We start from the raw sequence: 72,089 nt of genomic DNA, 5'->3' as shown, positions 1-72,089 counted from the left end.
CAAGAATTGTATTCCTCTGAATTATTTCATGATTAGCTTGCAGCCCCTGTGATTCTGTAGCTCCAGGCAACTGTATGTATACTGCTTGCTGGGTTGGGCTAGCCCTGACTTTCACAAATGAGTATAATGCCATTAATCTGGGCAGAGAAATTTGCAAGAGGAGAATTTTCCTGTGAAGGCTAACTCCCTTCCCATGGGCTCCCAGTGTCCATCCTGTCTTTAGAGGCAACTCATTCTGCATACACATCCAATACATGGAATGGCTAAGTCTGCTTTGATATTTTAAGGACCAAGCAATGTGTGCTCTGATGGTTCTGTTTCCTACAATCAGAGAAGCAGTCATAGTTGGCTAAACAGGTACATTTTGTTTTTGTTTTAATGAGGGCAGAGCCCATTAAAATGAGCTTTATCTGCTTAATTACTTTAGGATTCAAGGAAGCCTTAATTGGTTTTTTGTTTTTTTTAATGGCTTCAGGCAGGCAATTATTATTGTTTCGGTGAACATTCTACTTTTTCTTGCATAAAGCTCATATGTATGCAAAAAGGAAGGAAGGAAAAAAATAAGAGATTAGTGGGGATCATCTTCTAAAAATAGGTGCTGGGGTTCAGGTCTGGCCAGGTGCCGTATATTCTAACCCAAACATCCTTGTCCCCTACTCCCAGATGTGTGGAATATGACTGCGGTTATTCAGTAGTAAGGTAAATACACTCTGAAAATGCTCAGACACTTCTTAAAGTTATTTCTTAAAGTAAGACTTAAACTAGCGCCTATCAAGGCCACCTCTGTACATTTTTTCCCCTTAGAAAGCCCCCAAGCTATTTGCTTTTAAAGTAGAATAATACTGTACAATTTACAAACAGTGAAGGGACACTTTGCATCCTGCATAAATCTGGCGAGAATAAAAGAACCAAACTTTTATCTAAGCTTCACAGCAGACAATGGTCTTGAGAAGCACATTTCATCATTCCTGTCTAGACAGTTTTCCCCAAGCACTATGCACTGAATGTGTTAGATTTAAATCTACCCCATTGTAAGGGACAGGCCATAAATGCTGTATAGAGCATGTGTTTGGCAAGCAGGAAGTCCCAGATTCAACCCTCAGCATTTCCAGGTCGGGCTAGGAGAGACCTCTGCTTGGGACCTTGGAGAGTTGCTTGTGGTCAGTGTAGATAACACAGAGCTCAATGGTCTGACATAAAAGGCAACTCCCACTACTGGGCACTTGTAGTTTTGGACCAGACCTGTTGCTCCCATGCTTGGAATACACTGACTTGAAAGGCTGCATTAAAGCAGGGGTCGGCAAAGTTTTTGTGGCTTGGGCCGGTTCAGAATCCTGTAACCGCTGCGGTGGGCCGGAGTGTGCGTGTGAACATGCACATACGCATGCGCAAATGCTATTTCTGGTGCTCCTTCCAGCATGGAGGAGGGGTGTGCAGCTTCCCATTGGCTGCAGGAGCTTCCAGTATATTTCTGGCCAGCTTCCTGCAGCCAATGGGAAGCTGGTCAGTGTCACGGAAGGTGGTCCCTGCTCTGCTCCATGCCGGTTTAGCTGACCGTGATGGTGGCGGGGGTCCCTGAGTGGGCAGCAGGGTTCCATGGGCCAGTTAAATGACCCCCATGGGCTGCTTGTGGCCCATGGGCCTTAGGTTGCTGACCCCTGCATTAAAGGGCTGTGCTGTCCACCCCTCACCCAAGCCAATGCACTCAAGTGTTCTGCTTACCAGTAAGCTTTAGCAAGCTGAGTTCACTGCTGCTGTTTTAAAGAGAGAAAAGCAAATAGGAGCAGGAGCTGGTGTGGGGAGGAGGAGGAGATACTCTAAAATATATTTCTGGCCAGCTCCCCATCTGAGAGTCAAAGATGCACATCCAAATAAACAAGCAAAACACACCAAAACATGCTCATTATTTTTGCTGTTCAGATCAATCCAATGAGAGACAGGATGCAACTCTTTTGGCGCTTCATTTCCTGCCAGATTTTGCACAGGGTTATCGCTTTTACAATGGGATATGACCTGGATTTAAGGACAGGGTTGACAATGATTCCCCACAAGAATCCTTATTCTTAAAGGGGTAGTGCTGTCTACTGCAAACGACATGGAGAAGAAAAGGATGCACAGTGGTAAACAGTTCACTCACTTTTGAATGCATGTGTATTTTACTCCTCACGGAGTTGCAATTCCCAGCAATGCTTCGCAAACTACATTGCCCAGAATTCTCTGAGAGGAAGAGTGTGCTTCAAATGTGCTTTAAAGGTATAGGGTGTACACAACTATAGTGAGCCACATTTGCCATTTTATTACCTATTCACTGATTTTGGAGAGATCTTTCCGAAGCTCTCTGCAGTCCCTTTTTGTTTTTACCGCCCAGAATAATCTGGCACTGGCAGCAGATTTGGTTCCCTCACTGCAAGTAAAATTTATGAGCAAGTAAAATTAAATCCTGATAATTTAGCTCATTAGTTTAATGTTTTTCCATTGTTTTCTTAGTGTCCAGGTCACTGAATCTTTGTGGTTGATACTCATCGAGTTATCACCAGGGTGGTCACCAACATTGCTGGGTGCTTACACTAACACTATTGCTGAACAGATGTCACTGTTTCCCTGTGATAATTCCTAATAGCACCAGCTAAATGCAGCAAAACAGTGTTTAATATGAATAATTTAGTAGTATACAGATTCAGGTGTGCCATTTGTGAATGGTTCAAACCTTCATTTGTAGTGTAAAATGTGCTTCCAATTCTGTGCAGCAATGGGGTCATCTAGTGGATGTTTTGGGTAAGCGATTGTCATTACATTTCCATTTTTCTGCCTCTCTTTTACAGTTGCATTTTTCTGACTGTCTTCCAAGGTGGAAATCCTGCTGTCTTGAATTTCCTTTCAAGAAGAGCTGCTGCTAATATTCAGCCCTGGTGGGTGGCAAGAAAGTTTGCATCATAGGCTCCAACAACTGCCGCTTGGGCAGGGCTGGGGGCTGCTGCTAACTGGCTACAGTTCAGTTTGGACATAACTATAAATTAAAAGCAATGCATAGTTATTTTCAGTTTACTTATGCAGACCATAACCCACTTGCACTAGTTTCACGATCCACCTGTGGTTCAGGATGTGCAGGCTGGGAAACACCAAGAGAGAAGATTAAATGTATTTGGTGGCTTTTATTATGTTTGTTTGTATATTCGTAATGTGTATGTATAAATGTATTAATGTTGAATTATTTTAATAAAAAATATTATATTTAAAATATTTTTAAAAGTAAAAGAAATGAAAATGGTTTCTTCTAAAACTGTTTACACTTGCATTTTTTTACCATTTTACAGGGTTTTTTAGGAGGTGGCTCACAACTTGTATATAAATTAAAAGTTGTTAACTTTTTCATAAGTGCAGACTGTAACCGACTAGGAGTCAGGCTCCACACATGAATCATGGGTGTGTTATATTTGGATAAGCACAGGTGAGATAATTGATTGACTTTTGCAGTGGGACCAGATACACTAATAAAGGAAACTAATCCTGAGATTTTGGCTGTATGTCCTGCCTGTGGCAATACAAAAGGAGGTTGTCACTCTAGTTCATTGGAAATGTAGAATGCAAACAAACTTTCATATACCTACTGCCTACCGCTATGGCTTTTACATACCTATTGCCTACTGCAAGTAGCATAGCCTGTCAAAATGGATTGAAGAAGTTTGGATTTGATATCCCGCTTTATCACTACCCTAAGGAGTCTCAAAGCGGCTAACATTCTCCTTTCCCTTCCTCCCCCACAACAAACACTCTGTGAGGTGAGTGGGGCTGAGAGACTTCAAAGAAGTGTGACTGGCCCAAGGTCACCCAGCAGCTGCATGTGGAGGAGCAGGGAAGCGAACCTGGTTCACCAGATTACGAGTCCACCGCTCTTAACCACTACACCACACTGGTTCTAAAATGGATTGTTAGTCAATGGTTCCTGTAAAACCCCTGCAGATCTGTGGCAAAATCTTGAAGTCTCTATCCTATTTGCACAAGTGGAAGCTGTGGAGAGAAACTGGGATGGTATCCAACAATATTATATATCATTGATTAACAATATCTATAACAATATATATCAATCATTGATTAACAGAGGCAAAAAAAGCAAAGGGTAAAGAACTTGTGTTCTTGAAAGAGAATGGCAAGCAATAGGGAAAGGATGGGCATCTCTAACATGAATTCCAACAGCCCTTGGATATTACTTCTTCCAGTGTGTCCCAACTGCATTTTCCTGCCCAAACCTACAGAGAGATTGGACTGCTATGCCTTGGCCCAGTTCACCTGAAAGAGTCTCCACCCACATCCTTCAGCCTGGACACTGAGGTCCAGCGCCAGGGGCCTGAGGTTACAGGAACCAGGCAGAGGACTTTCTTGGTAGTGGCACCTGCCCTGGGGAATGCCCTCCCATCAGATGTCAAGGAAATAAAAAAACTATCTGACTTCTAGAAGACATCTGAAGGCAGCCCTATTTAGGGAACTTTTAAATGTCTGATGTTTTATCGCTTTTTAATTATTATTATTATCATTAATTCTGTTGGGAGCCTTCCAGAGTGACTGGGGAAACTTGGCCAGATGGGTGGGATATAAATAATAAATTATTAATGAGGGTGAAAGAGGAGAGCACAAAATATGGTTTGAAGCTCAACATCAAAAAACCTAAGATCATGGCCACTGGTCCAATCACCTCCTGGCAAATACAAGGGGAAGAAATGGAGGCAGTGAGAGATTTTATTTTCTTTGGCTCCATGATAACTGCAGATGGTGACAGCAGCCACAAAATTAAAAGACGCCTGCTTCTTGGGAGAAAAGCAATGACAAACCTAGACAGCATCTTAAAAAGCAGAGACATCACCTTGCCAACGAAGGTCCGTATAGTAAAAGCTATGGTTTTTCCAGTAGTGATGTATGGAAGTGAGAGCTGGAACATAAAGAAGGCTAATCACCGAAGAATTGGTGCTTTTGAATTATGGTGCTGGAGGAGACTCTTGCGAGTCCCATGGACTGCAAGAAGATCAAACCTATCCATTCTTAAGGAAATCAGCCCTGAGTGCTCACTGGAAGGACAGATTGTGAAGCTGAGGCTCCAATACTTTGGCCACCTCATGAGAAGAGAAGACTCCCTGGAAAAGACCCTGATGTTGGGAAAGATGGAGGGCACAAGGAGAAGGGGACAACAGAGGACGAGATGGTTGGATAGTGTTCTCGAAGGTACCAGCATGAGTTTGACCAAACTGTGGGAGGCAGTGGAAGACAGGAGTGCCTGGCATTCTCTGGTCCATGGGGTCATGAAGAGTCGGACACGACTAAATGACTAAACAACAACAACAACAACATTAGTAGTAGTAGTACTATATTTTCCTCTAGTCAGATTTCCTGAGACAGGAGAAAAAACACAAAAAACAGAAAACAAAGGTGACAGGAAGTTGTGTTTCCTTCAGTGTGTTTCACAGCTCTTTCTGCACAACTGTTCGCATCAGTGTGGCTTCAATTTGTTTCTGTTCACATACACACCAGGCAGCCTTGACAGGGTGTGAGTGTCTTTGTGCTATTCAAAAGTGTTCACATCTTGGCTAGAGACGAATCAGGATTGCTTCAGGACTGTAGTATTTCACAACCAACTACAGAATATGCCTGCATTTTGGCTGTTTGAACAAGGATTAAAAACTGAGCAATGGAAATGCAGTGAGTGCATGGTAAATGAGAGTGTGAACACAGGCTAAGGTGGGAGAAGGGTTATAGCTGGATTAAAAAAAGTACACCCACATGAAAGTAAACCATCATGCTAGCAGAATCTTGTGCAAGGGTTGTGGCTGGCGTAACAGGACTTTCCCAACTCTCCTCCTCCTCCATTAGCCCTTGCTTCCTTCAAATCCACTTTGAGGAGTCAGGAGAAGGCTCCATAACAGTGTCTGGGGTGCATCACTGGCAAGCAGAAATGTGAAGATTGTCTTTTATCTGATTAGGATTTTTAGTGAAACGAATAGTGGGACGGAGGGTTAAACTGCCCCGACCTGCTGCTGCTGCTGTTAACACACACTCAGGATTACAGACTCTCCTAAACTATTTCTCATTTGTTTGTTTTTTAAATGCTAAGGATCTTCTACATATTTAACAATCTTAAGCTCCCCTTCAGTGTTGTTTTGGGAAAGAAACATGAGGAAGCAGGGCCCTCAAACACAACTGTTCTTTATTGCTACATGAGAAAGTGGAAAAAGAAACTTACTTTGGAGCTTTGCAGCAAGCTAAACAAAAGGAATGGGACGCGGGTGGCGCTGTGGGTAAAAGCCTCAGCGCCTAGGGCTTGCCGATCGAAAGGTCGGCGGTTCGAATCCCCGCGGCGGGGTGCGCTCCCGTTGCTCGGTCCCAGCGCCTGCCAACCTAGCAGTTCGAAAGCACCCCTGGGTGCAAGTAGATAAATAGGGACCGCTTTCTAGCGGGAAGGTAAACGGTGTTTCCGTGTGCAACTCTGGCTCGCCAGAGCAGCGATGTCACACTGGCCACGTGACCCGGAAGTGTCTTCGGACAGCGCTGGCCCCTGGCCTCTTGAGTGAGATGGGCGCACAACCCCAGAGTCTGGCAAGACTGGCCCGTACGGGCAGGGGTACCTTTACCTTTACTGTGGCATCTGAATATAGACTGCATTTTTAATCAAGACTTATATTGGCTTATATCTTGATCAGGTTCCTAAATTAAATGGGCTTAGATTTTCAAAATGTTTCATGCCAGGCAGAAAAAACCTTGGCAAGAGGTTTTCTCCTAAGACAAGAGGGCCCCATTGATTTATGGTAGAAAAAACAATTCTCAAAGTCATAAAAAGGGAGAATTACATATGCTGCCCCAAGGCTGAAAAAACACTATTAAGAATGGGTAAATAAGTAAAATGATACCAATGGGCCTCACGTTAAACCTTGAGCTGAATTCTCTAAGGCCAGAAGCAAATGGGAAAAACATTTAGCTGACAGAAAAAAGAGAACATTTTTAGGAAATCTTCTAAAGCTGTTTCTTTCTCAAACTGAGAGAGTTAAAAAGGGCAATAAAATGTTGGGGAAAGGCAACTGGCTTGGCTGGAGAAGAAGCTTCTTTCTACTTTATTTTTAGGCTGGAAAGGGGGGTGAAAGGAGGAGTGTAAACTAAAGAGGCTTCTTTTAAAAGCTGTTTTTTACTGAGTTCCTTCCTTTTTACTTTGAGAAGCTTTATTCTTTTAAGAGGCTACCTATGATAATGTATGAAATATATTAGCTTAAATATATTGGCTTAAATGTAATTATGCAAAGGATTTAAGGAATGCTAGATTCTTATTTCATATGGTTGTAAGAGTTGTATTTATCCTGAAATTAAGTCAGCCACCAGCCTAGCCCCCCTGCCATTTGTTTTAGAAGGCAATAGGGCAAGAGGTGAGCTGGTAATTAAGATTCCATGTAAGATATATTATTACTTATATGTCATATATATAGCTCTTTGTCTCCCTTATAAGGGCAAGGAAATGGGTGTATCTTTTGTGGGTGTATCTTTTGTGATTGGTTCTACCAAACAGCCAATAGGAATTCCAACCAGGCTGATTGGACAGAGGCAGCCACAGGAGGAGCAAAGGGGGCTGGATTAAGGGAATATAAGTGCTGGCCAGAATGGCAGGAGGCCAGGCCAGAGCTTGGTAACCATATACCACTGTGCCTCTCATTTATTTGTCTGACAAATAAATTAATATTTTAATTTCTCTATTGCTGCGTTGAATATTTCATTCCAGCTAAGCGTTAACCACAAGCAGAGGTGCTACATTTTATGGTGCCGTGACTCGGATAAGTGGTCTGCTGGAACGCAGCCCCTTCGCCCTACTGGGCAGGGTACAAGAGAGAGGACAACTGCTTACCCAAAGCGCGCACTGGTAAATTTTTCCAGGGGGAACGCAGAAGACTCGTCTGTCTGATACCCTGCTCACTGGCGGCGACGGAACCGGGGGAAACAGGGAACCAACCAAGGGTAAGTGCACAAAGGGATTTTTGGCCCTCCAATTAATTAGGAGGAAGAGAAGTCTTGATCAAACTTCTGCGTCTCAGTAAGGGGAAACTGAGTACGCTAGGTGGTTGGGTACATCAGATGGTGGTCTGGTGGAGGAAAAGGGAAAATTGGGAGGTAGAGTGTGGTGAAGTATCCAGCGCATTGTATGTGTGAGAAAGTACAGAGCAATCTGTAGCTGACCTGAGTGTGGAGTGGGCAGTACTTCGGTTCCTAGTAAGGCGACTTCACTAGGCAAGGAAACCCACAAAGCGTGTCTGTGAGTGACTGAGTGGATACTTCACAGGGCCATACAATGGGAGTTGGGGGTTCAAAGGGGGAAAATACACCTCTTGAGTGTATGTTAAATAATTTTAAGAAAGCCTTCTCAGGGGCATATGGAGTCAAAATGACGCCAGAGCGCTTGAGAACGTTATGTGAACTAGAATGGCCAAAACAAAATACTGAATGGCCATCCCAGGGAACCTTTGATATAAATTTAGTAAGCAAACTTTGGTCTGATATCGCCAAAGAAACTGGAGGGTGCCCAGAACAATTTCCATATATAGATTCCTGGCTGAGCACATTAAATAAAAATCCTCCATGGATAAGGGAATGCAAAGTCCAACGATGCAAATTATTGGCTGTAAAAGCTGAAGCTAGGAAAGGAATCTTGCCAAATAAACTTAAACCCATTTTTGAGGGACCAGAGGAAGAGGTGCTTCCACCTCCCCCCTATGCTCCACATCGAAGGGAGCCTAATCCAAACACTCCACCAGTTGTAACCCCGAGGCAAGAAAGTGGAATGAATAATGGGGGTGGAGTCACAGAGCTTGATTCCTTGATAGATTATGATAAATATCTTCAGGAGGCATTGGAGTCCTATAATAAAGCCCAAGCAGAAGTGGTTATTCCACCTGTGACTCCTAATAGACCTCCATCTAAAGTCTCCTTTAGTGGAACAACTGATTGCCCACCCCAAACCCCTGTACATCCAAGTCCTAGAGAAATATTACAGAAGTTACAGGGAGACCTTGATCGGTCAGCAAGCAATACAGCCAGGCGTATAAAGCTGCTAAAAGAACGCCTTGGAACAGATACCATCCCTTATGATTTGAGGCCCCTAGAGCAAAGTGAAGAGAAAGGTCACGTAGTAGCCCCTCTTAGAAGAGTATTTGATGCACTTGAGGAGCCTGCGCTGGTTAACGGGCAACCCGGACCACGGCCACCTCGAACTTCGACCCTGCAGTACATTCCATTCACAACTACGGATCTGATGAATTGGAAAACACACACCCCATCTTTTGCAGAAAAACCTCAGGCTATGATGGACTTGGTGACTTCAATAGTAAATACTCATAGCCCTACTTGGACAGATTGTCGCCAGCTCCTAAATACTCTTTTCACCACTGAGGAAAGGAGAGACATAATTGAAAAGGCACAGATATATTTGCGTGAGCAGGCCAGAGTGGGAAATATTTTTAATATTGACCGTCATCTCCAAGACAACTTTCCCTTGGAAGATCCTAATTGGGATCCAAACAATGCAATTCACCTGACCAGACTTACCACCTACCGCCAGACGCTTGTGCAAGGTATCCGCAGGGCATGTCAGAAGCCCACTAATATGTCTAAAGTTTCAGAAGTAGAACAGAAACCAAATGAGAGTCCGGGAGACTTTTTAGAGAGGCTGCAGGAAGCCTATCGTATATGGACTCCTTTTGACCCTGAAGCCCCTGAAAACAGCAGAATGATTACGGCTACATTTGTGGCCCAGTGTGCTTCTGACATTCGTAAGAAAATTCAGAAATCAGAAGGATGGGAAGGGATGCTGATGAGCCAAATTATGGCCATTGCACGCCGAGTTTATCGGAATAGGGATGAGGCTGAGAAACAAGAGAAGAAGAAGTGGCAGAAGGAAAAGATGGTGATGCTAGCCACAGCAGTGAAGCAAGACCACCGCCCCTTAAATGGAGGGAGAGGGCGAGGAAGGAATCCACCATTGGGAAGGAATCAATGTGCAAATTGCAAGAAGGAGGGTCACTGGAAGCGGGAGTGTCCTGAACCCTTGAGGTTGGAAGAAGTACGCCCAGGCCCAGGCCCAGGCCCAGGCCCAGGCTCCGGCCCAAGAAACCAGGGACGGGGACGGGGAATGATCCGAGATGGAAGATATCAGAGACCAGGACAGGGACGGAGTAGAGACAATTTTATTGGACTGGCAGAAGAGGATTTTACCCAAGACTAGGAACGACCGGACTCCATAAAGTTAGGCTTCCAGGAGCCCACGGTCACGATTCAATTAGGGAGCCATTTAATAGACTTTATGATTGATACTGGGGCTGAATACTCAGTACTCCCAGAACTATTGCAGAAAAAGGCATCCAAAAGTGTAGTCATTAAAAGTGCCACTGGACAGTCAGCTAAGAGGTCTTTCCTCCAACCTTTGGAATGCCAGATTGGGGGACATCGTTTAACCCATCAGTTTTTGTATATACCTGAGTGTCCAATACCTCTCTTAGGCAGAGATATGCTGTCCAAATTGCAGGCCCAAATCACCTTCACTCCTCGAGGTCCAGAAATGAAACTGCCATCAAAAGCAGCAGGAATAATTACCCTCTCAGTACCTAAGGAACAATCATGGCGCCTAATGTCAGCCTTGCAAGTCCAACCCACATTGGATACAGAATTAAACAAGCTCCTCCGAACTCTACAGGTGCCACCAGGAGTATGGGCCGAAAATAGCCCACCAGGAATGGCTAAGAATATAGCTCCAATTGTAGTAACCCTAAAACCTATGGCTACCCCTGTATCTGTAAAGCAATATCCCTTACCCCGGCGAGCAGCAGAGGGCATCCAGAAACATTTGGACCGCCTATTAAAATATGGTCTGCTTAAGCCTTGCCAATCAGAATGGAACACACCCCTTTTGCCTGTTCGAAAACCTGGGACAGATGAATACAGGCCAGTGCAGGACTTGAGGCTCGTAAACCAGGCTATCGAGACCTTGCACCCAAATGTACCAAACCCATATACCTTGCTGAGTTTGATCCCACCAGAAGCAACATTTTTTACTGTATTGGACTTGAAAGATGCATTCTTCTGTTGCCGGCTGGCACCACAGAGCCAACCTATATTTGCCTTCCAGTGGGAAGACCCTTTAACAGGAACAAAAGGCCAGCTAACCTGGACAAGATTGCCCCAAGGATTCAAAAATTCCCCAACTTTATTTGGCACTGCCTTGGCGAGGGATCTAACAAGTTACCCCTCAATACCGGGAGAAAAGGTGGTTCTGCAATATGTAGATGACCTTATATTAGCGGCAAAGGATTTTGATACCTGTAAAGAAGGGACAGAGGAACTGCTCCACTTGCTCTGGGAAGCTGGCTACCGAGTTTCCCAGAAAAAGGCACAGTTATGTTTAGAAAAGGTCAAATATTTGGGCTTTGACATCTCACACCAACAACGAGCATTGAGACCAGAGAGGAAAGAAGCTATTTGCCTTATCAAGGAACCTACCACAAGAAAACAACTTAGAGGATTCCTGGGAACAGCAGGGTTTTGTAGACTATGGATACCTGATTTCAGCAGTCTGGCCAAGCCCTTACATGAAAGCACTCGAGGTGCAGAAAAGGACCCATTCGTATGGGGACCTGAGCAGAAACAAGCCTTTTTAGTTATCAAACAACGACTTATGGAGGCACCAGCCCTTGGATTGCCTAATTCGGAAAAACCCTTTCAGCTGTATGTACATGAACAGAATGGGATTGCAGCGGCAGTCCTGACCCAGAGACTAGGAAGTTGGAACCGTCCAGTAGCTTATTTGTCTAAACAATTGGACTCAGTAGCAAAAGGATGGCCTCCATGCCTAAGGGCAGTAGCGGCCACTGCAAGCCTTGTCAAAGAAGCTGATAAATTTACCTTTGGCCAGACGATGTATGTGAATGTACCTCATGCTGTTCTGACACTCATGGAATATAAGGGTAGTTATTGGCTAACGAACCCAAGGATGGCTAGATACCAAGGCCTATTGTGTGAAAATCCCAGGATTCATCTACGAGTAGTGAATATGCTCAATCCAGCGACTTTGCTGCCCCTACCAGAGGTAGATGATGAAGAATCACATGATTGTCTCCAAATAATGGATGAAGTTTATTCCAGTAGACCTGATCTGAAAGATGAGCCATTGAAAAATCCAGATGTTGTATATTATACGGATGGTAGCAGTTACCTGCATGAAGGTGCCAGACGAGCAGGATATGCTGTGGTCACCAATGAGGAAGTTGTGGAAGCTGAAGCTTTGCCTGCTGGCACCTCAGCACAAAAAGCTGAACTTATAGGCTTAACTAGAGCTCTGCAGTTGGCAGCTGGATGTAAGGCAAACATCTATACTGATTCTAAATATGCCTTCTTAACCCTGCATGCACATGGAGCTCTATGGAAAGAAAGAGGTCTAATCGGAGCCCACGGGAAGGCCTTGAAATATGGACCTGAAGTAGAAATCCTGTTAGAAGCAGTATGGGCTCCAGAACAGATTGCTGTAATGCACTGCAAAGGTCATGGACGAGGAAGGGATCCAATAACCAGAGGAAATCATGCTGCTGACAAAGCAGCCCGAGAGGCAGCCCAAAAGCCTGTGGGAGGATTTATAGCAGCCCTCATACCAGAGGTAGTTCCAGAAGAAGTTAAACCTCACTATACCCCAGAAGAGAGGAAGTGGGCTGAACAGGAAGGAGCGGTTGTGAAGGACGGTTGGATGATCCTGCCGGACAATAGGATTTATGTACCTCATCATCTAGCAGGCACAATTGTAAGAAATTATCATGAATCTACTCACCTTGGCGGTACTGCAACCAGAGAGAGTCTCAGTCGGAAGTTGTATATTATTAACCTATCACAATTAGCAACTTGCATTTCACAGAAATGTGTTCTTTGTGCTAAAAACAATCCCAGGCAGGGACCGGTACAACCTCCTGGAATTCAGCATGTGGGATACGTCCCCATGGAAAGCCTAATTGTGGACTTCACAGAGCTGGTCCCTTCTAAGGGATTCAAGTATCTCCTTGTGTTTGTAGATACTCTTACCGGATGGGTTGAAGCTTTTCCCACCCGAACTGAAAAAGCACGAGAGGTAACTAAGAGACTCCTCACTGAATTGATCCCAAGGTTTGGATTACCTAGATGCATTGGAAGTGATAATGGGCCAGCGTTCATTGATCAAGTAGTACAAGATGTATGTCGAGTCCTACAAGTAAAATGGAGACTGCATGCAGCATATAGGCCTCAGAGTTCAGGGAAAACTGAAAGAATGAATCGGACTCTGAAAACCCAATTGGCAAAATTAACCCAGGAAACGGGATTGGGATGGGTAGATGTGTTACCCATAACACTGTTTCGTGTTCGGTGTGCACCCACAAAAAGACTTAAGTTGTCACCTTTTGAGCTCCTGTATGGGAGACCGCCCTCCTTTGTTCAGGATATTCCAGCTGACCTTAAACAAATAGGAGACCATGTGACACAGGGACAAGTGCAATCTCTCTCCCGTGTTTTTGTTTCTCTTAACAGGTGGGCCCTCGAACGCACGCCGTGCAGCATTGCTGAGCCGATTCATCAGTTCCAGGCTGGCGATAGCGTATGGGTGAAAGAGTGGAAACGCGATCCACTTGCACCTAAATGGCGTGGACCTTACACCGTCTTGCTCTCTACTCCAACAGCGGTGAAGGTAGCTGAGGTGACCCCCTGGATTCATCACTCTCGTTTGAAGAAGTCCGAAGGCAGTTGGACATGCAAAGGTGACCCCTCTAATCCTTTAAAACTAACTCTCTCCAAAAACCCCTGTATCTAGCCCTACCGGGAACGGGCTAGGTCACGGGCAACATTTGACGACCGGCCTGCTGCAGCCACAACCTGGAAGCTGGCTGACCTGCGCACGCCTGAAGCTTGAGGAGCGTCTAAACCAGCGATTGTGAACGGGAAGATTCTCTTATACAATCGATTGACTGCCCCCTTGTGGAACAATTATAAGTGATATTACTCATTGGGGATCCTCGGGATATATGTTTTGGTCTTGGTGGTTCCCCATTTCTGTCATTGGGGGAATTATATTGGGGCTAATAATTATTTGCTATCACAATAAGGTAATCTTTTGTGGAAGGAATGCATATGCTAGACATCAACATGATTTCATTATTAATCCTGATCCCTTGGGAAGGGGAAGGGTCCATGAATCTGACCAAATTTGCTAAATATGGATTCCGCCATGACCACAATATGTGGGTAGGCTTAGCTGAGATGGTAGCCAATGTTGCAAATAGGACTAATTGCCTTGTTTGCTCTCTTGGGCCAGATGATTCAGAGGGAGGTATGCCCTTATTACCAATACCATTAAGTGCCATTGGTATGGTAAGCGAAATGCCACACCAAACAGAAGTACAGAATTTCCCCGGATGGAACTCAACTAAACCAATACGAGTTATACCTGTGCAAGGGGAAATCTGTGTGCATAAATCATCAGATGCAGCTGATCCTACCATGATAGGCTCTTCTCATTGTCACTATACTTGGGATTATATTAAGAATAGTCAAACCTGGGCAAACGGTACTACGTATCGAACTCGGAATACCTCGCCCTGTGCACCTCCTTTTATTCATGCATGGAAAGTGGTGTGGAACATAACTGTGACAGAAAAAGGCAATCTAACATACTGCACTGTGAACTCTCTACCCCTTTTGATATTTCGCCTTATGCACTCCACGTACCAAAAACCTCAGACCCGATGGTTGTGGTGGATATGTGGAGAATGGGCATACAAGAAACTCCCTTCCAAATGGAGTGGGACTTGTTTCTTGGGTTGGGTATTACCACCAATGTGGATTATGCCCACTAGTTCGGCCAAGCGTACACGAAGAAACGCTGATATTTCTCATATAGCAGGAGGAAGTACCCAAAGTTGGAGCGGTACTGATGATTGGCCGCCAGAGCGCATTATAGCCTATTATGATCCTGCCTCCTGGAATCCTGGTGAGCTCATACAAGGGGCACGGGATCCTATTTATAATCTAAATAGAATAATTCGATTGCAAGCAGTAGTGGAACTTGTAACCAATGCAACGGCCCAGAGTTTGAGACTTATTGCACAACAGTTGGATGAAAGTAGAGCCGCCATTTTGCAGCTGAAAATGGGAATGGATTATGTACTTGCCAGGCAGGGAGGCTTATGTGGAGTCTTGAACTTGACAGGGAATGCCTGTTGCTTTAACATTTCAGATAATGGTGAGGCAATCCGTGTGTTGGCTACAAAGATGGAGAATATAGCACATGTCCCAGTACAAACATGGGAAGGATGGGATATGGGATGGCTCACCAATTGGTTACCTAATGTCACAGGACTTAAAGGGATACTATTGTCTTGCTTGTTTTTCTTGACAGTAGTGGTAATGGTTTTATGTATGATGCCATGTATCATTTCATGTTTTAGAAGTACAATTAGCAAGATGGTTTCAAATGAAACTCTACCTCATATCATGGCCCTATACAGAGCTTTACCTCAGGAATATGATGAAGGTCAAGCTATCAAGGACACTTGGGATGAAGGTCCTTGAGCTTGAAAGGGGGGAATGTGGCATCTGAATATAGACTGCATTTTTAATCAAGACTTATATTGGCTTATATCTTGATCAGGTTCCTAAATTAAATGGGCTTAGATTTTCAAAATGTTTCATGCCAGGCAGAAAAAACCTTGGCAAGAGGTTTTCTCCTAAGACAAGAGGGCCCCATTGATTTATGGTAGAAAAAACAATTCTCAAAGTCATAAAAAGGGAGAATTACATATGCTGCCCCAAGGCTGAAAAAACACTATTAAGAATGGGTAAATAAGTAAAATGATACCAATGGGCCTCACGTTAAACCTTGAGCTGAATTCTCTAAGGCCAGAAGCAAATGGGAAAAACATTTAGCTGACAGAAAAAAGAGAACATTTTTAGGAAATCTTCTAAAGCTGTTTCTTTCTCAAACTGAGAGAGTTAAAAAGGGCAATAAAATGTTGGGGAAAGGCAACTGGCTTGGCTGGAGAAGAAGCTTCTTTCTACTTTATTTTTAGGCTGGAAAGGGGGGTGAAAGGAGGAGTGTAAACTAAAGAGGCTTCTTTTAAAAGCTGTTTTTTACTGAGTTCCTTCCTTTTTACTTTGAGAAGCTTTATTCTTTTAAGAGGCTACCTATGATAATGTATGAAATATATTAGCTTAAATATATTGGCTTAAATGTAATTATGCAAAGGATTTAAGGAATGCTAGATTCTTATTTCATATGGTTGTAAGAGTTGTATTTATCCTGAAATTAAGTCAGCCACCAGCCTAGCCCCCCTGCCATTTGTTTTAGAAGGCAATAGGGCAAGAGGTGAGCTGGTAATTAAGATTCCATGTAAGATATATTATTACTTATATGTCATATATATAGCTCTTTGTCTCCCTTATAAGGGCAAGGAAATGGGTGTATCTTTTGTGGGTGTATCTTTTGTGATTGGTTCTACCAAACAGCCAATAGGAATTCCAACCAGGCTGATTGGACAGAGGCAGCCACAGGAGGAGCAAAGGGGGCTGGATTAAGGGAATATAAGTGCTGGCCAGAATGGCAGGAGGCCAGGCCAGAGCTTGGTAACCATATACCACTGTGCCTCTCATTTATTTGTCTGACAAATAAATTAATATTTTAATTTCTCTATTGCTGCGTTGAATATTTCATTCCAGCTAAGCGTTAACCACAAGCAGAGGTGCTACATTACCTTTAAACAAAAGGAACTCAGGAGGTTCAAAAAGTATTACACTGAAACAAAGAACCCCCTGTCATACATAACACTCAGGACTTATCCAAGTACTTCCTTTATTGTGTGTGAGGGGGAGTGGGCTTGCCATTTACACCAGAAAAACCTCTTTAACACTGAATTAGAACAAATGGCAATTCAGGTTTTCCGCATATTACTGTTTGCTCCAAGTCAGTGGATTTTTGTGGGGAAAGCATCCACCAGGGCAAAAAAGTAAAAAATAAATAAAAAGCCATTGGATATGAAGCTTTAAAGAGCAGCCCTGTGTCTTGAAATGCAGCACAAAAGGAGGCCCCCAGTGTGTGTGGATTAATATAACTTTATGTTCGCTTTGCAATGGAGTTTCATGGTGTGCAGTCCCTCAATTTATTAAACAGAATAAAGTGTAGGAGCTGGGCAATGAGGAACAACCTCTGTGCCCAGGGCCAGATTTAGGTTTGATGAGGCCCTAAGCTACTGAAGGGAGGGACGAGGGTGGTGCTGTGGGTGAAACCTCAGCACCTAGGACTTGCCGATCGCATGGTCGGGGGTTCGAATCCCCGTGGTGGGGTGAGCCCCCTTCTTTCGGTCCCAGCTCCTGTCCACCTAGCAGTTTGAAAGCACCCTTAAGTGCAAGTAGATAAATAGGTACCGCTTTATAGCGGGAAGGTAAACGGCGTTCTGTGTGCTGCTCTGGTGCCGGTTCGCCGGAGCAGCTTCGTCACGCTGGCCACGTGACCCGGAAGTGTCTGCGGACAGCACTGGCTCCCGGCCTCTAGAGTGAGATGAGCGCACAACCCTAGAGTCTGGCAAGACTGGCCCGTACGGGCAGGGGTACCTTTACCTTTACCTTTAAGCTACTGAAGGTAATGGGGCCCCTTAGATGTCCCGCTATCCTTTGTCGACAACAAATTGTTGCTGTTTTTGTGTGTTGAATATGATAATTTATGGACCTAATAGGTATCTAAGCCATTTGCACAAAACAAAATAAGTATTTTTTCCAAGTACAGTAATTGTTGAGAGCTGAAATCCAGAATGGGTTAAGTTTGAGAACCAAGGTACCACTGTATATAGAAATGAGCAAACCAGTAATATTTTAGGGAGCAGGCTAGCAGGCCGGGCTCATTACTTACATCATAGGAGCCTACACAACACAAAACACTGTTGCTGTATGTAGGTTTTATCTTATTTGTTTTTTATCTTATATTTTGGAAATGTACATCCAGGTTTTTTCCTTTTATTTTTTTCTAGAGAGAGTGGGGCCCTAAGCTATTGGTTGTTTATCTTATACGTAAATCCAGCACTGCCACAGGATGAGAGTGGTAAAGTTCAAGTATTGTTCATAATAAACAGAACTTGAGCTCTAGTTTCCTTATTGCCTTGTTTATAATGCAAAAGGGCAATCTGTTAGTTTAAGGGTTTTAAATTCAGAAAGTAAAGGTGAAAATACACATTAGCAGCTTAATGTGCAGTGAGGTCATTTTCAAGTCACATTAGCATATCTGCTTACCGGTAACTGCTGTTTTCAAATGGGATGGCAGCTGGTTTGAGAAGAAAGCACATCAGACGAGTATTTCTACAGGTTACACATGGATTGGGGCTCGCATCATGTGCAAATGGCTTCAAACACCATTGATGGGAGCCCACTGGAGCCAGAGTAAATGGTTATGTGTGCACAGCCATAGTTAATCTTGAAGTAGGGTTTCACATTGAGGATATTGCTACAACCATTTTTTGTAGCACCTGCTGAACATTCCTCCACTCCAGTTTCACTCAACCTTGCATTTTTATGTTCTTCTCTCTCACAGACACATCCCATGCTCTCATTCGCCAATCGTATTTGATGCAATTCATGTTTATTTTGTATGTAGTCAAGTATAAAAAAGCAGCATATAAAGGAGCCCTTAGAGCCATTTCTGAAAACACTTCTGTCTACTTTTCTGTAGGGCAAGTGGAAATTGTGTTTTTCAGTAAGGATTTTTTACATTTTACATTTTTTAGCAGAAAGTCGACAATTCAAAACAGTGGTGAAACCACCCTGAACATGACGTATTTCCATCTAAACACATTTCCAGCATTAGCAAATACACGTGTTAGCAGGTGTTTCCCTAAAATGTTCCCCAATACTTGATTACATCTGCATCCCTGGTCATGCTCCAGCGAAGCATTATGTCTAGTAAACAAATCTGCGAGAGGACAAACGGTCAGGGGGAAAACCCTGTTTTCTAGCCAAGAAGGCAAAAGGTCAGCGGGCGCAACACTCCTTGACATACTGTTGCATGTCTGGTGCGAGGTTTGCCTTCGCAAAGCGGAGCGTTAACTCCACAGACTTGCATGAAATAAGAGAGAATGCAATTATTTTGTCCTTTGGACTTTAATATGTACTACAAATTATTGGCCAGCTGCTTCCAGATCCATGCAGGAACATTTCTTATCAGCTGAAAAACACAGCTGATTGAAAAACAACACTTATCTAGTCGCTGGCTGGGTTTGCAGGAACAAAGTCCAAATGCCACACCTGCTTTCCAAACTCTCCCTCCTCTCATGGACCACTTGCTGGACAGGTCTTAACAGACTACTTACTTACTTACTTACTTACTTACTTACTTATTTATTTATACGGTATATATATATTTACTTTGGGGTTTTTCCTGCCTGTTTCAGCAATTGTAATGAACTGAGCTGCATATTTGTGGTGGGATTCACTGTCACGCTATTACAGGCATTCTTCCTGCACAAGCATTGCAGCTTGCTGGATGGAACAACCTCTTTTCCCCTCCTCCCACGTGCTGTTCTTGGGGGTTCTCCTGACTCCCTCTCCCCGAACCAATTGCAGGTGGTGTGGGGGTATGTGCGGCAAATGGAGGAGGCAAAGCCGCATTGCACAGCCCTTGTTTAGGGCTTCTGCTGATGCTGTGTGTTGGGTGAATCCCACCCAACATGATTGTTAATCTGTGTGTGTGTGCGCGTGCCTGCACACTTCATTCATCTTTGATTGCAATTTGAATTCTGTTGAAATAAAAGAAGCAATAAAAAGACAACTTGAAATATAAATATTTAAAGTGGTGGGTGTGTCATTGCCTGTCTTTAACCGCAAACCCACAAACCACATGAATGAAGTCTGGGATCACCTGATTCATAGGAGCCAACTCCTAGGGGCCCCCATGATAAAATATTTGAGGGGTCTGCCCCCCAAGTTGATGGGCATTGCCATTCAAATGGTGTGTGTGCACTGCATCATGTGATTGATTATGCAAACTGGGGCTTACCTGGGTGGGCCCCCACAATATTTTATTCAAGCTGCACCCCTGTCCTGATCTAGCCACTTGGCATATGTAGACAGACTATGTTTTTAATAATAATAATAATAATGCACAACCAGGCCAAGATAAAGCCTTTTAAAGAACAGAAATACATTTCAAGAGAGGGGCTGTGACAACGAAACGTCTTGTGGCACCTGAAAGCGTAACAATTTTTTTTATTTTTTTATTTTTTTAATAATTTTTTATTGGTTTTCCAACACAAATAAAAGACAAAACAGCACACGCACATAAACAAACAAAAACATATAAACATGTATAATTTCAAAAAGCTTTTTTCCGTAACCTTACTTCTCGGACTTCCCCTTACCTCCCCTTTTCTGCATCCCTGTTTTAAAATTTATTCAGCAACTCTTTACACCAATTATTTAATTACTTATTTTCTTTTTAAGCTTCCTCTAACACTTAATCAGTTACAGCTGTAATTCTATATTTTCCTTTCCCTTGACATTTTAGCATTCATCGATTTTACAACAATTTTTAAGATATATGTACTTTAAATTTCTTCCAATCTTCTTCCACCGTCTCTTTTTCTTGGTCACGGATTCTGCCAGTCATCTCTGCTAGTCCCATGTAGTCAATCACCTTTGTCTGCCATTCTTCCAGTGTGGGTAGTTCTTGTGTCTTCCAATACTTTGCTAGCAGGATCCTTGCTGCTGTGGTAGCATACATAAAAAACGTTCTATCCTTCTTTGACACCAATTGGCCGACCATGCCCAGGAGAAATGCCTCTGGTTTCTTATGAAAAGTACATTTAAGTACCTTCTTAATTTCATTATAAATCATTTCCCAGAAGGCCTTGATCTTCGGGCAGGTCCACCAAAGGTGACAAAAGGTTCCTTCAGTCTCATTACATTTCCAGCATTTGTTATTGGGCAAATGATAAATTTTTGCGAGCTTGGTTGGAGTCATGTACCACCTATAAATCATTTTCATAATATTTTCTCTTAAGGCATTACATGCCGTAAATTTTATACCGGTGGTCCATAACTGTTCCCAGTCCGCAAACATAATGTCATGACCAATGTCTTGTGCCCACTTAATCATAGCTGATTTGACTGTCTCATCTAGTGTATTCCATTTCAACAGCAAGTTATACATTCTTGATAAGTTCTTAGTATTGGGTTCTAACAGTTCTGTTTCTAATTTAGATCTCTCCATCTGGAAGCCAATTTTCCTGTCTTGTTTAAACAATTTTTTATGGCATAATCTTTTGTGAAGCGGAGTCCACTTAATCAAATGCATAGAATATTATTTATCTATCTATTTATTGAAAGCATAAATAAAGTGCAATTTTTTTTCTTTAAGGAAACCCCTCTAATCTGTGTGCAACATTAGAACAATAAACCAGGGGTCGACAACCTAAGTGGCCCATGGGGCTCATCTATCCGGCCCATGGCAACCCCTGCCACGCCCCACTCTCCACTCTTACCAGCACAGTGTGGAGACCGACGTCCGGGTTAATGGCGCCTGTGCGCATGCTCACGAGTTCTCCTCCGACCCGGAAGAGCATGCGTGTGCACACGCTCCGGCCCATCTTCTGATGGACGGATCGTGGACCGGCTCATTGTTCGCTAAGCTTGCCAACTCCTGCAACGAACCATCACCATCATAATTTTTAAATAATAATTTTATAATTTGTACCTCGCCCATCCTTTTAATGCTGCTGAAAGGAGAAATCTGGGAAGAACAGCTTCTCCCATTATGCTGCTGGCAGCCTCTCCTACACCGAGTGCAGCCATGACTCGCTGCTCCAGGAGGGACAGGCTGGTCTCAGACTTCATTGAATGGGAATGGACCTCCTGATTATTGAGAGCAATATGGGCAATGGCACCTGGGCAGGCTACAGGTGTCAGCATCCACCATATCACTGGTGGTAGTCCCAAGAACTTCACTATCTCCACCAGCCAGTGCAGCATCTCACTGAGCTGCATTAACAACAGACATTATGTGTATTTTATGTGTACAGTGGTACCTCGGGTTAAGAACTAAATTCATTCTGGAGGTGTGTTCTTAACCTGAAACTGTTCTTAACCTGAGGTACCACTTTAGCTAATGGGGCCTCCTGCTGCCGCCTTGCCACTGGAGCATAATTTCTGTTCTCATCCTTTAACCCGAGGTACTATTTCTGGGTTAGCGGAGTCTGTAACCTGAAGCATCTGTAACCTGAAGCATCTGTAACCCGAGGTACCAGTGTATTTTAATGACCAGAATAGAGTGAAAGATTATGAGTGGCCAGGGCCGGATTTAGGATTGATGAAACCTTAAGCTACTGAAGGTAATGGGGCCCTTTATATGTCTAGCTGTCCTTTGTCATCAACAAATTCTCTCTGTTTTTGTGTGTGTTGAATATATGTTATATGGTAATTTATGGACCTATCCATGCAAGCAATCCATGCAGAATGTAGGCATCCTATATATAGAAATGAGCAAACCAGTGATATTTTAGGGAGCAGTTTAGCAGGCGGGGTTCATTACATACATCAAAGGAGCCTACACAACACAAAACACTGCTGCTGTATGTAGGTTTTATTTTATTTGTTTTTTATCTTATATTTTGGAAATGTACATGCAGCTTTTTAAAATATTTTTTTTGGGGGGGTGTCAAGAGAGTGGGACCCTAAGCTATAGCTTGTAAATCCGGCACTGGTCATGGCAGCAAAGAGAATGTGTGTATGAATTTAGCAGTGCTTAGTTTATTTTTTTAGTTGCTGTCCTCTTAATGTTGTTAATACTGTTTTATCGATTACAAATATCATATTGATTTGTCGGTCATACAATATGACTTTTGCTCTCATTGTGGTTTATCTTATTTTTTTAAGTTGCTGCTTTGTTGACAGTGTTTTATAGACCACAATTGTTTTATTGATGACTTGTTAATTATTTTATATGATGTTCTGCTATGTTCTTGTTGTTTATTGTTTGTAATCTGCTTTGGAATTCATTTGAACGAAAAGCGGGATAGAAAGACAATCAAGGTAATTGGTTGGCTGCAAATTTTGGTGGGGGAAAAAATGTCTGCTTCTCTGAAAGGGAAGCATTATCTGTCTTCCTAACATGCTGCTGTCAGAGGGAAATGTCACTGTTAAAGGGAGCCTTTTGCAGCAGGAGTTTGCAATGTATGAAAGAACCTGAAACGTCTAAGATAAGCAGTCAGGTCATACCTGGACTAGGACCAACTCAAACCTAACGAAAGCGACTCAGCTACGCTTGGCAAAGAAAAAGCGCTTTATATGCGTTGAATACGCATTCTAACACTTGTGATGCCAGATGGCGCTGTGGAGTTCTGTTTTTGCCAACCCGATTTCTCATTCAACGTTAATGACGGGTTTAACCAAAACGCTTCTTTGATGTGTCTAGATCCAGCCCAGAACACGTCGTCGAGATGTGAAACAAGTGGGGTGGGGTGAAAGTGGGTAGCCTAAATGCTCAATTCCCTTATTTCCGGGAGGGTGGACTCACTGAACTTAATCCCTCATACGAGAAGTGAAAGCACTTCTCCGTGTTTTCCTTTGGTTTCGTTTTGCGTGCTTGCTGCTGGCTCACAAGCGGGGATTGCACGCTTCTTGATGCTCGCGCTTTCAACTTCTCAGGTAAGGCTTTTCCCAGTGGTGTTTTTTTTTGGCTTAGGTCGCCCGTTTGAGAAAGTTGCAAAGGTCTTGCGAGGCTGGAGCGAAATCGAGTTCCTCTTGCAACCACAGCGCTTAGAATCCGGAGTGGGAGAATCCGATCCAGGCTGCGTGTCGTCAAGAATCGGGTCATAGCTGTCAACGTTTCCCTTTTTTTAAGGGAAATTCCCTTATTCCGAATAGGATTCCTCGCAAGAAAAGGGAAAAATTGACAGCTATGCTGAGGGTGCCTACTAGAGGGTGTGCTTCGGGATGAACGCTGTCCCCTTTCTTTTAAATCCGAAGCAGATTCTGGATTGGGAGCTGAGGAGCTGCGGGTAAAGCAGAGTCCCTTTCCTTTGCCAGCCATTTCCCTACTCAAAATCGCCTCCAGGTGCAGTTTAAGAATGCCTGGAGGGTACCCGCTGGATGCCAGTAGATTTCGGCTCAGTTGCTGTTGTTGTTTCGTCGTTTAGTCGTGTCCGACTCTTCGTGACCCCATGGACCAGGCACTCCTGTCTTCCACTGCCTCCCGCAGTTTGGTCAAACTCATGCTGGCTGAGTCGCATCTTGTGGCAAATCCGTTCGGCTCTGCTGTACACAACGGAGTTCCCCTTTCCCAAGAACTAATGCACAGCTTAGCTATTGATTGAGTTTCTTCCAGAGAACCATAGTTGGCAGGGAAGGGGGGGCGGGATTCAGGAAGAAAGTGATTGGACGCCTTAACAACTCTCTCTCTCCCCCCCCCCTTCCTAAAGTAAAGCAAAACAGATTATCCGGAAGGGATGCTTCTTGTTTTTTTGTTTTTGCAACGTGACAGTTTTGCCCCTTAGGGTGCAAATACTGTACATGGAGTGGTTGGTATTCACATCAGTTTGACTTAGAGTTGACCCATTGAAATGAATGGGCCTGACTTAATTATGCTCATTAATGTTAATAGCTGTGCCTTGAGGAAGACTGAGACAACATCCTTTGAATTACAGTAGTGCTCATCTCCTAAATGAAAGGGTTTCTTTTCCTGAAACCTTTTATTTGCCCTGTAGGGCAAAGGCTAGCCAGTTATTATAAGGCGGCTGCTGAAGAGCATACTCTGCATTGCATAAGGAGACCACTGAGTTTTGTTTACGTGGGAATGGCTTATCTGACTTTGTACCTGGATCAAACTGGACTTCATAATGATACAAAGGTTGTGAGCCATCCGCAATCTCTGCCCAAGATCCCATGTAGTTCCAGGTGCTCATCCAGGGTTGTGTTTCCCAGTGGAAGCTGCAGTGTCTTTAAGAAATATGGCTTAATTGCACATTTTTACACCTGAGTTTTTAGGGACGCAGGTGGCGCTGTAGTCTAAACCACAGAGCCTAGGGCTTGCCGATCAGAAGGTTGGCGGTTTGAATCCCTGCAACAGGGTGATCTCCCATTGCTCAGTTCCTGCTCCTGCCAACCTAGCAGTTTGAAAGCACGTCAGAGTGCAAGTAGATAAATAGGTACCTCCCTGGCAGAAAGGTAAACTGCATTTCCGTGCGCTGCTCTGGTTCACCAGAAGCGGCTTAGTCATCCTGGCCACATGACCTGGAAGCTGTATGCCGGCTCTCTCGGCCAATAAAGCGAGATAAGCGCTGCAACCCCAGAGTCATCTGTGACTGGACTTCATAGTCAGGGGTCCCTTTATCTCTACACCTGAGTTTAGATGAAGATGGTGCAGATCTTACAGCACTGTCATCTCAAGAGCCCCTTTCTTTATCTAACTGTTGTTGTTGGGTTGGGAGAGTCTGGTTGTTTGTGTGCTTATTGCTGTTGAGCACTCAACAGAAGGTCTCTCTCTTCATCAGGGTAAAAATCTCATTGGCCTTGGATGGCCAACAGATCCATATGCTGATCTTGCAGACAAGGCGGCACTGTCCAGAAGAGCTAAAACTGAGGGACTGTAATGGAGGGAGGATGGACTTGTTACATGTAGTTAGCAAATGTTTGCTTTTAGCTGATTAACATTTAAATTAATTCCCCCAGATTACAACTCTGCATTTTCCTTGTACACATCCCCGTTTCCTTTTAAAAAAATAAATCAGCTCAAGTTGTTCAGCTTTTAAAAAATAATGGAGAGGAGGAGTAAGACAACTTCCCTCTAATGTTCTACCATAAAAAAATAAGGCTTCTGCCTCTCTCAATATTCCCATGCAATCTTACAGAGTTGCCTCACTCCATTAGACTGCATAGGAGGTATAGATACAGATGGAATCCCCCAAACCCATGGAGACAAAAGTGCTCACCTCTTGCAGACAAGCCATGGGACACCCCCATACCTCATGCAGAGTTTCAGGGGTGCATCCTCTTTACTACCATGGACCTGGACTTTTTCGAAGCTTGTGAATGGGGCTGCAAACCTAGAGGGTGGAATTTGGGGCCAGCATCAGTTTTCACTATATTTTATGCACTTTGTGGAATTTGTCTTTCAGTTTTATGTTCCCAGAAACAGCATCATTTTTTTTAACATCTTCAATTTTTCAAGTGGCTTTGTTTCTTAACTTCCTTCCTTAACAAGTAACATGCCTCTCTCCTGAGGTTTGACTTGTGGTTAACTGAACAGCATTAATCCTCCGGGTCCATGCCTGCCGAAATTAATTTGATTCGGTTTCATTTTCTTCATCCCCTAAGGCTTGGCTAAGGACCAGACCTGAAAGGAAGGGCCGTAGGTAAATTGTAGATCATCTGCTTTGCAGGCAGAAGGTCCCTGGTTCAATTCCTGACGTCTCCAGGTAGGGAATGTGCCTGATCTGAACCCATGGAAAGCCACTGCCAGTCAGTGCAAACAACATTGAGTTAGATGGAATAATTGTTTTATTCAGTATGAGGCAGCTCCCTATGTTTCCTATGCTGGTGGGTGTTTGTTTGTTATTTATTTAATTTATATACCACCATATACCCAGAGGTCTCAGGGCATTTCACAGAACAAAATCAAAATATAAAACCACAAAATAAAAAATAAAAATAAAAACAACAGCCCAATAACTGCCCCCCCAAAAAAAACATTTTAAAAGGGCATCAGATGTTAATTAAATCAGTCAAATGCCTGGTGTTCCAGAGGTCAATCAGGGCTTCAACAGGGGTACTAGTCATATCAGCCAGAAATCCCCTCAGAGCCATTTCGAATCCCACTTGACCCATCAGCCTCCGAGGGCTAATAGATCCCCTGCCTCTGTGGAGGGGAGAAGGTGCTGATAACCTACCGTATTTTTTGCTCTATAGGACGCACTTTTCCCCTCCAAAAACTAAGGGGAAATGTGTGTGCATCCTATAGAGTGAATGCAGGCTGCATGGCTAAGCCGAAAGCTTGGGGTTAGCTGCGCAAAGCCTCCACAGGGCAGCGGGGTGAAGGCACCCCGCTGCCCTGTGGAGGCTTCAGAGGCTGTCCCCGAAGCCAGAATAGCGATACAGAGCGCTGTGCAGCTTGGGGATGGCTGCGCAACTCCTGCTGCGCTCTGGGGGCTTCAGGCAGCTATCCGCAAGCCTTCGGAGTGCAGCAGGAGTTCCCGCTGCGCTCTAGGGGCTTGCAGATAGCCTCCTGAAGCCTGGAGAGCGAGAGGGGTCGGTGCACAGCAATCGCTTTAGCTCTCCAGGCTTCGCTTTGCTGGAGAGGTGCTGCACAGTTTTCCCTTTCTGCGCAGCACCCCTTCAGCGAGGGGGTCCGTTTCTCCTGCCGCTTCGCTGAAGGGGCGCTGAGCAGAGAGGGGGAGATTTTTTTTCCCTCTTCTCCCCCACCTATGGTCTGGTGCGTCCTATAGAGCGAAAAACACGATAAATCTCAACAGAAAGTGATCTGACCATGACTGATGTCTATGCCCCACCCCTTCAAATCATTGTCTTCCTGCCCAGTCGAGAAAACAAGGTCCAGAGCCTGGCCTGCCGTGTGCATTGGGCCAGTGACATGTTGGGAGAGCCCCATGGTTGTCATGGGGGACATGAGGTCCTGAGCCGCCCCAGAACCAGCTGCCTGGGCATGGAAGTTGAAGTCTCCCAGTACCAGCAGTCTGGGAGTCCTCAACACCACCTCTGAGACCAGCCCAGTCAGTTCACACAGGGAGACTGCTGGGCAGCAAGGCAGGCGGTAAACCAGCAGAAACCCTTATCTGTCCCGATTGCCCAACACCAGGAACACCCACACACTCCAGAGAGTCTGGAGATGGCGAGACTCTATAGACCACAACAGCTCCCCCTCCTCGACCCTTGAGTCTGGCCTGATGCTGTACTGAGTACCCAGGTGGGCACAGCTGGGTAAGACCCACTCCACCCTGTTGTTTTGTTTTGTTTTGTACTGTACTGTACTGTACTTTAAAAAAAAATTATTCAAAGTTATAACAAGACATATTATCCAAAAACATATCCTTATTCCCCCCCCCATTTTTCCTTCCCCCACCCCACAGAACCCCCCCACCCCCCGACTTCCCTCAGTTCCAGTCTTTGGATTCTCCATTCATCCTTTAAGTCACAGTTATCCTTGTCCCATAGCTTATATGTCGATTTTGCCAGTTCTGCATAGTCCATCAATTTAGTAATAGTGGTGTTGGGGGCGGTCCGTTTCCTCTGCACTCCTGTTCCTCCGCCAGTGCCTCTATCCGCAACCACTTTTATTGGGTCTCTCCCCCCCCCCCCGCCTGCTCTCCCCTGCTCCTCTCCTCCCGGGCACATCCCACAAAATGCCCTTACAACTCAGTTAAAAACAGTTAAAATACTTTTAAAAAAACCTTTAAAGGATGTAAAAAACAATTTAAAAGCAATTTAAAAGAAGAAGCCCTTTCTGCTGAGCAGCGGCAGCAGCAGTCCTTATAGAACCTGTCAGGACCCGCCCTGGGCCAGGTGGATAGAGGCAGGAGCAGGACCCTAGGGCTCTCAGCAGGGTTTTAAGCAATAGCTGGGCTGGGGAGGAGCCAGATTAGGTTTGTGGCATGGGAAGCCTTTAACTGGGTTGTGGGGTTTTTTTTGCCCTGAATACAGTCCCCAATCAGAATTTGACTCTGCCCCTACTGCTCTGGCATTTTCCTTTTATAAGGAATAGCAAGTGCTCAATTTGCTCCAGCTACACAAAACCAAACTGAGTGGCAAACCTCACAATCAGGATAATGTACAGTGGTACCTCGGGTTGGAAGTCTGTTCTTAACCTGAAACTGTTTTTAACCACTTTAGCTAATGGGGCCTCCCACTGCCACCATGCCGCCACCACTCTATTTCTGTTCTCATCCTGAAGCAAAGTTCTTAACCCGAGGTACTATTTCTGGGTTAGCGGAGTCTGTAACCTGAAGCGTCGGTAACCTGAAGCATCTGTAACCCGAGTTACCACTGTATATAGGATTGTTCCTAACCAGGTTCGGTCACAGAGGTCAAGCGGGCATAAAAACCCAAAGCTGGCCTGTTCAGTTTTTGTTTCTGTTTTGATTTTTGGTCATTTGCCCAAAAATGTCAAGGACAAAGGACAGGATTTCCTGCACAAACTGTCTTTAAAAAAATGCTGTGCACTTTCGGAGCTGGGCTCCACCTCTGGACCTCTGCCATGGCTCCTTCACCTCTCTGAGGACCTCAGTTCAAGGATGGGAATTTCCTGATTTGGTGTTTTCATGCATCTTACCGTTTGTATTTGTATTACTGGGTGGAATCTCCCTTTCAGTTCTTAGATAGTTTGAGAGCAGAGTTTGCTGTGATGTGACCTAGAGATAAAGCTGCAGGCTGGAGAGCCAGAGAAGTAGAGCACAATGTTTGGTCTCTGCTTGAATCTGAGGCTGCCGCTATGGGAGAAACAAGACCCTCTTGGGGTGTTAATGCTGTGAGCCCCTCCATCCTAGGCTCAGGTTGCATATACTGTATGTGTAAATAAACTATATTTCAGAAAAGCACCACAGTCTCCGCTGGGCATCATTTCCAAAAGGAAACATGGACACTGGCTAAGCTCCTGGAACACCTGGGATCTCATAACCCTTGGAGATTGGGGTGGCATGCAGCAATATACCGGAAATCTGCATCCAATACAGATATGGTCTTATTTTTTCATGTTTCTTCCTGTTGCAAACTTGGTAACTGGTGATAAGGAACTGTGAACAGGATACTCTTGTTTTGTCTGTAAGACATGAGCAGCACCCCCTCTGTTGGTAGAAAGGATAATGGCATGGTAGATCCTTATTCAATAGCAGAATGGACCTACAGTACTGTATGCTATTTTTTCTGGCAAGGAAGTTGCTTCAGAGCCAGTGTTCTGGGATTCAAACCTTAGGAATTGTTGTTATTCATGTTTATAGCATGATTACCTAAAGTCTAAATTGTAGGGAGTTGGAATGCAGCCTCTTGGGTCTCGTTGGGTCACCATCCTCTTGCCCACTGGAGCAAATAAAGAACCTCATGTTCAGCAGGGAATGTAAGCAAATAATGTAGAGGGAATTTCAAAATGGGTCCCTACCTGTAGTAGTCTGAAGCCATACAGCCATCTTCTGCCATCTTAGGTTTCTGCCACCTCATTTGCATAGAGGAGGCCTGTGCTTGGCAATGTTTCTACGTGCTGGATATGAGCAGCCTTTATATGAATGTTGGTCTTGCACTGCGGTTGGTAGACAGCGGCCACAGAGCACTGTTGTACCAGTCATGGTTCTCCCCAAAGAATTTTGGAAACAGTAGCTTGTTCCCCTGTTTCTTTCACAGAGGTCTTTAACAATTAATCCCTCTTGCCAGGAAACCCTGGGAATTGTAGTTCTGTGAAGGGCATACAGTCATATCTTGGATCTCAAACGCCTTGGCTCCTGGACAAATTGACTCCCGAACAATCAAAACCCGGATGTGAGTGTTCTGGTTTTTGAACGTCCAGTGTGGCTTCCAATTGGCTGCAGGAGCATCTCCTGGCTGCTCCTGCAGCCAATCGGAAGTGCACCTTAGTTTTCAAATGGTTTCAGGAGTCAAACAGAGTCCCAGAACAAGGTATGACTGTAGAGTTCTCTTAAGAACTCTCAGCACCTGTAACAAACTATACTCCCAAGGATTCTTCAGGGGAAGCTGTGACTGTTTAAAAGGGTATAACCAGTGCTTTTTTTCTTAAAAAATGTTTAGGGGTAGTCTCATTTTCCTACTCATATTGAAATACTGCCCTCAGAAAAAAACCACTGGGTTTAACAGTGCTTTAATGAAAGAGGATGACGTGGCCAAAATATCCCAATATGATCTCAGTTCCTCACAAGACTTTACTGGATGTATGTACACGCAGATACAATAAGTATTTCTCAGGAGACTATCAGAAAGGGAAAACACTAAAAAATTAGGGGTGGCCAACAAGGGACACTGTTGAATTGATACATTAAGAGAGGTTGACACCAGCACCACCAGCCCCCCCTCTAGGCCTTCCATACTTTGCAGTTTTAAGAGCTGGTTGAGTATAACTTGTAAAACCCTGTAATTCAACCATAGTGCCCTCTTTTGCCCAAGTTTCTTGAAGAAAGATGATATCATGTGTTTGTAGACAAGAACAGAATCAATCCAAGAGGATGATGTGGCCAAAATATCTGTGCCCCACTGGATTTGAAGGCCTCCATCCCCAATGGGTACCTTTCAAATATATGAGCAGGTTTTGTTCTTTTATGCCTCCTTCCAGGAATTTTTCCCCTTCCCCAAGAAGTAGGGAAGACTCCCTTCTGTGACTGACACCCAGTCACATTCATGCTTGCTGGTTGCCAGTCCCTTCATATTACGAAGCAGTAGCAGACAATGCGGTGATGACATTTACCTGACTTCCCAAAAGGTGTCTCACTGCCACTTACTGGGAAAGAGAGAGCAGCACAATGCAGACATACCTGCAAGAGCACCAGACTGGCTTTGCTGGTGCATTTGCATTGTGATGGCAGTGACTCACCTGCTGGGAGGTCAGGTAAGCACCTCCATACCATTCACTACTGTTACAAAGTGATTTCACACTTATCCAACATGTTCTTTGTTCTGCAATATTTTTGGTGTGTTTTTTTTAAAGGATGAATCAACTTCAGAGGTAGAATGTGAAGGACTCTGTTGGAAGTGCCCTTCTTTCACATCCGTTTCAACTGCATGAAAATGGAGGAGGACTCTCACAAATCCTCTTTTCTCAACAGGTGAACAACGAGGTCTTTCTCAGGTGTGCGACATGGTGTCAGAAACCTCTTCCAGCAGCAGGGCTGGCCTGTAGCACTATTTCAACATCATCCCGATGGCATCTCTCCAGCTCTTACCTCTGTGCTTCCTATTAGTAACCACTCAGGGATCTAGTGGTAAGCATTCCTATGCCCATTGGTGACTGTGGGGTCCTTTGGAATTATCTTTGGCTCTTATTTCTGCCTTTCATTGCATAGGGATAGGAGATAGCCCCAGCTTTCAATACTAAAAATATGTATCAGCTGCTCTGTGTTCAGGTATTCTGAGCTATTAAGCACATTTCTGAAAAATGAGAGCTGTATTTTCTGCATTTCAGTAATATTACATAAATCTTGGTACAACTACAGCCATGGTGCATAAATCCTGAATAGGTACAGCTGTGCAAATTCTCTTGCCCTGTGTACCTTTCTAAGGGATGCTGGGCAGAAAAATGAGACTGGTGTTGACCTCCAGAAGTTGGACTACAGGTCCCATAATCCCTCACCATTGGCCATGCTGGCCAGGACTGATGGAAGTTGGAGTCCCACAATATATTGAGGAACACAGGCTCTGCTCTCATCAGTGGGTTGTGCTTTGCAGATTGTATACAAAGTGGTCCTTATGTGCTAATTTATGCTCCCTACCTATTGCTGTTGGTGATGGATTATATACTTTCCTGGCCAGTGCTCCTAACTGGATTTAAATGATTGAGTATTATAAATTCAACACCCTTCTAGCTTGTCTCCTGTTACTATTTTCTCCACAGCTTTATACTCCAACATGCATTTGTACAGGAGTAAGATGTTCAGCCCAAACCCACTCAGCATTTTATGGTACAAGCCTACACATGTCTACTCAGAAGTATGCACCAATGAGACTCCTTCTTCCCCAAATTTATGCCTTCCAGGTGTTCTGGACTATAGCTCCCATCAGTACCAGCCTGCATGGCTAATGGTGAGGGATTATGGGAGCTGTAGTCTAACTTCTGGAGGTCAGCATTAATCTCATCTTTCTGTCCAGCATCCCTTAAAAAGGATGGAAATTCCAGGTGGAGGAAGGCTTGTTTACGTTAACTGGTGGCAGTTTATTATGCCTTAGTACCTTTTGCCAGCCATAGGGTAGAATCCTTATCTCAAGGGCTAAAACAGCCTTCACTAAACTTCCCTCCAAATGTTGTGGACTACAGCTTCCATCAGAGAGGCCAAGAGGTGGAGATGAGTCAGGCTGGTGAAGAGTCACACTGTAGGTGTCTTTCCCTCCTGCTCTGACAAATTCCCATCCTCCCCCATCTCCCAGAACCAGGATAGGCATGAGAGGGGAGGAGCAAAGACAGGCACACAGGTGCAGTCTCTGATTGCTTGTGGGGGGGGGGAATCCCGGAGATGAGGGGACTTTGGCACTGTGGGGAGGTGGGGGTCTTCAGTCTCAACAACTGCTTCACAGGAGTAAGACCTACTAGAGATGAGTCGCTATGCTTATTAGGCCTGACACTCCTGTGCAGATTATAATTTTGGTAATAAAGAGTTAATTCCAACTTTCATGTTGTGATTTACTGCTGGTTTGCTTCTGACACTGAGCTACAGCCATCCCTGACTGACAGATGCAGCTGACCTTGGCTGTCATAATAGTGCCTTTTAATCACCTGTTTCAGTGCTTGAATCAACTGATGCATTTGCTATGTCTCCCCACCCCATTTTCTCTCAGAATTCCCAAATTTCACATGTGTCGAAGATGTTACTGCAGCACTTGGGAAAACCGTCAACCTTACATGTGAGAACAACAAAGCAATGCTAAATGCAACAGTGAGGTTCTGTCATAATGAGACAAGTTGTCCAAAGGAAAGTGACCTCAACTCAATAAGCAATAAATATATTACTGACAATGGAAGAATTTCGTTGATGGTGATAAATCAATCTGCTATCCTCAGTGTCCACAAAGTAAAAATATCTGACCAAAGACATTATAAGTTTTTTTTGGAAGCTGTTAATGGAGATGATCACAACAAAATTATATATCTAAAGGTTGTTGGTAAGTTTAAGCGAATGAACAACGGACATCAAGAACTCTGGGTTTGATGGGTTGGGGCTGGTGTCAAAAGCAAGGTGATATTAAAGTAATGAAAATGCATATTGGAGGAAGTGTGGGCATGCTAAACATATAGCAAACCCAGTTCTGTTTCTGAAGAAATAATGACCTTTAGCTGAATGTGGTCCATAATAGTCTGGGAACAATTTCTTTATTGTTCTATTTGCATACTTAGGTACCTGGCTGCAAAATTTTCTTCCACCCCAGATAAAGCTGGTGCCAACCTTTATAAAATTCTAGTGCCAGTTAAAGGCCTATTTATTACACAGAATCATAGAGTTGGAAGGGACCCTTAGGATCATCTAGTCCACCCCCTGCAATGCGGGAATAGGCAGCTGTCCCATACAAGGGATCGAAGCTGCAACTTTGGTGTTATCAATACCACACACTAACAAACTGAACTATTTCCTGAGGCTTTGTGGTAAATTGTTGACTGCTGAGCTTATTATGTTATTTTAGTTTTCTTCAGTCAGTTGTTTGTTTGTTTGTTTACTTATTTTTATACCATCCTTCATCCAAGGATCACAGGGCAATTTATGATATAAAAACACAAAAATACATATCACAGTAACAAACAAAAATAATACCACCCCTACACACACACACAGAGAGAGAGAGAGAGAGAGAGAGAGAGAGAGAGAGAGAGAGAGAGAGAGAAAGTTTAAAAGGCCATAATTTATCTTGGTTGGCTGGTGGTTTAGTTTATGTACATGAGATGTCTTCAACTAAGTCCCACTCAAAAGTAAATTCAACAGAATTAATGAACTTAAGTTTGTAATGCCCATTAATTTCAATGTGTCCGCTCTGAATAGGAATATCTTATGCTTTTAACTTACTGATATTGTAACCCACTTTTGGCTTCTTTTTCATAATGCAAAGTGGGGCTAGAAATATTTTAATTAAATTGATTAAATAAGTTACCACCTACATATTTTCCAGCACCGTATTCTGAACCTCAAATCAAAATTCAGAAGGACACTGTGGTGTGCACAGCATCAGGAGGGCATCCACAGAGGCAGCTCTATTGGTTTGGTGACCATGGAACCAACCTAACTCACAATTCAAAGCTTGTGTCTTTGAAAAATGAAGATGGCTTATTCTCTCTCATCAGTACTCTTCAGCGGCATTCTCTTGATAGTGGCACAATATGCTGCTCCATCTTCAACAACAACACAAATTGTGATAAACCCCAGGGTGAGTTCAACAAAAATGTCTTGTTGCCTACAGACTAAACTGTCCAGAAAGCCATGGCAGTGACACTGGCTTGGATCCATTTGAAAATCAACTTTAACTTGTACTGTAGTGGAAGATTTTTGGATGGGGAGTGAGTATTTTGAGGGCAAATTAACTGACAGGAAACTGGTTGTGATTTTGATTATGTTGTGAACTGCCCTCAGATCTATGGATGAAGGGTGGTATACAAATTTAATAAATGAAGAATAAAATAATAATAATCTAGATGGGAATGTGTTTTTGGGGGAGGGGTGAATTGGAAAGAAATGATTGGTGGGTTTAATGTTTGGAGCCCAGAGCCCAGTCTCTGCTCTGTACTGGAGGTCACTTCCAGAGAACCTGTTTATTGAGCATTCATCCTGATTTATTTATTTTTTTGGTGTGGGGATGTTAAGCAATCAATGATGTTGCATCAAGCAATCGTTATCCCACACTTTCTGGTGTGTCTTCCTGTCAGATTAAGTCAGAATTGTGGGGTGGGTGAGTTTGTTATGCAAGAGCTCCCGATTAAGTTTAACTGAGCAACCTGAATTTCCTGTGTCAAGAGCCCAAGCTGCCATCTTGATGACACAGCATGCAAGTCGTAATTAGCTAGAAGATTTATTGCGATACAAACAATTAGTCTCGGACGTCTAACCAAGCATCTGTGCCTTAGGAGTCAGTTGACCCTTCTGAGGAGTGCATCCTGGTTCTGCAGAATATCCTGAACCTATGACCCTTATGTCTCTGGGTTTGTTTCCTGTCTAATACCTTTCCCATACTCTACTCTTTGGGCTCAGGGGATTAATTGCCTCCTCTTCCAGTGAAGAAATGCTACCCCTTCTGCTTTCTGAGCCTGCCTGTGCTTCTTGAGCGAGTTGACTTCCCTCCCTCACACTGTCTGCTAACACCTTATCTACATTCCATTCCTTGTCAGGAGGAGGGGGAGGGAAGCTGCTCCCAGCTCTCTGACTGCTTCCTAACTCATGCTGTGTTTCTCTGCTTGGGGCAGATGTGTTCACAACATCCTGGTATATGATTGAATCCTACCCAAAATAGCAGTGGTCTCCAAGTGCCCTGAGTTTGTAGCCTTAGCTAGTCACTTATTTCGAGCTAATCCAACACTGCTCCTTGCAGTAATCATTTCATACCCTCCAACATTTTTCAGATGAAAATAGGGATGTACTATTCCAACATCTTCATCATCACCATCATCATCATTTTATTATTTATACCCCGCCCTTCTGACTGGGTTGCCCCAGCCACACAGAGCAGATTCCAAGTTATATAAACATTAAACAACTTCCCTGTTCTTTAATGAGATGTCTTCTATAGGTTGTATAGTTACTTATCTCCTTGGCTCGGGGGTTGGATAACGCCATACCCTCCAACATTTTCCTGATGAAAATAGGGATGTTGTAAGGAAAAGCGGGACATTCTGAGATCAAATCAGAAACTGGGACGGCTTCTATAAATCCAGGACTATCCCTGGAAAATAGGGACACTTGGATGGTCTGTCATTTGCACATCTCCAGGAATCTTCCAAGCAGGATCCAAGGACCACGGCCTTTCCCTCTGATCTGACTCCTGCATCTGGTATTCAGGGGTGTACTGCCCCAGAACATGGAGGTTTTATAGGAGGGACTTCCACTGACAGATTCATGATGGAGGAGTGGCGGTGAGGAAAGGGATGTTGGCAGTGGTTTTATGATTATTTGTAGCTTCCTCACTTTTTTGAGGTACTGGTGGCTTGATTGTACCTGAGGCTTGAATATTTGCACATTGTCACAGTCAGTTGTGTCCAGAGACAATTCACTCCAGATGTTGCTTTTTTCCTCTTCCCCTCCTATACAGGTTCTGCTCTTGTTCGTGTTGGAAATGAAACAACTACCAATAAAGTATCACAAGATGCAGAAAAGAAAATATTAATTCCAGTTTTCATCGTTGTTATCCTGGCAGCCATTTGTGCTGTTGCGTTTTTTCATTGCAGAAAGAAGAAAGGTCAGTTTTTATAAGAATTGGCTGCGGATTCATGTTTTTCTTCCCAGGATATCATTTGGAAACCTTCCTATGGGGGAGGAAACTTCTCACTGGAGCTTATATACATGTGTGCGTTTGTTTGTTTGTTTGTTTGTTTGTTTGTTTGTTTGTGTATTACAAGAAAGATCTGTGTGGAGCATATAATTTACTTATTAGAATAATTGTTTCCCCGCAATCTTTGGGACCCAACACTTCAGTTTTGCCTATAATAAGCGTACCCAGGCACCAGATGATGCTTGGTGTAGCATTTAAATTTCTTCAGCTTGAATCCAGAGGAACTGCCACACAGTCCAGCCATGCACCCCAAGTCTGCTTCAAGATGAAATTCTTCCAATATGAAGTGTGCCTGGGCTGGGGTGGTGCGAAGGTAGGCATTCCTCGTTGAGCCTTGAGCTGGGTGGCTGTCCTACTGCAGAGTTTAGGCTGGAGAAGTTTTTGCTGCCATGATGAAATCACTACAAAGGCAAAACGTGCTTGCTGTTTTGTAGATGCATGCGCAGGAGTTTGCGGGAGGACAGAGAAGGTCCCCCTCTCCAAGCACAGCCACATAAAGTGTTTTCATCTTCATGGAGTTCAAGCCAAGATTTATGCGTATGTGCAGCAAAAAGGCAATACAAACCACAACATTTCTGTGAAGAGCCCACAACTTGACTTTGAGTGAAAATGTTTAACAGCTTTTACAATGGTTTAGATGAAGTTTCAGCAAAGTATATAAAAACAGTGGCTACCAGGACATAGATGCCTTATTTTCTAAAGAATGGAATGGATGGGGTAAAAGTAGACAGAAAAATACATAATTCTTCCTCTCCTCCCATCTGATTTGTCTTTTCTGGTTTCCCTTTGTTTTGTCATTCCTCAGGTGCAATAAGGAATACATATCTCCAGCGGCTTTTCCTATTTGAAGGTAAATATCTATTAAGTCTGCTAATTAGTACTGCAGTTAATAATACAGGAAGAAAGGTGTATATATTGCTCTGGCCTTTTCAACATTGGCATGTTATAGAAAAATATTTTATATATTATGCTGATAGGCGAAAGATTTCTTAGTTCATTGCAATCAGTGGCATTCTTGTTGTCATGATTATTCTTTCTTTCTCCTAGAGATGATATAGGAACGTCAGTGACAAACCAAATTGAAGCAAATGCAGTGACTGTGTAAAGAAACATATGGAAAACTGTAACACTGCGGGACTCTGCAATTCAGATTGCGAAGGCAAGGGACTCTGTGTGACCTTCTGCTCTGCAAGCCCATCTTACGACATCTCTAAGCCATTTTAGTGTCTTATTAGTCAAGAAAGACTTGCCTTTCACGTGAAAGAAGCAGTCTGCTATTTGGATTCCACTTCTTTCTCCAGTATAATACAATGCATCTTTCTTCAGGTTTCAAGAAGGGTTGTTTTCCTGCAGCACTCCTTTATATAGCATCTGTAGATAGTCCTCTCTGTAATAGTTGCAGCAGACTAGGTATATTAATGTGGCAGCAACAGTATAGTCATCTGCATTCAAATTTCACCTTTGTTAAATACCTTCTGAGAAGCCTTGGACAAATCATGTGTCAGGTGCAAATAACAGATGATATAGATAGATGATAGATAGATAGATGATAGATAGATAGATAGATAGATAGATAGATAGATAGATAGATAGATGATAGATAGATAGATGATAGATAGATAGATAGATAGATAGATGATAGATAGATAGATAGATAGATAGATAGATAGATAGATAGATAGATAGATGATAGATAGATGATAGATAGATAGATGATAGATAGATGATAGATAGATAGACACCGTATATACTCGAGTATAAGCCGACTTTTTCAGCACATTTTTTATGTTGAAAAAGCCCCCCTCGGCTTATACTCGAGTGAGGCGGGTGGCGGAGGGACAAGCGGCCCGAAAGGTGCCTCGGCTTATATTTGGGTCGGCTTATATTCGCGTATATACAGTGTGTGTGTGTGTGTGTGTGTGTGTGTGTGTGTGTGTGTGTGTGTATATATATATATATATATATATATATATATATTTGCTTTACAATATATATATTGTAAGTGCTATTGTTTTGTCTTTATTTTTTAAGAAGATATTTACCATACTCATTTGAAGAGGCCTTGTGATTATTACTTTTTTTGAGGGAGGGTGTGTGTCTTCAGATAAAAATACCTGAACTGTGGAAGAATAATACTACTGAACTATTTTAGTAAACTCCCCCTGCCCCCAGAACTGCCCCCAGCTTAGTCTACCAGCTCCTGAAAGGGGTGTCTTAGCAAAGTAGCTGAGAAGTGGCACAGCCAACTATACAACTGTTGGTCAGTTTTGGTTTCAGCCACACTAAGCCCTCAAATTTAGGAGTGAAGCCCCATTGAACAGAATGGCAATCTCATTTTAATGTGCACTTATGGGACCAGTCAATTGCTCTGGTTTTATCTCTGATTTAAAACCTGGGGTGGTGGCAAAGTTTACCTAACCTGGGCTCATATACAAGCTCTGGGAACTCCACAAAAAGGGAAAATCTTTATAATCCTATGAGTTCTTCACTGGCTCATATTAAAATCCAAGCTGTGGAAAAAAACTTCTGCCTCCTCCTGCCAGCTCCACCCACCCATCTTTGAATTTAGCCTTCACAGCACCCTCATTTCAGTCCCCATGTCAGCTAATACAGCAAAGGACTACTGTACATTCCTTTGTGAAGAGGAAGGAAGAGGAGTAGAATAAAGAGTCTGTTAGACACACATAACTCACCCCCCCCCACCTGATATGGATAGTGGCTATATCTGAGGATTGGGGGAAAGGAGGTATGTGTGCTTTTAAAAGTTTATTTTCATAACTTTGGTTAATTTTCAAATTACAGTGGTACCTCAGGTTACATACGCTTCAGGTTACAGACGCTTCAGGTTACAGACTCTGCTAACCCAGAAATAGTGCTTCAGGTTAAGAACTTTGCTTCAGGATGAGAACAGAAATCGTGCTCTGGCGGCACGGCGGCAGCAGGAGGCCCCATTAGTCAAAGTGGTGCTTCAGGTTAAGTACAGTTTGAGGTTAAGAACGGACCTCCGGAATGAATTAAGTTCTTAACCCGAGGTACCACTGTAATTGGAGCAGAGTGATGGCAAGCTTGCTCCTTGCTTCTGAAAGAAAGAAGAAGAAATGTCTCTCTTGTTAGCTTATGTTAGTGAGAGTTCCATTCTGTGGCAATTGTGCATGATCTAATCCCCACAGATTAACAAACAGAATTACTATTTTTTTCCATTTTTGGCTGGCAGCATGGTGCCCTGGAAGCAGAGCTGCTGGGACAGAGAGGGGACATTTTGTCCTGGGCTGGGGGAGAGTGTAAGGAGACAACATCTAGGAGCACCAGCCTGACCACATGAGAGAGGCACGGACTCCATCTCACATGGCATCCATTATAAATAGCTCTAGCTCCTCCATCTTATAAGATATTCAGGAGAACAGCAGGTCCAGTAACAGATGGCGGTGAGAGCAGAGCAAGCACTGCACATGTTACCCTGCTCTGAGGTGGTGTCTAGTGGGGGCCCCAATTACTGTATGTTACTTGTAACTCACTGCATCCCTTTCAGATGCAAAAGAGAACAGGGCTCTGCTGTGTAAAAAAGGGAATTGCACTAGGTACACCTTATGCCAACTACACCTGCTGAAACCCCTCTTTTCTACACAACACTTAACAGGTGTACTATGGGAGCCTGTCTTCTTCTGCATCTGGCCTCCCTACTTCCTATAGCATCTAATATATGCACTGTTGTGGCTGGGTGCTGGTCTACTTGATCAAAAGCTTTGCCTTCAGAAAAACACAAGACTTGCAGCTCCCCAGACATATAAAGCACAAACAATTCTGAACCCCGAGCCTTGAAAATGTTTCATTATCTATTTATTTTCTTAGCCACATACCCATCACACTTACGAGCTCAACATGTCCCATGTGACTTGTGCTGTGGTTAACATCAGTCCTCAGGGTTGCTGTGTTTTCAGTTCAGAATCAGTTCAGTCACTTCAGCGACAAGCCAGTTCTGCTGCAGTTTTAAGATAGTCATTCTGCAATATGTCCAATTGGGTGCTTGCCATGCTTGTTCTCTTCCTGCTTCCCCATGGAACATCAGCCTCCGATGGTAAGCATAAGAAAACTACTATTTTTTCTGACTTTGCTGCATTGTATCTGTATCTGGGGAGGGGAGGGGTTGCCTCCTTAATTTCCCTCCTAAAGTCCTCCCCCTCCCCATTTCTGCAACTAGGGTATAACAATACTGTTTCTTGAGGCGTTTCTAGACTGTTGCTATTTTCAGATGGGATTCAGTCACATACCAGCAAATTCAGGTTGTGCTATTAAATTTGTTTTGGAGCTCTTGTGCCCCCCCTCCTCAGAAAAACAAACAAACCTCCAGACATTTTGCTGAGGAATGTGATGGAGAAATGCACTGGGAAGTGTGGCATAATGTTTGCTTGATGCAATGTTCTCTAACCTCTCCACAAACAGAACAAATGCTCAAAAATACAATCAGATTGCAAACTTTTTGAAAAACTATTAAGGTGAATGATCAATAAACAAGTTGTCTCGAAGTGAACTCAGAGCAGGGCTGGCTGACCCATGAAGCCAGGTGAAGTGATTGCCTAAGGCAGCAGAATTCACAGGGGCAGAAGATCCCAATGTGGATCCTTCTCTCCCCACCCTCATTCTTGATGCAGATCTTCACCCCTTCTTCTCTGGTGGGCAAAGGGACACCATTTAGTAGTTTGCCTCGGGTGCCAAAATGTATTCGACTGGTCCTGTTTCAGAGGCTCCCTTTTGCCTACATAGCCATCATAGTTGTTAAAATCATACAAGTAGAAACTGCTCATGTCTTTTAACTCTTGAAAAATAACATTATCCCCCACCCACCCCAACTGAAAGTCCCAGGAATCCCAAAATGTATATCAAATTTGAAATTCCCATTTTGAAATCTTTACGTTTTTGAAGATTTTTGGATTTGGGAGATCGTAATCTACATGGCCCAAATGTTTCCATGCATACATGATGCCATTTGCAGTGAATTTACATGTTAATAATTCCCTACTAAAAAATCTCACCCCACCCCAGCTGCTATCTTGCACTCAAAGGTGGTGTTCATCGTAAGCTATTGCATTATTTGATGTGGGTCAGATTCCAGATCAGGGTCATATAGCTGCTTTTCCTCAAAATAAAAGGACTCAGTTTACAATGCTTTCTGAAAAGCATGTAGAAGGTAAAGTGCAGTTTGACCCTCTTTTGAGATCAAATGACTGAGCTAGGGTCAATTAACATGGCATTTGATAGGGATTTTTCTTTGGGGTGTGTGTGCATGTGTGTGTGTACGTGCGTGCATGCGTGCCTGCTGCACAGCCAGTGAACAAAACACTGTTTGTGTCTGCAGAAAAGAAAAATACTGTTACAGGCAACACTAATAGTCTATTATTAATTTTGAAACCTGAGTGTATGAATATAATTAGTGGCTACATGGTGGTTTAAGCTAAATTTATATATAAAAGATTAAGATACTGAACTCTCCTCAAAGCTCTCTGAGAACTAGTCCTCATCGTGCCTAATTCTCCCCTCCATAAATGTTGAGTTCTCAATGAGGGGGGGGGGGAGGGAGAGAGACAGTAAAAAATATCAAATATTCAAATAAAAACAGCAGAAAGCAGATCCTCGTGTCTATGCAAAAAAAGTTATCTAAACTAAATGATTTTGGCTGTACCAGAATAAGGTGATGATGGGCTCTGGTAGGCCTCTCTGTGACGGTAGGCAGGGTGGGTGGATGACAGTCATCAGGAACTTTGCATTTTCCTATTAACATAATGTTATGGGGTAGATGCTGAGAAATGTAGGTTTTCTGCAATGAAAGTGAGCGTCTTTAGAAAACACTGCAGCAACAGTTCTCCGGTTTCCACATACCACTAAATCATGGTTTACTAATGGCTTAGAATTATGTGTGAACCCTTTTCGGTGGATTGGCTATGTTTGCTTACTGCCAGCAAACCGCAGTCTGAAACCATGGTTTGTTGTTAGATAGACAATATTTTATTAGATGTCTCAGTGGTCTGATTCAGTATAACGCAGCTTCCTAAATTTCCTTGTGGGGGATCAGTCTTACTACAGAGAGACTGGACAAAGAAAAACATGCTCATACCTTTAAGCAGGCAAACAAATAAAACTGGAAGGGACATTCTTCAGTGGTGTGTGTGTGTGTGTGTGTGTGTGTGTGTGTGTGTGTGTGCGTGCAAGCAAGCATGTGTGGTAGGGACAGTCTTCCAGGATGAAGAAACTAAATAAAATAATAATCTCAAGTTGTAGGCATTTCTTCTGGAGGGGTGGTAGTGGTTCTGTTGCTCAAATTCTCCATTATTTTCTCTTAAAGGTCACATGCAGCAGATAACTTATTGCCCACAACATTAGAATACGCACCCAGAAAAATGCTAACACAATAACAAGCATTTTTTTATTTTTAAAAAATTAAACATCCCTGTGTTGTATTTGTCTCCTGCAAACAGTGATATTTCAGGGGCTACGGACAACTGCAGACAAGCACATTCATATCTAAAACTCAAAAGCATGTTGGTGCGAGTGAGGAAAATCTGATTTCTCCAGGAACTAGATGCGGTGTGAGGGCTGAATTCCCAGAAGCAGTAGCACATTCTGGAAGAATATGTATCCCCTTTATCTCCCAAGGAAGCCTTGCTTCTCAAAACAGTGCACAAACCGAAACACCGGTATCCTTTGGAATTTGCATTTCCAAATTTTGCAACACAGTTCTCTAACCAAAATATTTATGAAGAAATTCCTTTATTAGGAAAACATGCATTAAAATGCATGCACTAAGGAAAATAACAAAATACACTGCAGAAATATACAAGCCGGGGAAAAGAACATACAAAAACATGTCTGTTAGGAGAAATGCACCCTAAAATGTAGACGTATTTTCATGAGGACTTGCTTTCTGAAAGAATGCAAATGACGCAGAAATGTGGCAAACTGAACTAAAGACCGGGGAGCTAAGAAACTGGGTGTCACTGAAATTGACTGTGCTGTCCATTCCTACTCAAGAGTGAAAGGGCTTCCACCATTTCAGAAACTGGAAATGATTGTATCCACTCTCAGCTCCTGCTGGTTTCAGCATTTGAAACCTGGTGCAATCCATCCTTCTTAAAACCCACTGAAGTCAATTGTGCAGGTGTATAGATAAGTCCCATTATTTCACAGCAATACGACCAATATCTTCAGAGTCTCACCAGTCCTGTATGCCTGTCCCTCCCCCTTTTTCTCTTTTAAGTCACAGAAAACAAACCAGAACTAATAGTTATAACTGCTGAGGAAGGGGAGTCTGTCAATATTACTTGCAAGTTTGACCAACTGGCGATGTCGGGGCTGCGTTTGAGACGGACACTTGTGAAAGCCATGGATGTGCTATATGTGAAAAAGCAAGGTCTACGCATGACCAAAGCTCCTGAATATGCTTATCGCATGGAGTACTTTGAGCTGAAGAACGCATCAACGATAATGCTGAAGCATGTGAAGAAGAATGACAGTGATGGGTATTTGTGTGGGGGCACTCTGATAATTAACCAGGAGCCCAGGATAATGAATTTCAGCACTATCATCTTGGCAGTGAAAGGTGGGTCAGGAACAATCATTACTTCAACAGTTAGAGGGAATGGCAGAACGATTTGTTGGCTACAAAGAGAAAGACAAGTATCTAGCAAAATGTGCATGTATATACACACAACTAACTCATACCATTAGTGCAGTAAGTTGTCATGGATTGCCTGGATGCAGAAGAGTGCTAGGAGGCAGTGGCGCAGCATGGGTTGTCAGCACCCGGGGCAAGGCAAGTAATTTGCGCCCCCTAAACCGTGGATTTGTGCCCCCCCCAAACCCGCGGATTTGCGCCCCCTAACCCTAACCTCCAGATGTTGCGCCCGGTGCAGCCAGCCCCCCTGCACCCCCCATGCTACGCTGGGAGGCACCAACTGGGGAATCCCCAAGGGAACCCTCAGTGGAAGAAGGCTCAGAGCCAGGGGATTGGTGGGGGGACAGGATGGACGATGAGTGGTCAGAGGGAGAAGTGGGAGCAGGCTGAGAGAAGGAGGTGTCAGAAGCTGAAGAAGCAACAAGGTTTAGTGAGCAGGAAGAGGCTGTGGCCAGTGGCGTAGCGTGGGGGGTGCAGGGGGGCCGGCCGGACCGGGCACAACATCTGGGGGTTAGGGTTAGGGGGCGCAAATCCATGGGTTAGGGGGCACAAATTACTTGCCTTGCCCCGGGTGCTGACAACCCATGCTACACCACTGGCTGTGGCAGAAGGCAGTCCAGACTTAGAGGCAGGGGAGGAGGGGGGCCAGGAGACAGAGATGAGGCAGAATTCAGGGAGTCTCCCTCTTCTGGACAATGCCCTTAACTCTTTAAGGACAGTACAGATAATGTTAATTAAGCAAACATTAATTCTTCTATTCATGATAGACATTTATATCTTAGGGCATGTTTAGAGAAAGACTTGTAAATGGCAAAACTTGCATCCACAACCCCAGCATAGCAATTCGGTTCCTGATTTGCTCTTCTTCACCGTAGGCTTGTGTGGAAAGTAACAAAACATGTTCCTCTCTTTCTATCTCAGCTATGAAGCTAACCGAGTGTCCTTCATTTCTCTGGGTGCCATATATCCTTATCTTCATGTCACTGCTCTTGCTTGTTGGACTGGGATATTTTATCCTATCTCATATAGATGTGAGTATGACTAACACTTTCCTTTATGTTAGCTGAGTTCCATCAGTCTTCCTCCTAAAAGATTTGCACCTCACTGAGGAAATATTCCCAAGTATATGGCATCAGAATCTCTCTCCCCTTCCCCATAATTGCTAAATTGTTGGCATAATAATGTGCTTCTTCATGGGTCTGTATGAATGAGATGGTCTCTTGGACTCAGTATCATAGTTATTTCAGGACTGAATATGGGCTCATGCAATCTCAGTGCTGAAGAGAAAAGAAACAGACTGAAGATTCAAAACTACATCAAAGCATGTTGACAGACTGAGTATGCAGAATTATCCCAATTTAACAGAATAGAAAAGCACACTAATGGTTTTTCCTCTGCAATAATTAAAGCGGAGTAATACCAGTAATACCTAAAAGATAGGTGCTCTCATGATAGCTTTTCTCCCCACAGAATTGATGCCATCCACAATTACTGAATTACTGTTTGTTCCTAGCACGGTTTTCCCCAGAGTAAGGCAGCAGGACAAGAGGAAGTGTGGAGAAGCCCTGTATCTCTGAACACATAGATAACGTTCATCCTAAATTGTTGCGTTCTTGAGTTTCCCCCTCAAAGACATTCTGCCTTATACTGAGTCAGACCATTGGTCCATCTAGTTCAGTTTTGCCTACACTAGCTGGCAGCAGATCTCCGGGGTTTCAGATGGTGGTCCTTTCCAAACCTACCTGGAGATGCTGGGAATAGGACCAAGGACCTTCTGCATGCAAATTGTTTGGCCTCCCAGTGAGCTAGGGAGCAACACCTGCTGCCCCTGCTTCCAAGTGCTAATGTATCACAATCCTGTGATAAATTTTGCTTCCATTACAATTGCAGCAAAATACTTTCAGCTGTTCTGGTTCGCCAGAAGTGGCTTAGTCATGCTGGCCACATGACCCGGAAGCTGTACGCCGGCTCCCTCAGCCAGTAAAGCAAGATGAGCGCCACAACTCCAGAGTCGTCCGCGACTGGACCTGACGGTCAGGGGTCCCTTTACCTTTACTTTTACCTTTTAGGTGTGAGTTGCCTAGTGCTATTGTTTCAAAGTCTTTGTCAGTTTCTCCAGACTGGCACAGATGTCTTCAAGCTGCTATAGTAGAAATCTGTATCACTGCTTGGGTATAGAAGAGGCCAAAGCTCTCTTTTTCTATACCCTATTTTTCCCCAACACACTGGGTATCAGATCAACACATGCCTACCCATCCCTCCCCTTATCAATATTGACTCCAGCCCTTTGGGATGGATCCTTGTGAGCAATGCTTATTAATTGCTGCCTGCTTTCTCCCCCTTTAACAGATCAAGAAACGCTGCAACAAAGGAAAGGCAGCAGAAACACAAAATATGGTCTATGAAGACATGACGTGCAGCCTGAGGCGCAACACTATGAATAATGTGTATAATAATTAGAAGTGATCTCTTGCCAGATGGAATAATCCCGTCATTCTCAGACCCAGCAAAATCCACTGCTGCAATATTTACTGCAAACAGTGAATAACAAAGCTTGAATCTGCTAAGAATCAAGATCAAGTATTGTTATTATAACCACTTTAATTGAAGGAAGCTCAAGTCGCTGTATGGAAAAAGGCATTTAAATAATGCTTTAAACTTAAACTTTTTAGCAAGAATGCCACCCACCCTGCTTACCTACTAACCCCTTTGCCACTCCCCCTGTCCCGACACCAGGCCAACCCCGCTTCTCAGTTTACACCCGAACAACTCCTTCACTTTACACACCACCCATCCCCTTGCCTAATCTCTCACAGCTCATCCCAATCCCTGTCTTCACAGGTCTTCCAAACCCTCTTTTTAAGGATTGATGCACACACTTCAGAGTGTGGTCTGCAAAACCTCCCACTCTCCTTTAAACAGCTCACATGGGCGGGTTGCCCCCCACACTGCTTGGGTGTGTTTTTTCTTGCTTGCTGTTCTGTAGTCATGATGGAGTTGCAGCATTATGTCAGCCTTATAATGTATAGTAAGAAGCAATAATTTTGTATTTTTAGACATTTGCATAGGTTTTTTGACTTTGTGATTTTTTGTTTCCTAGAACATATTTTCCCAGGGTTTGATACTGTGTATTTGACTCCCGATAAAAAGTGGGCTTAGCAAGACTTCTAAGTTTATGAGTCTATAGGAATTTAGGAAGCCACCTTTTACTGAGTCAGACCATTGGTCCATCTAGTTCAAAATTGTCTATGTCTGGTAGTGTCTTTCCTGGTTTTCAGATAGCAGTCTCTTACAGACCTACCTGGAGATGCCAGGGATTATACCTCCGACCTTCTGCACACAAAGCAATGGTCCTTTCTTCAGACCTCTGTTGCCAGAATGAGCGATAAATATTTCAATCAAGAATGTGCTATAAACATTTCAATCAATCTCCATCAAAAGGTATTTTTTGAGGCATCTCTCACCACAGGATATCCTCCTTGCACAATTTTGGTTTACATTCCAACAATGACATTTCCTAATGTTACCATACATCCTAGAAAGACACGAATATATGTGGTGGTACAACAAATGTTCTTACCAGCCGATGAGATTTCTCCTCCTAATGTCTTCCAGCTGCCATGATATTCATGGGTTTCTCTACTCCTCCTTCTGCGACTAGTCATCCTAGGAGTTTGTTTATGTATACTTTCTTGCAACCCACTCACAGATGTCACCTGAGGTTCCACACATGCCTTGGAATTCTGTTGTTATCATACTTTGACCTGGAGAGCCTATTGGTTATCTGGTTTATGATTAGATGATGTATTATACCCTGTACTTTTTTCTCCATGTCTGTTTTCCGGCAAATACTATGGTAACTGGAATGCCAGTTAAATGAATGAGCGACAGTGATTCTTGAAAAGCTTGCAGAACTGTTTACTGGGGGGGGGGGGCACGAGCGACATAGCTGGGCAAGCACGGAAATGTATGGACTGATGAAAGTTTCTGCCCATACATGACGACCATTATTCAAACACTGGGATAATGTAAGATTTGTAGGAACAAGTTTTGGTGTAATGGGTGAAGTCATCAGTCTTTTCATAACTAAATAAATGCATTTATGGGGAAAGGAAAATGATTTATCTTTTTTAAAATGGTAAACAAATAAATCATAGTATTTTATAATACTTACAAGGGGCTTGCATTGCCCTGCTTGCATTGCCTGCCAACTCTTTGTTCCCCTCCCCTGTGTCAACAAGGGGAGCATAGATGCAGCAGCAATTGGGGAGGGGGAAAAAGGAGACTTTTTTTGCATCAGCAGCTGAAAGGATCACTGTGGGTCAGGCCTGTCCTGCCTGTTCCTTTGCAGTGCTGGAGGCTGCCTGGTGATGGTGGAAGAAGCAGCAGCGGCACAGGAGGCAGGGCATTTGACCTCAGGTGGCAAAACGTCCTGGGCTGGTGCTGGAGCTCACAGATCTTAGGAACACTAGAAGTTCTGTAAAGTGAAGGGGTTGGCACACAGAATGGGAGCCTTATGTGTGGCACCTCTTTTGGTGAGCAAACAGCCTAGCAAGGTGCTGTGCACTCTAATGACAGGCTTGAGCAACACTGAGCAAAACAAGCTTCCTGGGTTCAGAGCCACTGAGAAGACCACAGACCCCACTTTCTTGCAAATGCTCCTGTCTATAGCACACTCTTTTTGCTCAGGAAATGCACTGGTGAGGGGCAGCTGCAGTGTGGTTGAGAGACATTTATAAGGTTGTTTTGACACCTGGACTGTAAGATAGTTTAGAAAAATAATGATCAGCAGCTGGATCTAGACACATCAAAGAAGCGTTTCAGTTTAAAGCTGTTGTAAATTTAAACAGGGAAAACAGGTAGAGAAAAATGGGACTCCACGTTGTCATTTGGTGGCACAAAGTTATATCACACTTACAACACATATAAATCACTTTTTCTTTACCAGTCTAGCTGAGTCCAGTGTGATATTTGGCCGGCTGAGTATATACTTTAAAAATCCATTTCAGTTTCTAGATTGTGAAGAGTGTGGTGACTCATTGCTTATTTATTTAAAGTATTTCTGTAGCATCCATCAGTAACATTCCTGGAACAATTCGCCAAAAAAAAAGCACTGTAAATTTGAACAAAAGCTGCACAATTTAAAAAGCAGTTAGCAGGATTGAAATGACACCTGAAAAGCTCAGGAAAATAAAAAGGTTGTCACCTGCGACAGTTAAGTGCATAACGTAAGCGGCAGATAAAGGGAGAGCATTCTGCATTTGTGGTGCCACCAATGAAAAGGCCATCTGCCTCTCCTAAGATAGCAGGGACACCTTCATGTGGCCAGATATCTGAAGAAGTGTGCATGCACACGAAAGCTCGTACCAAGAACTAACTTAGTTGGTCTTTAAGGTGCTACTGGAAGGAATTTTTTTTGTTTTGACTATGGCAGACCAACACGGCTACCTATCTGTAACTCGGCCTCTGATGTTACCCCTGAATTTGTGTGAATCGTTTGGTGGCCAGATGTGGATTCATATCCCTGGAAGCAGAAAGAATTAACAGTGTACATCTCACATGCATATTTCAGGCATTAAGTGAATACCTTTTTGTTCACCCAGGCCTTCTAAACATGTGCTTCAAAACAACCCCTAGGCTGCTGTTTTAATGTGCTTGTAAAAAAAAACCCAAACCCTAATGCTCACTTAGTGTGGTGTTATGATCTGGTTTTATTGCATCCCTGCTACAGAAAAGTTTTACATAGTTCATGGTCAAGATGCCAAGGAAAATCACAAAGATAAAAAAGCAACAGCCCAACATAACATAGCTTTAAAACAAGACATTAGATTAGATAATACCATAGCAACATTTTTCCAGTAAATGACCTTCATGGTCCCTTCCAACTCTACAATTCTATAAAATTCTATAATTCTAAGCTTCTCTGGCTCCAGATGTCACTGCACAATTCTACATTACCCTTTAATATTCATAGATTAATAGTTCACTGTATCTGTCATGTAGGATATAGGACAATTGTTAGCACTAGCATCTGCACAACACACTTTTAGAAGAGGTGGTGATGGCCATTAGCTTAAGTGATATCCACACCATACATTTAAAGCACATGACTTCCCCCAAAGAATTCTGGGAAGTGTAGTTTACGCCGGACAGAGCTATGATTCAAAGCACCCTTAACAGTGCTATTTTTCTAGAAAAGGGGGTGCTAGAACTCACCATGAATACCTCTCTTGTTCTTTTATACTGGCAATGGTGCCCATTTGAGAGGTGCTGGAACTGAGTTCCGGTGAGTTCCAGTTGCCCTTAAAAAACTTCAGTCCCCAAGATCCTTTGGTGGAAGCCATGTGCTTTAAATATGCTTTAAATGTATGGTAGGATTTCTCTGACAGGGTGTAGCCACTGTAGTGCCCTCTATATATGTTGTTGGGCTCCAGTTCCCATCATCCCTGACTATTGGCTATGCTAACTGGACCTGATGTGACCTGGGACCCAACAACATTTGGAGGGCATCACATTGGCGATCTAGGATGTATGGCTCTCAGACACTGTGGATATAAGGAACCTTCAAAGACAGAAACACCAAATGCTGGAAAGCAACTGCAAGAAAGGGCTACTGCCCAGAAGCCTTGCTTGTGAGCCTCCAACAAGAATCTAGCTGACTGCTGTGGGGAAAAGCATGGTAGACTAGGTGGAGTTTGGCAGGATCTAGCAGGGGTGCTCCGATGTTGTTGTGTGGGAAGAAAGTGCTACAAAGCAAGACTGGTTTGCAGTCCCCACATATCCACAACCAACTCTGTGGGGGACAGTAAAGCACTATGGCTATTGGATTCAGATTGGGTAGCCTCGTGAAACAGAGAATTTAAAAGATGTGATGTTGAATCAGTTGAGAAGGGCTGTATTATATGCAGTGCCCTAGGTAGGACTTTGGAAATAACAGTGAAGAGAAATCTGTAACTCTCAAAGATGTCTTGGCAAACATTTTCTCAAGGTTTTTCTCTGCTGTTGAGTCAAAACACTCTGCACAATCAAATCAGTAACCTAAATTTTAAAAAAAATGACATCCTGAAAGTTTAGTCAATAGAGAGAAGTTGTTAACCACAGTAACCAAAGAAATGCTTTGGGGATTGAACAATTGTTCATGGTTTGGAGATAAGACATACCGTAGGTTGTGTGTACATACTACACCTTTAAAACACATTCTTTCCCTCAAAGAATTTTGGGCACTGTACTCCTCACAGAGTTACAATTCCCAGCAACTCTTAACAAACTACAGTGCTCAGAATTCTTTGAGTGGGGGGGATGTGCTTTGAATGAATAGTATGTCAGAGAGAATGAAAAATACATGTTGCCATGGCTCTGAGGAAATCCAGTACAGTATCAGTTATGGGAAAAGATTTCCTACAAAGAATGCTCTCAACACAAGCTGCATGTTTGTTTCCTTTTATAAAAAGTATTTGAAAGCAAACTATGATTGTTGCTGCTGATCCTCTCAGGCACTCTTTGTGCTTTTCTAGCTGGCTATAGGCACACCTTTTCCGTGGTCTCATGATGGTGGTCTTTGTGGTAGGAGAGAAAGGGCTGGGCTGTTTGCTGCAGAGGCCCTTCAATGAGTTATTTTTAAAGCTCAGTTTACCTGCCAATATTCTGCAAAGCAAAGCTCAGGCTTACCAGCTCACTAACTCACAAGAGGGAAATGCATATAAATATTCATTTCAGCTCAGACTTTCTTGCAGGGATGAGTCAGTGCTAAAAAGCAGAGGGGCTGGTGTGTGTGCTCACTTCTTCCCTCAAGTGGTAGGATCCAAACAGTGAGCTGGCAGCTGGAAAGAGATGCTTGAGACAAGGAATGCTCTCTCTGATGTACAGTGGTACCTCTGGATGCCAAAGGGGTCTGTTCCAGAGCCCTGTTCGCATCCTGAAGTGAATGTAACATGTGACTGTGCGTCTGCGCATGTGTGGGTCACGTTCCCTCGCTTCCGCACATGCGCGTGATGTCTTTTTGAGCAACTGCGCATGTACGAGTGGTGAAACCCGGAAGTAATGCTCTCTGTTACTTCCGGGTCGCCACAGAGCGCAACCCAGAAATATTCATCCCGAAGCTACTTTAACCCGAGGTATGACTGTACTTGTTTCTGCATTGATACACCTAGGGTAATACTGTTTAAGTTGTCTAATCAAAGCCACAGAGTTGTAACTGTTGATGGATCTCAACCAAAACTCTCTGCTACCATGCTGCTTAGTCAGTGTAGCCAGGACGACTCAGGAACATAACTTGCTGAACGGTAACTTGATTTGTATTTGCTTTTATAATAAACAGAGTATAGCGCAGCTTTGTACAAGTTACTTCTATATACAGACACAATTCAAACTCCACACACCAATCTCTGAACTCCAACACCAGACTGCTGCGTCATGCTGCTTATAAGGGAAAACTTTTAGCCAATCAATAAATAACCTTTCTATCTCACCCTTTATAAAATCATAGAATTGTAGAGTTCAAAGGGACGCGAAGGTTTCCTCCTGAAAGTCAGTTAATGATGTAGAAAGGTGCATCTCACAAGGTGTTGCAACCATTCCTCTCTCGTTGAAGAACAACTTCCCATTTGATGCTTAACTAAAGGTGTTTCCATACTGTCTCTGTTTTCTGGTGGGATTCAACCACATACTGGCAGATTCAGATCATGCAATTATAGTTGATTGGGAAGGTCTTGTTCAGCTGACTCACTTCCTCTAAAGAACTTATTTTGGGATAATAAAAGCACCCTGGAAAGTGTGGTAGGACACTTGCTTTGACACAACATCATCTAACCTCCCCGCTCAGAATGAATGCCCATTATAGACAGTGCCATCTAATCAGGATGAATTTTCATTAATGAACAGCTTGTCTGGAGCACCTAGGATGGACCATATTATGTGCAGGCATAATATGGTGGGTCCTGATCGTTTCTTTTCCAGTGCAGTCTGCAGTGGACTATGTTTGAATTTAGAACTGAATGCAAGCCACACTTCTGATACACCCAGGCACTCATTTAAGGTCTCAGTCCCAGAAGGTTCCCAATCATCCCTTCACAGACATCCCTTCACAGTGTGGTGTAGTGGTTAAGAGTGGTAGACTCGTAATCTAGTGAACCAGGTTCATGTCTCCACTCCTCCACATGCAGCTGCTGGGTGACCTTGGGCTAGTCACACTTTTTTGAAGGCTTTCAGCCTCACTCAGTCACAGAGTGTTTGTTGTGGGGGAGGAAGGGAAAGGAGAATGTTAGCCGCTTTGTGACTCCTTCGGGTAGGATAAAGCGGGATATCAAATCCAAACTCCTCCTCCTCTTCACCTGACCCACATGTGAAATCAAGAGCTGTCAGGTGACTGACCGGTGGGTGTGGCTGGAGGAGAATGGCTTTGTGGCGCAAATTAGGAGTCTGGCAGCCCTAATTTGGTCTGTGGGCCAGAGATTCCCTATGCCTGTATTACAGCATAAGCTTTCACATGTGTAAGAAGCTGGAGTTAAACAGCAGAGGAATGCAAAAAGTACAGTGGTACCTCTGGTTACATACTTAATTCGTTCCGGAGGTCTGTTCTTAACCTGAAACTGTTCTTAACCTGAGACACCACTTTAGCTAATGGGGCCTCCCACTGCTGCCGTGCCACCGCCACGCAATTTCTGTTTTCATCCAGAAGCATAGTTCTTAACCCGAGGTACTATTTCTGGGTTAGCGGAGTCTGTAACCTGAAGCGTATGTAACCTGAGGTACCACTGTACAGCCTGTGGCAATTAAAATAGAGCTCAAACACGTTCAAAATAAATGCAGGGGTCCTTCCAAAGAGTGGTCATTGACAGCAAGTAGCTACAATGGCCAAATAGGAACCTCCACATTAAAAGGTAATATGAATTTCATCACCAAAAGTTGGAGACAAATTCCCTTGTCTATGTCCTGCTAATTTGGTTAGTTGCAGTTAGAACTAGTGTGCTGGCATAGCAAGTGTTCTGCTATGTGCATAGCTCTTTGTTTTTGTGTGTTTTAAAGCCTAAAGAGTCATTTGTGGTGTTGATAGCAGAGCTGTGGTTATGTGACATTTTGTCTTCTTTGAAATGTGGCATTTTATCAGAAAGGCCGCTGCAGATCACTTACCACAACTATCGTCTTGGGTCATTCAATACAATGTGAGCAGAGTCTTGTGTGGGTGGACTGAATATTAATTAAAACTCTTGACAGGAAAGGAAGCTATGTGTGCTCTCACCAAAGTGAATTTAACTAAGTTGTTTTGGCCTAAGCCTAACTGTAATCCCCTTTAGACATTGCACACACATTTTTGTCAGGTCTTCACATCTTAATTTGCATGGAAACATGGGCGATCATTGAAACAAGCAAGTTGTGGGCTATATACACATTTTTAAATGTCCATGTGCAGACATCTAGGCAACTTCATTAATCCAGGTTCCCCAATCATTTGTATGGTGGTAGTTAAAGATGGATGCATGTAAACAGGGACTTAATGTTCAAGTGTTATGTATTTGCTGCTCAAAACACCAGCATGCCATTTACGGTATATTTTCTGCAGCAAACCATAAAGAGTGGAATGGACCTTACCCTTTGTTAACCCCAACTTGTGAAAATTTCAAATGCGAAACTTTCCTGGTCTAATATCTGCCAACATTTGCTGACTTTTAAAATGCAGCAAATTCACAGACAACAACCATCCACACATGGAAATGCATTAAACGAAAACCTGTTGGTTTGAAACCTGCATTGTATTGCATTGCAATAAATACAGGCTAAGTTTCATGTACAGTGGTACCTCGGGTTAAGTACTTAATTTGTTCTGGAGGTCCGTTCTTAATCTGAAACTGTTCTTAACCTGAAGCACCACTTTAGCTAATGGGGCCTGCTCCTTCTGCCGCGCCACCGCTGCACGATTTCTGTTCTCATCCTGAAGCAAAGTTCTTAACCCGAGGTACTATTTCAGCGTTAGCGGAGTCTGTAACCTGAAGCAAATGTAACCTGAAGCATATGTAACCCGAGGTGCCACTGTACTCAACTATAAATAACTGTACCTTAAACTCTTAGCAAAGAAAAGCAACCTACGTTACAAAGTAACACGGTAACAAACCAAGTTTGCTGTCATTTCACACGGACACAATTGTTGCCAGCTACAACATGTGAAGTTAATGGTAGCACTCTGCAACAAATTAAAGAGGAAACATAAAATGAAATGCATACGTGTCAACAGCTCAACTAACCAAAATGCAGGCAAGAAAGAAAAGCTGTCAAACGAAAGTTAAGTTGCTAGATGTACATTGCAATGTACATTGCAATATGCTTTATTTAGGAACACAGGAAACTGCTGCTTTATACCAAGTTAGACTGGCCCGTCTAGCACAGTATTGCCTGCACTGACTGGCAGCAGCTCACCCAGGTTTCAGGAAGAAGACATTCAAAACATTACCTGGAGATGTGAAGAATTGAACCCGGGACCTACTGCATGCCAAGCAGATGCCCTGGCACTAAGCTACTGTCCATTCCCTCCACTTAGGTCTTTCTTTTTGTAAAGTTTTGGTTGCAACTTAATATGATGAACTAAATCAGTATAATGTGGGTTGTGAAGAAACAGGATTTTAAATTTAATACATATCCTTTTGTGTGAATTTCTAATCCCCAAGGTAGGAACCATGACCCTGGGTCTCCACGGGCATGAGGACTAGAGGCTATATTTGAAAAATAAGACTTTCTCAGGGTCCCAAAGCTAATTGCCCAGCCCTAAACATAGGTATCCAGAGCTTTGTCTCTGACAACAGATGAGTAGATCCAATATATTTTATGGACCCTGGGATACCTTCCAAAGAAGTATAGATTATACCCTCAGTGTACTTCATCCATGGAGACCCTTAAGGTCAAAACTCAGGATTTAGCCATGGAGACAGGGACAAGAGGAAAGGGAAAGGGCGAAGGATGGGATATTAGGGATCATCCTCCCTCCCTTTTGCAAATCAAATGTCTGCTTTATTGCAGAACAGAACCACAAGGTAATGCATTTCTCAAACAAATCATACTTTGTTATGAAAATTTTACTTGCCAATCAAAAAAACAAGAACAAATTACTTCTTATTAACTCAAATCCCCTAGAAGTCCGGGGTTGATGGAAGATTGGCAAAAGCTATGAAACAGCATGAGATGGCTTAATCTCCTTTAATGCCTTTGCAAATAAAAAATTAAAAAAAAATCTTCCTCCATGAGATTGGAGGAGACTTTTATTTAATGAAATAATTAATTAAAACATTTATTAAGGCTTTAACAATTGAGCTAGCTGTAGATACTCATCATTTACTGAACTGAAAAATCTGTAATAAATAAGGTTTTCCCTCTTCTATAATCAAATGTGGCATAATTAGCCAATACTGAAAGAGGCGTTATAATAAATACATTGAAGAAGACTTGCCCTTATAATTAAGAGTTAATCAACCAATTCCTGTATGTTCATTTAATAGCTGATTATTTCTACATCTATTTATTAAGGATTAAAAACTAGTCACAAATACTTAAATCCCTATGTATTAAATATGTGTTTCATTTTCAAATGCTATTTAATATCCAGTAATGAGCTGATTAAATCTAAATGGGATACATACTAGAGAACTTGGGTTTTATGTGTGTGAACCTTCCATCTGGTTTATTCCCTTTCTGAGGGCTGCATGTCACAGCACAGCTTTAAGACCTTTAATGAAATCTCTCTACAGAAGTCCCCAGCTCTGCTTTGAAATCTCTCTGACAACAGCATCAGTGGAGAAGCCACAGCAGGGATGGGGAACCTGTGGCTCTCCAGAAGCTGCTGGACCACCAATTCCCATCAGCCCTAACCATTGGCCATGCTGGCTATGGCAGGTGCCAGTTGTAGTCCAACAATATCTGGATTGCTGCGGGTCTCCCACCTGTGAGCTACAGAATTGGCTCCACAGCCACTAAATTTGGTGTGCTATGGAAGCCTCGTGGCCAATCTGATGCAAGGACCTACTCATGTTGCCACTTCAGAAAACAACAATATGTCAGGAGAGGACATGCCGGAACTTGGAGCTTAGCCCAGGGAAGTTCTCCTCTGAAGATGAGAGGAGAAGCATAAAAGGGAGAGGCACAAGGGCCTTGAAAATGTTCCTCAGTAAGAAAGAAGAATGGCAGATGAAATTAATGGACTGGACTATGCAGAATTGGACAAAATGACAGGAAGGATTCAAAACCTGTGGGACCAGAGATTTACAGAAGATTGGAAGAAGTATATGAATTATTTGAGGAACAACAAATTACGCTAGTAGGACTACAAGAAGTTTTGTAAGAAGAAATATACAAAGTGTTACAAAGTAGAAAAAATAGAGATATTGGTTATGAGTTTGAAATGTAATAGGGAAAATAAGAAATGCATACTAAGAGATTAGATTGGAAAATTTTCAGACAGGACTGATGGAAGTAAAAAAAAATTGAATAAGATGTAAAAGTATATTTAATCACGGTTGAAAATGGTATGTTAAAAAACTAATAAAATATTATATATAAAAAGAAAATGTCCCTCAGTATTTAGCACCTGGACAGCACACTGAGCAGACACACAGGTCAGTCACTGTCAGGGACTAACCTGATGAGGAAGAGTGGTAGGAGCCCCCCACCCAAAAGCCCGCCAAAGAAGGCACAGAAGATGACTTAGGTCCCAGATCCTAGTGGTGGGACACTGAGGGGCAGTTTGATGAGCTGGGAGGTACTAGAAGCAATCAAGAGGTATCAGGAAAAAGGAGGATCTTCCAGGACAGGGTTAGAGGCTGAGAGTTGCAGTGTGAACACAGACTCAGATGGAGAGGAGTCAGAGATTGGCCCTGCTATGGAGCAGGAGGACATTCGCAGACCTGCTGGCTCACCTCTGACACCTTGATTGAGGAGAGTCCTGAGCAACAGGCCAAGAAGAGGCTCTTGCCCCCTTGACACAGCCTTCATCTGCTTAGGATGGATCCAGAGTGAAAGGCTAGTGGGGGGAATGATGGAGCTTGTGGTCAGCTTCATCAACGTCAAAGGCAAACCAGAGTGCTGTTAATAAAGAGCTAATTGAATTTTGTGCCTGCCAGGTGTGTGCCTGCCCTGTGGTTGACATGGCTCCTTGACAGTCACTGGTCATGATTTTCCCCACTATGGTGAGGTGTCTTGCATTTCTACTTCGCTTATAGTTGTTATTTCTAAATATCATTGCAATAGCAATGATGAGTCTTGGCTGAAGCTCAGGCCTTGCAGTGATGCAGTGCTCAGCTAGTAGCCCAAGCCCTCCCAGCTATCAGACCTATTCAGTGATAGTCAATGGATCGTTTGTTTGCTTGCTTAACAGGCAAGCAACACTTAATCATCAAAACCTCTCAGCAGTTTGTGTAAAGTGTTACTCAGTGGGTGCAGGATGCTATATATGTTGGACAACCAGGAACTGGTTCATAATATGAGCAAAAGTTGAAAGAATGTTTTGTTGAGAGAGGATAAATTGAAGGGGAGCGAACAGGTGGATTTTGAAAAGCTTGACAATTTTCGGTGAATCTGGTTGGCCTAGAGAAACAGGTAAAGAAGCTTTACGCCTGTAACCAAGGAAAGAATACACAGCATGATTGTTGAAAGGCTGTAAGGAAAACAAATAGTATATTATCTACTACACTACAGGAAGCTATTACAATCATTAATTCCTTTCCTCAGGGAACCCTGGGAATTCTGTAAGGAGAATTTTCAGCACGGCTGAGAATGGGAGAGATTGTGACAGCAAATATAGCATAAAGCCACACATATCTCTAGACAAGCAATAAGAAATGCACCCAGGAAACATTGTGGAGCCTGGGTGGACATCATCAGATATAGGCTGTATTTCATAAATTGTTCTACAGCAAGTCAAGAAAAAAGCATTGGAGCCCCTCCAAGTATATCTGGCACTTACTCCTGTCTTGTACCTGGGAAAAGCCCCCTCCCCAATGTTGAGGAGGGGAAAAAAGTAAAACCAGGAGAAGGGTGTTTCCTTAAATTAGATAGCATCTCTTCCTTAACTCTGCCAAAGCTTAAAAAAGGGGGTTGAACTTGGAATTTCTGTGTGTCAGTTTTGTCTAATAGCTCTAATATTTGGGCAGTTCAAGGAAATGGCCAGTAAATGCCATCTGCATTTAGTCCCCTCAGCTTCCCAGACGCTGCTTAACCGACCGGAGCAGCAGGTTATTGCTTCATATTTTATCCAGCTCAGGCACCATCCCTCTCATTTATTCCTTCTATAATAGAGCCCGCAGTGCTTATTTTCAGAGAAAGGAGATTTAACCCCTTTGTCTGCCACGGCCATGATCCCCAAGCCATGGGCTGCAGGAGGACTGCTACTGGGCCGTGAAAAACAAATTGAATAAGGGATAAAATAGTTCAGTGGCTTCAAAGCAGGTCTTGAGAAAAGAGGCTGCCCGCTGCTTCTCTGCATGATTAGCTGCCCTGGAATTGCCTCATTCCAGCCAACATCTGTTAAGGGTGAATAATTCTTTCTTGTGGAAATTCTGCTTGCAAATGAAAGGATGATGATGTGGTTAGATTATTTTATTGCTCTCAACGCAGACACAGAGTGGGATTACCAGCCTGTAAAGGAGGTAAACTGAACACAGAAAGACATGGGGAGGGATCCTCTTGTGGTTATTATGTAATCTCAAAGAAAATCCTGTCAGAAGAAAGAGCCACGTGGACCCTCAGTGTAAGAATTTTGGGAAATAATGTCCTAAGGTGACAGAATCCAGCCTACAGTGTTGTGTGCCTTGCAGTTAGCCTGAACTGCAGTGGGGCAGGCCTGGCCCCCCTTTTGGGATGACACCACTATCTACTGTTTTTCAAAGACAGGATTTGGCTAAAGTTGGGGAAGTCAGGGATGGTTTTCATTAAGGTCACCCTACCTTTCCCTCCGAACTGGAGAATAGGTTTCTATGGGTGGCAACTGAGAGGTAGACTCTCTCTGAGGACTGTCATGTGAATCCTGAGGTAAAACTTACCTGTTTTACCTCATGTTTACACATGTTTTACCTCATGTTTACACACTCCAGGTCTGTGGAAGTGTTGGGGTCTGCAACACATTCATATGCATAGAAAGAAAGGCAACTCAGGAAGAATACTCATAATGCTTGTTGTTGGGTTTGATGGCCATTCCCCCAGTATTCTTATTCCCCAGCACCATTGAGTGGTGGGAAAAGTTTCACCTGTTGAATTTCTGTCTGCCATGCAGCTGTTAAAGGCACATGTGCCCTGCCAGAAAAGAAGTAAGGGAGCATCCCTTCAGCTGTGCAGGAGGCAAGCAGATAAAATGAAGGTAGGAACTGGGTAGCTTTATCCAAGGAGGTTTCTAGCTTAGGGATGAGATATAAAAGTTTAGACTCAGGAATGGCTTCATAATGGTTAAGAAATTTGTTCCTTTAGGAAAAGCAAAATAGCATTTGCTCACTAGAGTGCAGTCATGTTAACATTAATGTTTGACTATTGAAAATTCATTATAAATAGTTTTTCACAATGGGATCTCCTAAATTAGTCTCAAGTCAGTTTTCTTCTATAATGGGCAAAAAAATCCCCTAGTTTCTGGGCTTGTGGCATTTTGCACTAGCTTGTGAACTACGGTATATCGATTGTCTTTGTAGTGCTTGCAAATGAAAATTTCCATTGTAACATACGGTATGAAACGAATGTGTTGCAAACTTAATACTGGACACGAGAGGGCAATGTTTCCCTAGGAATTTTCTTCCTAATGTAATTGTAAGTTGGAGAGGAGAGAGAGATCGATCCTTTTCTTGTAAAATTAGCTTTACTTGTATCTAGGTAAAAATGACCCCATCCTCAGGATTGTTTCAACTAGATTTGCTCATTTTATAAGAGCTACACTACATTTTTATATCTTTGCTCAGGACCTGGGGGTGGGGGAGATCATACCTACCTTCCATCATTTTTCAGATGAAAATAGGTGCACACTTGTGTATTTATAGTGTCATGCTTAACCCACTTTTCTGGGTGGTTGGAAGTTCTGGAAGCACAGTGCTTACCCGGGTTTGGTTTCATTTTGAAAAGAATGTCAGTGGAGGCTCCTTGGTATTTTGAAACTTTTAAGTGCCATTATATATGTTGTGCACAGCTTTAAAAACCCAACAGCTCTCCAAAAGCTTATAAAGTCCAGCTCTCTCAAGTCAAACTTGCAGGTTGTTACCTTCACATACAGCGAGACTGCATCCTTCACTGAAGGATGGGGAAGGCCTTTGGCTAAGAGGAAGAGGAAGAAGATCTCCCTGGTAGGGTTGGAAGAGATCCCTGTGTGCAACCCTGGAGAGCCACTCTCTCAACCCACTCTCCCCCTTATGCTGGAATTCATTTACTTCATTTGGTCTGTCCTCTGCACTAGCTTCTGAAACATGCCCTTCAGTAAAGTGATCATGAACATGTGTAGCTTGTACAAAAATAAGACAGGGTTTAATACAATGTTTTAATCTCACACTGGATCTGGCTGTACATTCAGCAGTTTTACCATCTGGATAACAGTTCCTGGGGTAGAGGGGAAAAAATACTACTCTCTAGCATACTCACCTATGTGCACTGTAGCATTTTTTAAAGGAATCTACCAAATAACCCAAAAGAAAGAAAAAAATAGGGAGAGAGATTTATGAAGGACAAGCAGCAGAGAAGAGGGGCTGTCCATGGTACAGAGACATAGTGGGAGTCCCTTTTCTCTCTCTCCACCCCCCACCCCCAATATAATGTTTATTGAATTTCCTTTTTTTTTCTTTACAAATTGACTTCAAATTGAAGAATAGTTGGAGTCTTATGACATGAGATGCCTAGCTGCTTGTGAATACGCTGCTTTGTTCCCATTCCTTTTACAGGTGTTTCACTCGAAGCTCTAGGACATTTTGCTTTTCAGGAGACCACACATTACTTGCACAGTTGCAGCTGTTTTGCTGCTTGCTCTGATTCCTCCAGCATCAACAATATGCTCTGGATCCATCCAACAAATTCCTATTACAGCCCTAAAGTGTTCCTTTTCTTCACCTGCAGTGTTAGTTAAAGGCTGACTTATGCACCACACTGTCCTATAAGAATGCCACCCCAGGTTTCTCCATATGACCATAATTCTCATTACAGTTATTATACACTCAATGACCATGTAGTAATAATTCCCTTCTTCAGAGGATGCTATAAATCACAAGATGTGTGCATTTAAACATTCCAACAATAACTTGCCCTCTGCTCAAAAGAGCAAATGAAGGGCTATTGCCAGCTGCTTCAAGGATGTTATATAATTATTTAGTAGTAGTATTACAATTAATTTATCAGCTTTGAAACCACTGTCTCAAGGCAATTTACACAGGGAACAGTTCAAAACAGTTCAAAACACAACAACAGCACAAACATTTAAAACAAACTATAGCGTGGATGATAAGAACCTAAACATGGGAAGAGCCTCCCTGGGTCAGTCTGAAACAGGATCCTGTGCAAGCAGAAGCCTCTAGGCAGCTCATAAGCAGATTGAGCAGGGGAAGGGTCTGTAGTTCAGTGGCAGAACATCTGCTGTGCATGAGAAGGTCCCAAGTTCAGTCAACGTGGCTGAACCATGCCTCAAGCCCTGACTCAACATAAGGCAGATTCCTACATTCGTGTCACAAGCTGTTGTGGTTTTTTAAAACTCTTCTAACAATAACATGGGCTCCACTCAAGTGACAGGGATGTTGGTGTAGCCTGCAAGCTATATGTTGCCTGCTCAGTGCATCCCTATAAGTACTCATTGGCCTTCTAAATGTGTCACCTGCAATGTGATGCCAAGAAGGCTTCAGGAATGCAAAGAGAAGGCAGGATCACATTCCCCCCTGCCCATTAAATCTTAGTACACCTGCCTCTCCCACTGTGATTAAAGACAAGTCAGGGCTGTCTAAACATCCCTTAAATCATGCCTCTGGTGGGAGGTGATTTATGCTGAGTCCAGAGGTTTTATTAAATTCCAGGCTATCGCCCCTTGTTCTTGCAAGTGAATTGCCAGCCAGTACCTCCCTGATATATCCATCAACATGGCAAGCCTGGCACTGCCTGCATCCTCCCTGTGAGGCTGAGATTGCATGTCTGCTTGCCCTCTTTGTTCTTTGCCCCCCGGATTCTTCCTTTCATCTGTGTTATCTTGAGAATTCTAAATTCTTGGAAAGAAACCCTAACCATGGCATGGTTGAGAAGTGCCAAAAGTTAGAGGAGGGCTCATGAGGTTTGGAGAGGTATCCCCTCTGCCCCCCCCATACCTTGCTGTTACACATGAGAACCATACAGGGTTAAGGGCCCTCGGAGGGAAATAGCTCGTCCAAGTCATCTTGCATTGCTATGTTTTTATATGTACTGTAAGCCGTCCAGAGTGGCTGGGGAAATCCAGTCTGATGGGTGGGGTAAAAATAATAAAATTATTATTATTAAGGCAGGAAACTACTACATGGTATATCCATGTAGGTGATATTCACATATCCAGATAGGACACTCTCCATGCTACTGCTACTGAACCAGCTACTGGGCACTCCTTGGAGAAGAAGAGCAGGATTTAAATGTCACTAACTAATCAATCAATCAATCAATCAATCAATGGTGTTGCTTTGCTTGTATTTCCCTGATCCTCAAGGACCATGGAACAAGCATTCTTTCTTTACCAAACCATCTTCTGAACCAAACCATTTACTTATCCAAATGGCACAGGGCACATCTGGCAGGGATTTGACCATCATATTTGCATTGTCCGGCTGGGAACCTTAGAACTTGAGGAACTATCTGGGCTACAGAAGCTCTTCCAAATAGTGTGTGTTTTATGAGGGTTTCTCTTGCCCCTCAGGAGCTGAGGTTTTGAGGTGAAGGAGCTTCATACTGCAATCCGATTGAACTCGGTGGGGCTTACTTCTGGGGAGACATGTAGGATTGCACTGCAAGCCTTTCAAGAGTGAAGGTGTGGAGGGCTCTCTTTTAGAACCTAATAATAATAATAATAATAATAATTTATTATTTATACCCCGCCCATCTGGCTGGGCCTCCCCAGCCACTCTGGGTGGCTTCCAAATTTGTTTTTAAATACTGTAATACATCAAACATTAAAAGCTTCCCTAAATAGGGCTGCCTTCAGATGTCTTCTAAAAGTCTGATAGTTGTTGTTCTCTTTGACATCTGATGGGAAGGCGTTCCACAGGAAGGGCGCCACTACCAAGAAGGCCCTCTGCCAGGTTCCCTGTAACTTGGCCTCTCGCAGTGAGGGAACCACCAGAAGGCCCTCGGAGCTGGACCTCAGTGTCCGGGTAGAACGATGGGGGTGGAGACGCTCCTTCAGATATACTGGACAGAGGCTGTTTAGGGCTTTAAAGGTCAGCACCAACACTTTGAATTGTGCTCAGAAACCTACTGGGAGCCAGTGTAGGTCTTTCAAGACCGGTGTTATATGGTCTCGGCGGCCGCTCCCAGTCACCATTCTAGTGCCGCATTCTGGATTAGTTGTAGTTTCTGGGTCACCTTCAAAGGTAGCCCCACGTAGAGCGCATTGCAGTAGTCCAAGCGGGAGATAACCAGAGCACGCACCACTCTGGCGAAACAGTCCGCAGGCAGATAGGGTCTCAGCCTACGTACCAGATGGAGCTGGTAAACAGCTGCCCTGGACACAGATTTGACCTGTGCCTCCATGGACAGCTGTGAGTCCAAAATGACTCCCAGGCTGCGCACCTGGTCCTTCAGGGGCACAGTTACCCCATTCAGGACCAGGGAATCCTCCACACCTGCCCGCCTCCTGTCCCCCCAAAACAGTACTTCTGTCTTGTCAGGATTCAACCTCAATCTGTTAGCCGCCACCCATCCTTCAACCTCCTCCAGACACTCACACAGGACCTTCACCGCCTTCACTGGTTCTGATTTAAAAGAGGGGTAGAGGTAGATTTAAAAAAGAGGTAGTACACATGCTGGCTTCCCTAGTGGCTCATGGTTAAGCTCTCTCTGCACTATCCACAAGCTGTAGCCAAAGTTTGTAGCTGATCCCAGATGTGGATGCCACACTGAGTCAAACTTTGACTTAGCTCAACACAACATGGGAGCAAAAAGGACTGGGGGGGGGGGGCAAAGTGGTTGCAAGCTCAGTCCCAGGACATCATAGTTAGACTTACCATATGAACCAAGCCATGGTCTAAAACTAGCTGATACAGTGAAAGAACAGATTTGACATAAACAGCTACCAAAGTGAAACATGTCTGCAGATTCACTTAGATTGCAGTCCTATACACACTTATAGCAAGCCTCACTGATAGGGTTTATTACTGAGTGAACATGTATTATTGGGCAAACTCAGATATATAATTATCGACTAAATGTAGTGAAAGCAGAATAACTCTTATTTGTACCTTCTGTGGTTATTCCTAAATAATGTTTGATAACAAAGCAGGTTTCTTGAGCTTTCCTTAGCAATAGCATCCCTCCCTCCCACATCATGAGTTATCTGAGACTGGCTGTGATGATGGACACTCACTCAACACAGGGCTCTTTGTTATTTTAAGAAGGATGGGACCATCATGTATTAAGTGCACCATGTGGATTTATTTCACAGTTAAGTGTGGACACACCCACAGTGATAATGGAACAGGAAAATGTCTTGGGGCAGGCCGTTTAAAAACAGACATGTATTCTGTGTGCTGCAATGATCAGTTCATAACCCCATACATCCAGCGCTGATAGATTTGCAGAATGAGCTTCAGAAAGAAGGGTTAAATGGGGAGAGGAGGGCAGCCAGTGCTATTAACTCTGTGCATCAACCTCCCGGCCCTGTAACTGCTTGTTCACCTTAGGCAAGCATTCCAGACCCCCTTCATTAAGCTGTCTGCTTCCTACTCTGCAATATACAAATCACTCTCTAATTAGGCTCCATTTGTCTGCTACACCCTCTCGGCAAGGCACATGCGTGTGCCCAGATTTCACTGCAACTGGATCTTGGGGAGCAAGAGCAATGATTTGAAGCTGCCAGTCTTTGGGCATAGCCTGCTTGCCAAAGCAAACTTGGAGTGTGGCTGAGACTGGATATTTATGAGTCCACCTCTTCTTTTTTTAAAAAAGAGGCCAGGTCCCAATGTAGTTTTCAAAACTTTTGTTTCTCTCCATTAGACCTCACTTGGGCTCCCGAAAGGAGGTTTCATAGAAATAGATTTGTAGAGTTGGAAGGAACCCAATGGAACATCTAGTCCAACCCCTTGCAATGAATGACTCTGCAGCTGTCCTATATAGGGATCAAACCTGTGACCTTGGTGTTATCAGCACCACGTTCTAACCAACTTAGTTTCAATGCTAAACAGGCAAAAATACCATCTGGTGCAGTCAGGCACAAATCAACCTTTTCTTTTCTTTTTCAATGAATTCCAACTTCCATTGCTCTCCTGGGGAAAATTTTCCTTGCTCTCCCTCTTAGTTTAGCTTCCGATGCTGGGCCAAGGTGGTTTCATTTCAGAGAGCTTTGTTGTTGTTGGTATCCTAAATTCAAGAGGGTGTTGGTTGGTTGGTTGGTTGGTTGGTTGGTTTTGCTTCAGGCTCTTTTGCTGAATGATGACGAACTGCTTATTTATTTTTATTTTTTCCTTTAAGTATTATTCTGTTATGTTTTATTCCACTGGCTTTCATTTACTGTTATGTTTGCAGTTTAATTAAGTGGTTTGGGCTGTTTATTTTACGCAGCATTTTGCTGTGGTTTTCAAACACTGGTTTTTGTTCACCAACTTGGGGAGTCTTGGCCTGACAATATAAAATAAAATAAAAAATATTTTAAAATAAATAAGAGCTAACGATGCTGGGAGTTAAAGACCGAACAAAGAAATGGGAGGGAGGTGGATAGAAAAAGGAAGTGGAAAGCCAAATCGGATTTGCATGGCAGAATAATGCTACTTCTATTTAAAGTGGGTGTGAGGAACTTGCAGGACTCTCTGTCTGGCTCTAGGGGCTCTCTCTACAGGTCACAGTCCATACCCCTATCACCATCTCTGTTTCACAAGCCCCTTTAGTCTTTTTGTCAGGATAGAATGTGCCCTTGAACTGTAGTGATGCCTCTTGCTTGTCTGAATGGAGGACAGAGAGAGGTGTGTGTGGAGACTAGCCTGTGTACAAAGGTAAAATTCACATTCATTGCTTCAGCAACTTTTGCCTCTTTCCCCACCCAACACTGGCATGTTACCCCCTCCCTCCCCCAAAGACATCCCAGAAGGGAATGTAGGCCACAGGCTGAAGGATGTTCCCCATCCAATTTAATGTTTAGACCCACAAGCTGCTATGTGCTATACAGAACCAAAAGTAATCTTAGGTGATCTCTATCCAGATAACTTAGAGCAGAGGCAGATTTTGGGAAGTGCAACCGGTTTGGTTGCACTGGGCACAGAGCCTTGGGGACACCACAAGGGATGGTGCAGCTATGATGTAGAATGGAAGGTGAGAGGTGGCATCACACAGGGCATCTCTGAAATTTGAGACCCCAAGTTTCACCTATTAGAAAATCTCCCAGAAGACTTGAAAGTCCACCAACAGGTGACTTGCACTTGATATGCATGATCACAAAGGCTAAACCATGGGAATCAGTCACAGCAGTAGAGTAACAACACCCACAAAAAACCCACAAAACCCTATGGGATGATCCATACCACTGTCCCCTAGAAAACATTTAGGACTAAATCAGAGCAAACATCAGTCCAGTGAAAACCCAATTGAAATTTGCTCCAGTTCAGCAGTAAACATTGAGTTTTCCTGGGGAAAAGCAGAATTGTCAATGAGCTCTAAGTCCAGCCCTAACTACAGCTGCCATAGAATCATAGAACTGTAAGTTGGAAGGAACCCAAAGGGTCAACTAGTCCAAGCTCCTGCAATGCAGGAATCACAGCTGAAGCATCCCTGACCATTTCCTATGCTGGCTTAGGCTGATGGTCTTGGGCTGATCTGGAGAAACACCAGATTGAGGAAGGCTGTTTCAGAATACTCTCTGGGGTGGTGGGTGGGGGACTGCAGCTGACCAGAGATAGATACAGGTCAGCTGGAAGCTACCTTATTCAAAACCAGGATTTGAAGACCACAGATTTAAGGCCGTGGTGATGTCCACTTATTGCTATGGGCAATGGATTCAGAACCTTCTGGCCCCAACCTGCCTCTTGAAGCAAGGCAACAGTGAACAGAACGTCCATTTTCTAGGGGCCACTTTTCCAGTCCCCTGACCAATTCCCCCCCCCCCCACTTGCCTGTTGTGTGTGTTCATGTGCACCAACCTATATGCATAAGGCACTTGCCAGCTCAGGTAAATCTCATTCCCTTCCTGGGCCTCAGTGAGTCAACGAAACCCGGGTAGATTCCAAAGGGCATGCAATCTTTTTTAATAATAAAAAAAACACACACACACCTTGTGGCTTTCTGAGAGGATGGCAGTTTGTTCTCCCTCAGATCAAAGGAATGAGTGGCAGTTGGCAATGGGAAGGAAATTCCACGCCAGTCCGTTTCTGCAGCTGCTAGCAGGAAGGCGGTTCCATGAGCTCCTCCTGAAACGTGTCCAAGTTCTGAGGCTATTTTCCCATCAGGAGCCATCCATGCACACATCTGTCAGAGCAACGCTGTCTCCATGCAGCAGAGTGCACCCACAACAAAACTTGAAAAAAGCAGACAGAGGACTTCCCTGCTTCTTTGGAGGTGGTTGGCTGGCAGGGAAAGAAATCTCCTCCATTTGGAGCTGTTGGGTGTGCAGGCAGAAAATTAAAGGTGCCATCTCCTTGACTGGCCTGAGACACAAGCCGTCATATACTGCTGGAAAGATTTGGGGCAGCCTGGTGCCCTCCAAATGCTTTGGATTACAAGCCCTAGGAGGGAACCTTCTGCAAGAAAAGAATAGTCCGCATTATGTTTGCTGCTTCCTCTGCCTAATCCCTTCAGCCTTTAATAATACGTACTTTGTTCTGATTTTCCTGAAAAACTGATGACGCTGAAAAATACACACTGATGTGTCTCCATGCAAGGTTATAGCAACCCCTAGAGTGGCTATAGCTGTCTCCTGGTGTCACCCAGATGTTTTGAACCACAAATCCCAGAATCCCTGACCATTGGTCATGCTGGCTGGGGCTCACGGGGGTTGTAGCGCAAGATATCTGTTAGGCACCAAATTAGCAAAGACTGGGACAGAGCATGCTACTTGCTGACCTTCCCTCATTCACTGGAGGAGGAAGAGGAGTGCAGGGGGAGCACACCACCCCCAGCAGTGTGATCCTAGTGGGGTGCCATTGCAGCTGCCCCCTCCACCTGTGCTGGGTGCCATGCCCCGAGGACGTGTGTCATGCCCCTGTGGGAGGCACGCCACACCCCCGGGACGCGTGCCAGCTATGCCTCCGCCTGCTCTCCGCCCCCTGGTGCCAGAGCATGAAGCTCCGCCACTGCCCTCATTGCATCCATACTGCATTTACCAGCACATGTAATACATTGCATGGACTGATCAGTCCTCCTCCCAGTCCCCTGCAGTTTGCCAGAACCTGTGGACAATGCAGTGCCCTTTTTCAAGCTGAGATGCTAAAAGATCCAGCTTGCAAATCTGATCAGAAAATCATTTTTAAAAGTCTGAAAACACACACAACCACCCCACACCCCAATTTTAGGACTGACTCCATAGAAGAATGAGTTCTGGCTCTTGAATGCCAAGGCAAAACATACTCAAACGTACAACCCGCCGCACAGAGCTGGCTTGAAGTTGCATCTGTGTCATCATCATCATTCGAGTTGGAGAGCTGCTTACTTGCAAGGGTTGGTAGCAAATCAGCATGGCTGGCATCTGCTCAAAGGCTTTGTGGCAAAATACCCCAGGATACAAAATTAATTTGAACTCTCTAATAGAGCCATCTGTGTTTGAGCTTCACTGGCTCGCTAAGAAATACTGTGAGGCTGATTTAATTAGCTGAGGCCCCTTTCTGCTGACTCAGGACCACAAGAGGCCTTCTGGCTTTACCAAAATACACAGGGCAAGTCCATTGCCCATCCATCCATTCCCAAGGCTGCAGATGGGATCACCCACCAGCTGTGGCTGGGAGAGGCCCCATAGAGAAGACTTTGCCAACCTGGTGTCCCACAGATGTCCCATCATCCCCTGGGAGTGGCAGTCCAGGCCATTTAGAGGTGAAGCCTGCTTTGGAGTACTGCAGCCGGCATCTCCTGCCTTTGCAACTTCTTTATCCTATCTGCATCCTCTTCCACATGATATTCTAGGTGTTTTTAACTCTTCCTCTCTGCCAGTGGGCTGGATGGCACAGCACCGCCTACTGTTTGCTTTGGCAGCCCTCCTTTCATCCTGCTCATCTGCCAAAGTGAGCCTGACAAGGAAATAAGCTGGGTGGAAAACTTTCTAAGCACCCTCCAGCCATGTAACCATGGAAGAAAAAGGTATTGTGTGTGCTGGAATGGAGCTGGCAGGCCCAGAAGTAAAACAAACACAGCACTGGAGAGAGGGATGTGGATGATTTACAGCCCCATCACTCTGTTTTCCATCTTCACATCCATCAGCAAAGCCATTTCCCACATATGATGAAAGTTGCTTGGCAGCTAATGGCCCTGAAGTGCTGACCTGTTGCTCTTTTGCCCCTGCTTATCCTCCCCATTCATCTGCCCTTCATTCTTCTTCTCGGGCCTCTCTTTAATGAGGGGCGAGGACATCCAGTTCTTCCCCTTGGAGTATCTCTGGAAGATTCCTAACTCTGCTCTTTGGTGGAACACATGACAATTCTGCTGAGTCCTTTCTGAAAGTCCTGCATGTATCACAGCAAGCAGGCACAAATGTGAGGGGAAAGCAGGGGGAAAGCTAAATATTTGGCTCTTGTAGTGCATGAAGAAATCAAGAGATAATGTGACTTACTTTGTTTGAGCTGCACAATAGGCCAATTTGTTAAGCGTTACAATGCACCTTTTGATTTCAAAATGCCTGGGAGCAACATGGCTTTTGCCTGTCGGTGATCCAGGAACATTTACAGAAAGACACCTTAGGCTGAACCAAACTGAAAGTCTTTGTGGGGTCTGTGCTTTGTATGATTTCTTTTGTTTTGTATTTGTTGGCAGTGTTGCATGCCACCCCATCTCTGAGCGGTGTGAGATGGCACTTTATGTTTCCTTTGGAAATGAGGCACAGCAGGGACTGTGGTGT

At 43.7% G+C, this 72,089-nt stretch overlaps 2 protein-coding genes and 1 long non-coding RNA gene across 3 annotated transcripts; all 3 read left to right on the top strand.

The window, feature by feature from the left end:
- The first annotated feature begins 23,542 nt into the window (after positions 1-23,542).
- Positions 23,543-38,738, top strand: LOC309362488 (butyrophilin-like protein 2). The gene is made up of 7 exons (XM_081898050.1): positions 23,543-23,706; positions 31,830-31,985; positions 33,553-33,876; positions 34,873-35,127; positions 37,000-37,146; positions 38,045-38,089; positions 38,287-38,738. The coding sequence occupies exons 2-7, from the start codon at positions 31,925-31,927 to the stop codon at positions 38,295-38,297; spliced, it is 843 nt and encodes a 280-aa protein (XP_081754176.1). The 5' UTR covers positions 23,543-23,706; positions 31,830-31,924; the 3' UTR covers positions 38,298-38,738.
- A 2,275-nt stretch (positions 38,739-41,013) lies between these two features.
- Positions 41,014-44,958, top strand: LOC309359214 (uncharacterized protein; the record flags this gene model as incomplete). The annotated part of the gene is made up of 2 exons (XM_081892684.1): positions 41,014-41,314; positions 44,489-44,958. The coding sequence occupies exons 1-2, from the start codon at positions 41,248-41,250 to the stop codon at positions 44,956-44,958; spliced, it is 537 nt and encodes a 178-aa protein (XP_081748810.1). The 5' UTR covers positions 41,014-41,247.
- Positions 44,959-45,564: 606 nt separating this feature from the next.
- LOC309365515 lies at positions 45,565-49,022 on the top strand. Its single transcript, XR_014166222.1, has 2 exons — positions 45,565-45,936; positions 47,255-49,022. It is a non-coding gene; the product is annotated as an uncharacterized lncRNA (long non-coding RNA).
- Positions 49,023-72,089: the final 23,067 nt, after the last annotated feature.

The sequence above is a fragment of the Podarcis melisellensis genome (genome assembly GCF_964234715.1).
Source record: "Podarcis melisellensis genome assembly, chromosome: 2".
NCBI lineage: Eukaryota > Metazoa > Chordata > Lepidosauria > Squamata > Lacertidae > Podarcis > Podarcis melisellensis.
Note: the sequence above shows the minus strand (reverse complement) of the source record. Positions and strands in the feature narration are given on the sequence as shown.

Bases quoted from the DNA above. Each gene is read 5' to 3' on its own strand.
- LOC309362488 (XM_081898050.1), top strand. From the start codon at position 31,925: ATGGCATCTCTCCAGCTCTTACCTCTGTGCTTCCTATTAGTAACCACT. The intron at 31,986-33,552 runs GTAAGCATTCCT...ATTTTCTCTCAG, and splicing joins AACCACTCAGGGATCTAGTG to AATTCCCAAATTTCACATGT. The intron at 35,128-36,999 runs GTGAGTTCAACA...CCTCCTATACAG, and splicing joins AAATTGTGATAAACCCCAGG to GTTCTGCTCTTGTTCGTGTT.